The sequence below is a fragment of the Elephas maximus genome, chromosome 17, assembly GCF_024166365.1.
Source record: "Elephas maximus indicus isolate mEleMax1 chromosome 17, mEleMax1 primary haplotype, whole genome shotgun sequence".
Classification (NCBI taxonomy): Eukaryota; Metazoa; Chordata; class Mammalia; order Proboscidea; family Elephantidae; genus Elephas; species Elephas maximus.
This window is the reverse complement of record NC_064835.1, coordinates 16,949,975-17,022,063: the sequence shown is the minus strand read 5'-3', so window position 1 is coordinate 17,022,063 and position 72,089 is coordinate 16,949,975. Positions and strand designations below refer to the sequence as shown.

At 41.6% G+C, this 72,089-nt stretch overlaps 3 protein-coding genes across 3 annotated transcripts; all 3 read left to right on the top strand.

The window, feature by feature from the left end:
- Window positions 1-4,556: 4,556 nt before the first annotated feature.
- On the top strand, window positions 4,557-5,528 carry LOC126060975 (olfactory receptor 6X1). The gene has a single exon (XM_049857378.1). It carries the CDS (start codon window positions 4,569-4,571, stop codon window positions 5,526-5,528), a length of 960 nt encoding a protein of 319 aa, XP_049713335.1. The 5' UTR covers window positions 4,557-4,568.
- Window positions 5,529-32,206: 26,678 nt separating this feature from the next.
- Window positions 32,207-33,178, top strand: LOC126060974 (olfactory receptor 6X1-like). Its single transcript, XM_049857377.1, has one exon. It carries the CDS (start codon window positions 32,219-32,221, stop codon window positions 33,176-33,178), a length of 960 nt encoding a protein of 319 aa, XP_049713334.1. The 5' UTR covers window positions 32,207-32,218.
- Window positions 33,179-49,156: 15,978 nt separating this feature from the next.
- On the top strand, window positions 49,157-71,080 carry ZNF202 (zinc finger protein 202). The gene is made up of 7 exons (XM_049857115.1): window positions 49,157-49,255; window positions 61,163-61,660; window positions 62,345-62,555; window positions 62,937-63,025; window positions 64,536-64,665; window positions 65,217-65,336; window positions 65,872-71,080. The coding sequence occupies exons 2-7, from the start codon at window positions 61,259-61,261 to the stop codon at window positions 66,864-66,866; spliced, it is 1,947 nt and encodes a 648-aa protein (XP_049713072.1). The 5' UTR covers window positions 49,157-49,255; window positions 61,163-61,258; the 3' UTR covers window positions 66,867-71,080.
- The last annotated feature ends 1,009 nt before the right edge of the window (window positions 71,081-72,089 follow it).

The window sequence follows — 72,089 nt, the reverse complement described above, 5'->3', positions numbered from 1 at the left end:
TGCTACTTCCCTGGGAGCCACTGCTCTTGCCTGGTAATGCCACTCCTGCCAGCACCATTTCTATCAACACTACTGCTGCTGCTCCTGTGCCCTCCTGATGCAAACCCAGGCAAGTTCCTTACAAGACTAGAGAGGGTAGGTCTCTCCCTCTATGAGCCCCACTTTCTCACCTAGATAGCACAGCAGTGCTGTCTGTCACAAGGATTTCAAAAGAGCTCATTCAGCCATCGGCTGCACCCCCTTTCTCCAGAAAGCATATTTCAGGGAGGTCGGCTGACACCATGCTAACCCCACATGCACACACTCAGACACACGCAGACACACGCAGACACACACACACACACATTTGCCCATGCTAGCAACTCCCTCACTCAGGATTCTCCCCTCCAAAAACATGGAGAATCCATCATGTTCAGCTGACTCGCAGGAGGCCTGCCCCACCTGTGAGGTTATCAGATGTGCCAGGACAACCCTGAATCCCAGCTTTGGCTCTTTGTGGAGTCTCTGTTCTACCTCCATTCCCACAAACATTGATCCTTATCTGGAATGCATTTCCCCTCACCTACCCCATGTTCCTTTCCTATTTAACTTCTCTAGGACTCACCTTTGGAGAACAGTGATGATTCGGTGGTAGAATTCTTGTTTTCATGTGAGAGGCTCAGGTTTGCCAGGTCAACGCACCTTCTGTGCAGCCGCCACCCGTCTCTCAGTGGAGGCTTGTGTGTTGGCTGTGATGCTGAACAGGTTTCAGCAGCACTGTGCATGGGGTCCCCCTGAGTCGGGGGCCAACTCCATGGCAGGTAACAGTAAGATTCAGCATAGCACCTCCTTCTCTAAAAACCCTCCTTTAGTCCCTACCAAGGTAAGGGGTCCCTTCTGTGTGCTCCCAAAATAATCTGTGCACAATGCCACACTTTCACTCACAGGCTATGTTGTGATTATTATATGTGACCCCTTGCCCTGTCCATAAACTCCTTAAGTGTCTAACAGGACTTGTAATATAGTAAGCTCTGAACGAATGCTCGTGGAATTAATAAGCATAATTCTCCGAACTGTGGGATGTTTGGCCCTTGCAAATTTTATATTGGGCTGGAAAAACTGCCACTCTCCATGTGGGGAATGAAGATAATTCCCCATCTGCCCTATACAGAGAGACCAGGTTCATGGTCAGTTATACCGGTCATTAGTACAAGTTTAAAAGCTGTCTGTCTCTTTAACTTCTCAGAGCTTTTTTTTGCGGCATTATAAACAAAGAAAAATCCTTCCCTGGTCTAGAAAAGGGGTAGGAGAAAAAGGAAGTAATTTCTCCCCTAAGCACTCAGAGAATTACTGCTTTCTCATAGGGGGAAAAACTTATGAAACATATCAATGAACTGTGAGCTGCCTCTTTCATGCAAAGTGTCCTGGGTACGTACTTTGAAAATTGTGCAATTCATTTCACAGTAATTTACCTTAACCATATCAAATGAAAACCATATGAAAAAATATCCTAAATAAAAGGAAAGGAGATTTACTATTTCCTAGTGAATATTAGGAAGCAACAAAAGAAGATGGAAGGAATACAGAGAGTCATTATACCAAAAAGAATTAGTCGATATTCAGCTATTTCAAGAGATGGCATATGATCAGGAATCGATGGTACAAGACAGAAGAGGTCCAAGCTGCTCTGAAGGCATTGGCGAAAAACAAGGCTCCAGGAATTGATGGAATATCAATTGAGATGTTTCAACAAACAGATGCAGCGCTGGAGGTGCTCACTCATCTATGCCAAGAAATATGGAAGACAGCTTCCTGGCCAATTGACTGGAGAAGATCCATATTTATGCCTATTCCCAAGAAAGGTGATCCAGCCGAATGTGGAAATTATAGAACAATATCATTAATATCACACTCAAGAAAATTTTGCTGAAGATCATTCAAAAACAGCTGCAGCAGTATATCAACAGGGAACTGCCAGAAATTCAGGCGGGTTTCAGAAGAGGACATGGAACCAGGGATATCATTGCTGATGTTGGATGGATCCTGGCTGGAAGCAGAGAATACCAGAAGGATGTTTACCTGTGGTTTATTGACTATGCAAAGGCATTCGACTGTGTGGATCATAACAAACTATGGATAACATTGCGAAGAATGGGAATCCCAGAACACTTAATTGTGCTCATAAGGAACCTTTACATAGATCAAGAGGAAGTTGTTCAGACAGAACAAGGAGATACTGATCGGTTTAAGGTCAGGAAAGGTGTGCATCAGGGTTGTATTCTTTCACCATACCCATTAATCTGTATGCTGAACAAATAATCCAAGAAGCTGGACTATATGAAGAAGAACGGGGCATCAGGATTGGAGGAAGACTCATTAACAACCTGCGTTATGCAGATGACACAAACTTGCTTGCTGAAAGTGAAGAGGACTTGAAGCAGTTACTAATTCAAAGACCGCAGCCTTCAGTATGGACTGCACCTCAACATTAAAAAAAAAAAATTTTTTTTTTTTAAACAAAAATCCTCTCAACTGGACCAATGAGCAACATCATGATAAATGGAGAAAAGATCCAAGTTGTCAAGGATCTCATTTTACTTGGATCCACAATCAACAGCCATGGAAGTAACAGTCAAGAAATCAAAAGACGCATTGCATTGGGTAACTCTGCTGCAAAGGACCTCTTCAACATGTCGAAGAGCAAAGATGTCACCCTGAAGACTAAAGTGTGCCTGACCCAAGCCATGGTATTTTCAATCGCATCATATGCACGTGAAAGCTGGCTAATGAATAAGGAAGACCGATGAAGAGTTGACGCCTTTGAATTGTAGTGTTGGCGAAGAATATTGAATATACCATGGACTGCCAAAAGAACCAACAAATCTGTCTTGGAAGAAGTGCAGCCAGAATGCTACTTAGAGGCAAGGACGGCGAGACCGCATCTTACGTACTTTGGACGTGTTGTCAGGAGGGATCAGTCCCTGGAGGAGGACATCATGCTTGGCAGAGTACAGGGTCAGCTGAAGAGAGGAAGACCCTCAATGAGGTGGATTGACACAGTGGCTGCAACAATGAGCTCAAGCATAACAACTATTGTAAGGATGGTGCAGGACCAGGCAGTGTTTCGTTCTGTTGTGCATAGGGTCGCTATGAGTCAAAACCAACTCGACGGCACCTAGCAACAACAACAACAACAGTGAGTATTAGTAGAACAAAAGGAAATCTCTCAGCCTATGAATTTTATATACAAATACAATGTTTTAATTGGTTTGAAAAGATAGAAAGTTTTGGTAGGACTATACTTTCCAGAATTTCCAATTTGTTATCCTTAGCATTCACTAGCCTTTTCACTTTTTTAGGATGGCATCTACAGGTCTTTATTCAACAAACCTTTATTAGGTACTCACTATATACCAGAGGAGTCCCTGGGTGATGTAAATGGTTAATGCACTTGGCTACTAACCAAGAGGTTGGAAGTTTGAGTCCACGCAGAGATGCCTCAGAAGAAAGGCCTGGTGGTCTACTTCTAAAAAATTAGCCACTGAAAACCCTACGGAGCACAGTTTTACTCTGACATACTTGGGGTCTCCATGAGTCAGAGTTAGTGTGATATCTGGTACCTATATCAGGCCCTGATTCAGCTGACCTTGGAATTTTACATTAAAGTTTATTACATTTCCTGATTTACTAAGCAGTTTTTCCCATTTAATTTTGAACATTTTTGAGTGTCCTTTAAAAAAATGTATCTGAAGTACAACTCGGAAATATATTCTCACAAAAAAAAAAAAAAAATCTGTTCTATTATATAAGCAGTATCTCACCATTAATATAATGGCAATGGTTTTTAGTGATATAAATATATAGGTTATAACATAAACCAGAGACTACATCAGCCTGACACTGGAAAAACTAGTTGGTGACTGGCTACCACCAATCACTGCCCTGACAGGGAACACAACAGAGAATCCCTGATGGAGCAGGAAAACAGTGGGATGCAGACCTCAAATTCTCATTAAAAAACCAAACTTAATAGTCTGACTGAGACTAGCGTGACCCCAGAGGTCACAGTCCCCAGACCCTTTGTTAGCCCAAGACTGGAACCATTCCCAAAGCCAACTCTTCAGACAGGGATTAGACTGGACGATAACACAGAAAATGATACTGGTAGGGAGTAAGCTTCTCGGCTCAAGTAGACACAGGAGACTATGTGGGTAAACGGCCATTATATACAACTGTTCATTTAAATAATCATATGGATTATTGACAGATAAACCACTAGATTTAAAAACAATTGTTTTTATAGTTGTGTAAGTGTAAAAAAATAGTGCCGTTTCCTTATTCAAGGGTACTTAATACTTTCAAAGTCCATTAAAAGCCAGTTTGCTAACAAAGGGGCAAGCCAAACCATCACTATGAAAGGGGCCCTGTGTGTGTACGTGCGTGTGTGTGTGTGTGTGTCCGTGTATGTGTGGGTGGGAGTCCTGAAGAACCCAGAATCCTCCCTTTTTCTTCCCAAATTATACTCAAACGAATTGTAAAATTTCTGAGATGCTCCTTTCTTTTTCTGTTTTTCTAGAACATCAAGGGACATGAGAAATGGCACAGCAATCACAGAGTTCATTCTCATAGGCTTTCCTGGTATCCAGGGGCTACAAATCCCTCTCTTCATAGTGATCTTTCTCATCTACATATTAACCCTTGGAGGCAATGGGCTCATTATCATCATTGTCTGGGCTGAGCCCAGGCTACAAATTCCAATGTATTTCTTCCTTTGCAACTTGTCCTTCCTTGAGATCTGGTACACCACCACGGTCATCCCCAAACTGCTAGAAACCTTTGTGGTAGCAAGAACAGTTATTTGCATTCCCTGCTGCCTGCTGCAGGCCTTCTTCCACTTCTTCCTGGGCACCACCGAGTTCCTCATTCTCACTGTCATGTCTTTTGACCGCTACCTGGCCATCTGCAAGCCCCTTCACTACCCTACCATCATGACCAGCAAACTCTGCCTGCGGCTGGCCCTCAGTTCCTGGGTGGCAGGCTTCACCATTATCTTTTGTCAGACGCTGCCACTCATCCAGCTGCCATTCTGTGGCAACAATGTCATCAATCATTTCTACTGCGATGTTGGTCCCATCCTGAAAGCTGCCTGCACTGACACCACCCTTTTGGAGCTCCTGAGTCTCCTGGCAACCAGCTTGGTGATCCCAGGGTCACTCTTCTTTACAACAATTTCTTATATCTGCATACTGTCCACCATCCTACAGATTTCTTCAGCCACTGGCCGCCAGAAAGCTTTCTCTACCTGTGCCTCTCACCTGACAGTTGTCTCCCTACTCTACGGAGCTGTTCTGTTCATGTACCTAAGACCCACAACACACTCCTCCTTTAAAATTAATAAGGTGGTATCTGTGCTAAATACTATCCTCACCCCCCTTCTGAATCCCTTTATTTATACCATTAGAAACAAGGAGGTGAAAGGAGCACTAAGGAAAACAATGGCTTGTGCAAAGGTTCGTCATCAAGCGAAAAATGTGCAACACAGCCTATAGTTTTAATTGGGGTGCTTAAGGAGCATTTTAAGTCCACCAGAGAATCAGTTCTAGAAGCTGGAAATGCCAGAGTTAGAGAAGCCTATCCAAGCCCTATAGTGATGTTTCCAACACCGGAGCATCAAGACTGACAGAAGTTACAAGAAGACATCCAGGGAGTCAGGCATTAGATCCAATTTCCTATACCAATTTGAAACACCAAGGTCCAAAAACACAAGGAGTCTGTTGTCTACCCCCAGTGCCAGGAGAAGCCACAGAAACATGACAGAGCTTGAGACTTCACATTGCACCCTACTGGTTCTTGGGTTTCTAGAGTCCAAATGTTCTTACAAAATGTATATAGTCCACCTTTCTCCAAGAAAGTAAGGAAGCACACAGGGCTCATCCAAACAATATTAACAACCAACTACTCAGATCCCTTGATATTAATTATTTTTCTACTATCAGTGCCTTGAATGACAAGGTTAAGCTCATAGTTAGATCTGAGTCAAATCCTGGCTTGACATTGAGTTAATTTATTCCTGGAAATGTACACGTTTAAGTAAAACAATATTTTCATGATGTGTTCCACAGGATATTAATTATTAACAACAGGATCTGTTACTCAGACTTAAACAAGGTTAAGTAGGTTCCTTCACTATAGAAATTCTCAGGAGCCTTTAAAACTATGTTGAAGAAAAATTTTTCATGTCTCATATGTGTGATGGTTAATTTTACGTGTAAAATTTGGTTTGGTAAAACACTAGTCTAGTTGCTGTTATAAAGAAATTACACATGATTAAATCAGTTGGTCTTAAGGAGAGCAGATTACCTTCTATTATATGAATGGGTCTCATTCAATCAGTTGAAGATCTTAAGTGCAAAAAAGGAGTTTCTCTAAGGTGTGTTCTTCCCCCAGATTATAAACAGGTATTTTTCCAGAACACTCTTAGTCTTCACTCTTCTCATTGCCTGACCTACAAATTTTTAGACATGACTGCAACAGTCTCCAGGCTGTAGCCTGACCTATGGATTTTGTACTTACCAGCTCACCACAGTCTTACTTCTCAATCTCTGTCTCTTTCTCTGACTCAGTCTTACTCTCTCTCTATCTCTCTCTCTTTCTCTCTCTATATATACACACATGTATATATGTATACATTTATATATACATATATATACACCTATTCCTCACTTTCAAACCCTGGTGGTGTAGCGGTAAAGAGCTATGACTGCTAACCAAAAGGTCCACAGTTTGAATCCACCAGGCGCTCCTTGGAAGCTCTATGGGGCAGTTCTACTCTGTCCTATATGGTTGCCATGAGTCAGAATCGACTCAACGGCAATAGGGTTGGTTTGGCTTTGCTTACTCCTCACTTATTGACTATGTCATTATCCAAAATTTCACATTTTTGAAATAGTATAAAATCTATCTGAATATTTTGCTCATTAACTACATACACTTGGCAGTAACAAACACCAAGGTGTGAGGCAAGAATAACACTGGCTCTGATGGTTACGGTTATGTGTCAACGCGGCTTCACCATAATTCTCAGTAGTTTGGCAGTTATGTAACAATGCAATTTGGCCATTATGTAATGAAGTATTCATCCACCATTTTATGATCTGATGTGGTCATCCTCCATATTTTTGGAATGCCAATTTTTGCATAAAGACCTGGTCTTTAGAACATAACCATGTCAATAAGTGAGAAGTGGGTGTATACACTTTGTTGTTGTTAGATGCCAGTGAGTTGGTTCTGATTCATAGCAACCGTATGTACAACAGAATGAAATACTACTGGGTCCTGCACCACCCTCACAATCGTGTTATGCTTGAGCCCATTGTTGCAGCCACTTTGTCAATCCATCTCATTGAAGGTATTCCTCTTTTTCGCTGACCCTCTTTGTTACCAGGCATGATGTCTTCCTCCAGGGAATGGCCCCTCCTGATAACACGTCCAAATTATGTGAGATGAAGTTTCACCATCCTTGCTTCTAAGGAGCATTCTGGCTACACTTCTTGCAAGATAGATTTGTTTATTCTTTTCTCAGTCCAAGCTATATTCAATATTCTTCAACAGCACCAAAATTAAAAGGCATTAATTCTTCTTCCATCTTCCCTGTTCATCGTTAAGTTTTTGCATGCATCTGAAGCGACTGAAAATACCGTGACTTGGGTCAGGCACACTTTAGTCTTCAAAGTGAGATCTTTGCTTTTTAACACTTTAAGGAGGTCTTTTGCAGCAGATGTGCCCAATGCAACATGTTTGATTTCCTGACTGCTGCTTCCACGGGCATTGATTGTGGATCCAAGTAAAATGAAATCCTTGACAACTTCAATCTTTTCTGTTTATCATGATGCTGTTTATTGGTCCATTTGTGAAGAATTTTGTTTTCTTTATGTTGAGGTGTAATCCATACTGAAGACTGTGGTCTTTGATCTTCATCAGTAAGTACTTCAAGTCCTCTTCACTTTCAGCAAGCAAGGTTGTGTCATCTGCGTATTGCAGGTGGTTTATGAGCTTTCCTCCAATCCTGATGCCCATTCTTCTTCATATAGTCCAGCTTCTCAGATTATTTGTTCAGCATACAGATTGACTAAGTATGTTGAAAGGATACAACCCTGACAAACACCTTTCCTGACTTTAAATCACACAATATCCCCTTGTTCTGTTCGAACGACTACCTCTTGATTTATGTACAGGTTCGTCATGAGCACAATTAAGTGTTCTGGAATACTCATTCTTTGCAATGTTATCCACAATTTGTTATGATCCACATAGTCGAATACCTTTGCATAGTCAATAAAACACAGGTATTCTCTGCTTTCGGTCTAGATCCATCTGACATCAGCAATGATATCCCCGGTTCTATGTCCCCTTCTGAATCCAGCTTGAATTTCTGGCAGTTTCCTGTTGATATACTGCTGCAGCCACTTTTGAATGATCTTCAGCAAAATTTTACGTGCATGTGATATTAATGATATTGCTCAATAATTTCCACATTTGGTTGGATCACGTTTCTTGGGAATAGGCATAAATACAGAACTCTTCCAGGGGGTTGGCCAGGTACCTGTCTTCTAAATTTCTTGACATAGTCAAGTGAGCCCTTCAAGTGCTGCATCTGTTTGCTGAAACATTTCAGTTGGTATTCTATCAATTCCTGGAGCCTAGTTTTTTGCCAGTGCCTTCAGTACAGCTTGGACTTCTTCCTTCAGGAAGTTGGTTCCTAATCATATGTTACCTCCTAAAATGGTTGAACATTAAGCAATTCTTTCTGGTACAGTGACTCTGTGTATTCCTTCCATCTTCTTTTGATGCTTCTGCATTATTTAATATTTTCCTTGTAGAATCCTTCAATATTACTACTCGAGGCTTGACTCTTTCCTTCAGTTCTTTCAGCTTGAGAAATGGCAAGCATGTTCTTCCTTTTTGGTTTTCTACCTCCAGGGCTTTGCACATATCACTCTAATACTTTGTCTTCTCAAGCCCCTCTTTGAAATCTTCTATTCAGCTCTTTTACTTCCTCATTTCTTCTTTACACTTTAGCTACTTTACATTCAAGAGCAAGTTTCAGAGTCTTTTTTTTCTTTCCTGTATTTTTAATGACCTCTTCCTTTCTTCATTTATGATGTCCTTGATGTCATTCCACAACTCTTCTAGCCTTCCATCATTAGTGTTCAAAGCGTCAAATCTGTTCTTAAGATGATCTCTAAATTCAGGTGGGATATACTCAAGGTCATATTTTGGCTCTCGTGGAGTTGTTCTAATTTTTCTCAGCTTCAGTTTGAACTTGCCTATGAGCAGTTGATGGTCAGTTCTGCAGTCAGCCTCTGGCGTTGTTCTGACTGATAATATTGAGCTTTTCCATTGTCTCTTTCAACATATGTAATCGATTTGATTCCTGTCTATTCCATCTGGCAAGGTCCACATGTATAGTATAGTCACCACTTATGTTGTTGAAAAAAGTTATCTGCAATGAAGAAGTTGTTGGTCTTGCAAAATTCTATCATGCGACCTCTGGCATCATGTCTATAACCAACACCATATTTTCCTACTACCAATCTTTCTTCTTTGTTTCTAACTTTTGCATTCCAATCATAATTATCAATGTACCTTGATTGCATTTTGATCAATTTCAGACTGCAGAAGTTAATAAAAATCTTCAATTTCCTCATCATTGGCATTAATGGTAGATGCATAAATTTGAATAATAGTCATATTAACTGGTCTTCCATGTAAGCATATGGATGTTATCCTGTCACTGGCAGCATAATACGTCGGGAAAAATCTTGAAATGTTCTTTATGATGATGAATGTAAGGCCATTCCTTTTCAATCTGTCATTCCCAGCATAGTAGACCATATGATTACCTGATTCCAAATGGCCTGTACCAGTCCATTTAAGCTCACCAGTGCCTAGGATATTGATCATTATGCAGTTCATTTCATTTTTTTAAAACTTCTGGTTTTTCTAGATTCATGCTCCATACATTCCACATTACAACTATTAATGGATGTTTGAAGCTGTTTCTTCTCATTTTAGTTTGCGCCACCTTAGCAAATGAAGGTCCCGAAAATTTGGCTCCATCCACATCATTAAGGTTGACTCTAATTTGAGGAGGCACCTCTTCCCCAGTAGTATTTTGAGTGCCTTCCAACCTGGGGGGTGCTCATCTTCCGGCACTGTACTGTACCACCAAATGTCCCAGTGATATTCATAAGGTTTCCACCGTTCAGTTTTTTCAGAGGTACACCACTGGGTCCTACTTCCTAGTCTATCTTAGTCTGGAAGCTCCACTGAAACCTGTCCATCATGGGTGACCTTACTGGTATTTGAATTACCAGTGGCATAGCTTCCAGTATCACAGCAACATGCAAGCCACCACATTACAACAAACTGACAGTAGCATGAGGCATATACACTTATATTTATACTTACATTTTATATTTCATTGGTTCTGTTTTTCTAGAGAACCCTGAGACAATATGAAGGCAATGGATTTCAGTTTGGTTATTCTAAGTGCAGAACCAACAATTTTCCTAACAATTAGTTCTTTGCTCTTCATGAAATAGCATTAAGGAAACAACATACCAATTCCTTCCATCTCCACTACCCTTTAGTCCATTTCTCACCTTCCTAAATGACTGCTGCACATTCACTCTTGGATCCCTCCATTCTCACCAGTGGCCAGAAGGATCTTAGAAAAACATACATCTAATCATGTCACTTAATTAATTAAAACCCTTCATTTAATCATGTCAAAAAAAAATTTTTTTTTTTTTAATCATGTCACTTAATTAAAATCCTTCTATGGCTTCCCATTAACTTTAGCAGATAATGCTTAATTTGATCTATAAGACCCTTGGTCTATCGGATCTGCTCTCTATCCACAATTTCAGGCCTGCTTCACATCATCTCTATTGCTGTCTGGCCTCTGCCATAATAACCTTCTGTCAGCTTCTCTAATATCCCTAGTTCTTTCTCCTCTCAAGGCCCTACTATATGCTATTTCCCATTACCTGAAGTATTCTTTCCTACCCATCCTACCTCCCATCCCTTACCCCAATCTAATTCTGTCAAGTTAATTCCTAGTCATTCTTCACAACTCAGCTCAAATATTACTACTTAAAAGAGTTTTCCCTATCACCTGTCTACCACCACCTCTAGGATTAGGACCCCCAAGTTACAAGCTCTCATAGCACCCTGTACTTCCCCCTTTGTAGAACTTACCACAATCATAATGAATTTATTGCATAAATTATGTCAACTCAGTTTCCTTTCTCCCAAATTCTCCATGCCACACGCACACACACACACACACACACACACTCATACCATATGAAAGTTAGCTCCATGAGGACAGATATTATGTCTTTTTTGTTCTCCACTCTATTCCCTATACTTCTGTAATAGACTTATGGGATGGTAAGTGAGGTGTGATGAAAGAAAGAGAAGTTGGAAGGCCATGGAAAGTGCTAGGTTCATTATAATCACAGTTCCTAGAGTCAGGGAGGCACAGTATGCCATGATATAGGACTGTCACAGGGGGTTGCACCTAGGAACAAGCTTACAATAAGCTGGAGTTGTAGGAGAGGACTTATGTATGGCAAACAGAGTGGAGTAAACCAGGTTTTGTGGACTTACTGGGTATTGGGCATTCTGAATAATTCTTCAAGCTCAGAGAGCATAGAGGCTGTCCCTATTTGTTGGGCTTTTAGCCCTGGGCCAATTACAATGGGTGCATAGTGGCCCAGAAGTGTGAGAACCTGATAAAGGGAGTGGTTGGAGAATGGTCTTAATCAGCTCCTTAAGAAGGGGATAACTGGCCTCCAGCCAGAGCCTCAAATCTCTCAACACAGCATTTTAAGAAAATGGTTTTGTAATACCAAGAACAGTGTCTTGCAAGAGTAGCTGTTGAATAAATTCATTGATGAACAAATGAATAAACTATTGAAGAATCAGATTAAGTAGACTGACAGCACAGGTCTTACATATGTATTACTCCTCTATAGTTCCATTGTATAAATATACCACACTCCATGTTTTCAAAGCAGAAATTATTTACTACAACAATATTAAGATTATAATTCCCAACTTATACCATTCACAAAAATTAGTTAAAAATATAAACATAAAAAGCATAGTAGAAGAAAACATAGGAGGATGCCTTTATGAACCTTGGTGCAGAAAGGTGTTCTTAAAGAAGACTCAAAATCCAAAGCAACTGTGAAAAACATTGTATCAAATTTGAAACTTTAATACTATAGACAAAGTTAAAATATAAGCTATAAAATTGGAGAAACTATTTACAATGTATATGCCAAGAGATTAGTATCTAGAACACATAAAGGATATCTAACAGTCAATAAGAAAAACACAAATGACCCAATAGAAAAATTACAAATTACCAACCTACATATTAAGGGTATCCAGCCTCACTGTTAATCATTGGAGCCCTGGTGGTATAGTGGTTAAGCACTGGGCTGCTAAACAAAAGGTCAGCAGTTTGAATCTACCAGCCACTCCTTGGAAACCCTATGGGGCAGTTCTACTCTGTCCTATAGAGTTGCTACGAGTTGGAATTGATTCGATGGCAGAGTTTTTTTGGTTTGTTTTTTTGTTTTTATTAACTAGAGAAATGCAAATTAAAACATTAACATCAACTTTTTACTCATCAGATTGGCCAGAATTTAAGAGTTTGGCAACATTAATAATGGCACGGATATTGGGAAAAGATTCTCATACACTCCTATTAGGAGTGTAAACTGGTACAGTCATTTGGGAGGACAATTTGGCAACAAACTACTAAATGTGCACACACTTTGACCCACCAATATGTTTTTTCAGTATCTGCCCCAGAGTAACATTTACATATATGTGCAAAGATGTTCATTATAGCACTGTTTGTGATAGCAATAATTGTAAACTACTTATATGTTATCAACAGGACAATGGCCAAAGAAACTGTGGGTTATTCAGACTATTAGAATGCTATGCAGAAAATAAAATGAATAGGAGAGGTGGAGACAACATGGCACTATAGACAGAAGCACCATGCTGTCCCTCTACAGCAAAGACCAAAAAGCTCAGTAAAACAGATAGGACCATCAATCCTGGAATCCTAAGCATCAAATGGAGCATAAAGAACTCAGTCAAGAACTGAACGGAAGAAGAAACTGACAGAGAACAGAGAATGAGATCTATAGAGTGGAGGTCCCCTACCAGCTAACGTGACACAGATTCATCATCTTGGACCACAGCCACCAAAAACCATGGACAGGGAGTATAGGGAGGCAACTTCATGAAGCTCCCAACAGGCAACAGAGCACCCGGTAACCAAAGAAACATGCTTTCTTACCTCCATGTTCCTTTCCTGTATGCGGCCTCCACCGCTTTCCAATGTCCCACGGTCGCTTGACCAGAGAGACACCAGCTCACTGCTACCCAGGTCCACCAGCAGCTGGCTCTCCCAATGTCATATTTTTTATTTTTATCTTTTTGTTATTGTTTTTTGTTTCTTCTCTCTCTCTCTCCCACTTTCTTCTCTCCAGCCCAACTAATCCCTTGTGCTACGCCTATCCCTTCTGCACAGGCTGTGCTGCACTGCTTAGCCCAAGAGCCACCAGCACAGTCTCCCTCATTTCATGACGCCCCCACAGGCCAACTCCGTCAGTGCCATATTTTTTATTTTTCTTCATTTTTTCCCTTTTCCTTCTCCCTTCCACCTAGGTCCTGTGCTGCCTCCACCCCTTTCTGAGAGGCTGTGCCATGCAGACCAGAGACAGAAACACCAGTTCACCACCACCCTGATTCTACTCGCCCCAGTGGCCAACTCTCTCAGCACCATATTCGCTTTTGTGGTGTTGTTGTCATTTTTCTAGTTTTTGTTTGTTTGTTTCTTCTCTCTCTTTCCCTTCTTTCCTTTCCTTTCTCCTGCCCACCTAGTCCCAGGTACTGTCCATGCCTCTTCTCAACAGGCCATGCCACACTGCTCAGCTAGAAAGCCACTGGCACATGACCTCCTCAGGTCTGCCCTGCCCCCATCTGCCAAATTCCACCATCCTGCCATTTTATTTACTTTTTTCTTTTTTCTTTTTTTGCTTCTGTTTCTAACCACTTAGCTCCACACATCACATCCTCTCCCCTCCCTCCTGCCTATATGCACCAAATTGAAAGCAGTAAACACACCTGTTGATAATCACACTGAACATAAATGGCTTAAATGCACCCATAAAGAGACAGAGTGACAGAATGGATAAACAAAAAAAGAAACAGGACCCATCAATATGCTGTCTACAAAATACACACCTTAGAAACAAAGACATAAATATATTGAAAATCAAAGGATGGAAAAAATACATCAAGCAAACAGCAACCAAATAAGAACAGGAATGGCAGTATGAATCTCAGATAAAATAGACTTAGAGACAAAATCCACTATAAAAGACAAGGCCGGACATTATATAATGATAAAAGGGACAATCCACTGTGATGACATAACCACAATAAATATCTACACACCCAATGACAGGGCTCCAAAATACTTAAACTCTAACAGCACTAAAAAGAGAAAAAGACAGTTCCACAACAATAGTAGGAGACTTCAATATACCACTCTTGGTAAAGGACAGAACATCTAGAAAGAAACTCAACAAAGATACAGAAGATCTAAAGGCCACAATCAACCAACTTGACTTAATAGACATATATAGAACACTCCACCCAACAGCAGTATATATTCTTTTCTAACACACATGGAACATTCTCCAGAAAAGACCACATCATGGGCCACAAAGCAAGTCTCAACAAAGTCCAAAACACTGAGATAAAACAAAACATCGCCTCTGATCACAACACCATAAAAGTAGAAATTAATAATAGGAAAAGCAAGGGGAAAAAAAATCAAATGAATGGAAACTGAATAACACCTTACTTAAAAACCACTGAGTAATAGAAGAAATCAAAGATGGAATCAAAAAGTTCCTAGAATCAAACAAAAGTGAGAACACATCATACCAAAACCTTTGGGTCACAGCAAAGTCAGTGCTCAGAGGTCAATTTATAGCAATAGGTGCACACATCAAAAAAGAAGAAAGGGACAAAATCAAAACGTTAGCTAGACAACTTGAAAAAATAGAAAGAGAACAGTAAAAGAAACACACAACCACCAGAAGAAAGGAAATAATAAAGATCAGAAGAGAAATAAAAGAAACAGAGAATAGAAAAGCAACAGAAAGACTCAGCAAAACCAAAAGTTGGTTCTTTGAAATGATCAACAAAATCAACAAACCATTGGCCAAATCAACAAAAGGAAAACAGGAGAGGAAGCAAATAACCCAAATAAGAAATGAAATGGGGGACATTACAACACACCAACTGAAATAAAAAGATCATAGCAGAGCACTATGAAAAACTACATTTCAACAAATTAGAAAACCTAGAGGAAACAGACAAATTCTTAGAAACACACTACCTAACCAAACTAACAAAACCTGAGGTAGAAAATCTGAAGAGATCCATACCAAAAGATTACTGACAAAGTTCTAATCTCTAAAATCAACAGGAAAATCCAATACTCTGCAACAAAAAGACAAATAATCCAATTAAAAAAAATGGACAGAGGATATGATCAGATACTAACCCTAATTCTAACCCAAAGAAGACATTCAGGCAGCCAACAGACACATAAGGAAATGATCTCAATCACTAGCCATTAGAGAAATGCAAATCAAAACTACCATGAGATACCATCTCACCCCAACATTGCCAGCATGAAACAAAAAAACATAATAACAAATGTTGGAGAGGCTGTAGGGAGATTGAAACTCTTATGCACTGCTGGTGGAAATGCAAAATGGTACAGCCATTTTGGAAAATGAGATTGCACTTCCTTAAAAAGCTAGAAATATAAATACCACTTGATCCAGCAATTCCACTCCTAGGAATACATCCTAGAGAAATAAGAGCCATCACACAAACAGACATATGCACACCCATGGTCACTGCAGCATTATTCACAATAGCAAAAAGATGAAAGCAACCTAAGTGCCTATCAACAGATGAATGGATAAACAAACTATGGAATATACACACAATAGAATACTTCACAACAATAAAAAATAATGATGAATCTGTGAAACATGTCACAACATGGATGAATCTGGAGGGCATTATGCTGAGTGAAATAAGTCAATCGCAAAAGGACAAATACTGTAAAAGACCACTATTATAAAAATTCACGAGAAGGTTTAAACACAGAAAGAAACAATCTTTGATGGTTATGAGAGGGGGAGGAGTATGGAGGAAAAAACACTAACTAGACAATAGATAAATGGTAACTTTGGTTAAGAGTAAGACAGTACAGAGTACTGGGGAAGTCAGTACATCTTGACCAAGGCAAAGTCATAGAAGCTTCATAAAAATAAATTAAAAAAAATTTTCCATCAAGTCGATTCCGACTCATAGGGACCCTATAGGACAGAGTAGAACTGCCCCATAGGATTACCAAGGAGCAGCTGGTGGATTCGAACTTTCAAACTTTTAGCTAGCAGTCCAACACTTAGCCACTTCACCACCTGGGTTCCAGAAGCTTCATAGACACATCCAAACTCCCTGAGGGACTGAATTACTGGGCTGGGGGTTGGAGACCATGGTCTTGGGGGACATCTAGCTCAAATGATATACATAGTTTATAAAGAAAATGCTCTACATCCTACTTTGGTGAGTAGCATCTGCGGTCTTAAAAGCCTGTGAGCAGCCATCTAAGATACTCCACTGGTCTGTCCATCTGAAGCAAGGGAGAATGAAGAAAACCAAAGACACAGGCAAAGATTAGTCCAAAGGACTAATGGACCACAACTACCACAGCCTCCACCAGACTGGGTACCCGGCTATCGCCACCAACTGCTCTGACAGGGATCACAATAGAGGGTCCTGTACAGAGCTAGAGAAAAATGTAGAACAAAATTCTAACTCACACACACACACACACACACACACAAAAGACCAGTCTTACTGGTCTGACAGAGACTGGAGATACCTGAGTTTATGGCCCCTGGACACCTTGTAACTCAGTACTGAAGTTACTCCTGATGATCGCCCTTTAGCCATAGATTAGACAGGCCTGTAAAACAAACAATAACACACGTAGATCAACCACGTATATGAGACTAAATGGGCACACCGGCTGAGGGCCAAGGAAGAGAAGGCAGGAGGGGACAGAAAAGCTGGATGAAGGGAAATGGGGAACTCAAAGTCAAGAAGGGGAGAGTGTTGACTCGTCAAGAGGCTGGCAACCAATGTCACAAAACAATACCTGAATTGTTTAATTAGAAAATTTGCCATGTAAACCTTCACCTAAAGCACAACTAAAAAAAATTTTTTTTTAAGTTAAAAAAATAAAATAAAAAGAATAAGGTAGAAAAGGAGCCCTGGTTGCACAATGGTTAAGCCTTTGGCTGCTAACCAAAAGGTTGGCAGTTCAAACCAACCCAGCTGCTCTGCAGGGGAAAGACCTTGCAATCTGCTTCCATAAAAATTACAGCCAAGAAAATCCTATGGGGCAGTCCTACTTTGTCCCATGGGGTCACTAAGAGTAGAAAATCCGCTCAACGGCACCCAACAACAACATATGTACTATGACGGACATATCTCCAAGGCCCACTGCTAAGAGAAAACAACAAATGGAGGAGTTCAAAATGAGGACACACACATATGCACATGCACACACAAAATAATGCTATATATTTTCTAGTGGCTACATATGTACATGGTATATAAAAGTATAGAATAGGTCTGGAAAATAAATATGCCAGACTCAAGAATAGCTAAATTTTGGTGAGAAAGAGGAGGAAGTCAGGATTGGTAAAAGGTCATTAGCTTTATGTGTAATGCTTTAAATGCTAAGAACATGTTTTGGTATTATTTATGCACTTAATATTTTAAAATGTTAAATGAGATATAGAGAGAAAGCATCTAGCACACAGTACGTTTCCACGAACTGCTTATACCTTTCCCTCCACCAAAAGTGATGAATATCTTGGGTTCAAAACATAGTAATTGGATCCCAGCAATGTGTCACATGAAAATGAAATGTGTAAGATGGTCAAGGAAGAGAAGGTCCTCCATGGCACAGAGAGAGTGAAAAGAAAAATGACAGGTAAAGACAGAAAAGTCACTGACCTAGACGAAAATGAGATCAGGGAAACCAGTTAGCCACTTGCTTTTGTGTACATTCTGACATATGATGGGCCCATGAGTGTCACCAAAACATTTTCAAGGGCTAATTTTTGGAAGTAGGTCATCAGGTCTTTCTTCTGAAGTGCCTCTGGGTGAAATCAAACCACCAACCTTTTGATTTGTAGATGAGCATGTTAACATTTTGCACCATCCAGGGCCTCCTGCGATCAATGAAGACAGTCTCAAAGTAAAGAAATGAAAAGAAATCCTCAAAGAAAAATAGAGAACATGAGAATAACTAATCTCTTACAAGCTTCTACTGTGGGCCGATCAGTTCACATGCAATATATCATTCAATTCTCAGAGTAACAGTATTATTATACCCATTTTACAGAATGGACACTGAGGTTCAGAGTGGTGGAAAGACTTGCCGAAGGCCTTGCATCTAAGAATGAATACAGAAGCCAATACTTGAACACAAAGGGGCGCTTTTTTCTACCACACTTTGAGGACAATGCAAAAAAAAAAAAAAAAAAAGGATGGAAATGTAAAAATACATAGCCACCAAAATCAAAACAAACAAAAGAAAAAACAGGTAAAAGAAAAAGTCCACAGAGGGTGTGTATAAATTGAATGCCCAGAATGTTAATTTATTCACTGGAGAGACCAGGCAGATAGGAAGAATAAGTCTGTGGTTTTTCCACTAAATCCTTCTGCCACATACAGTGTCAATCTGCACAGAGCACAGGTTGTTGTTAGGTGCCATTGATTTGATTCCGACTCATAGTGACCCCATGGGGAAGGTTCCAGCACAGTGAGGAGGCAGGGCAAGCTGCAGCTTCTGGTTACGGGGATAAAGGCCCCACGTGTTCCATCCTGGTAGGCTCCATGCCAAACCATGTGTCTGTCAGTTTGTCATACTGTGGTGGTTTGTGCATTGCTGTGATACTGGAAGCTTTACAACTGGTATATCAAATACCAGCAGGGATACCCTTGTTGGACAGATTTCAGTGGAGCTTCCAAACTAAGACAGACTAGGAAGAAGGACATGGCAGCCTAATTCTAAAAAAAAATTGGCCAGAGAAAACCTTATAAATAGGAGCAGAATATTGTCTGATATAATGTCAGAAGATGAGCCCTTCAGGTTCGAAGGCACACAAAAGATGACTAGGGAAGAGCTGCCTCCTCAAAGAAGAGTCAACCTTAATAACATGCATGGAGTTAAGCTTTTGCGACCTTCATCTGCTAATGTGGCATACACAAAATGAGAAGAAGTAGCTGCAAACATCCGTTAATAATCAGAATGTGGAATGTACAAAACATGAATCTAGAAAAATTAGATGTCAAAAATGAAATGGAATGCATAAAGATGAATATCCTAGGCATCAATGAACTGAAAGGGGCTGGTATTTGCCATTTTGGATCAGAAGATCATATGGTCTCTTATGCCAGGAATGACAAATTGAAGAGAAATGGCATCACATCCATCATCAAAAAGGACATTTCAAGATCTATCCTGAAGTACAATGCTGTCAGTGATAGGATAATATTCATATACCTACAAGGAAGACCAGTTAATATGGCTATTATTCAAATTTATGCACCAACCCCTAAGGCCCAAGATGAAGAAACTGAACATTTTTACCAACTTTTGCAGTCCGACATTCATCAAACATGCAATCAATATATATCAATAATTACGGCGATTGGAATGCGAAAGTTGGAAACAATGAAGAAGAATTGGTAGTTGGAAAATATGGCCTCGGTGATAGAAATGATGTTGGGGATTGCAAGACAGAATTTTGCAAGACCAATGACTTCTTGATTGCAAATACCTGTTTTCAACAACATAAGAGGCAACTATACATGTGGACTTTGCCAGATGGAATACACAGGAATCAAATTGACTACACCTTGGAAAGAGATGATGGAAAAGCTCAATATCATCAGTCAGAACCACAAGAATCAAACCATTATCTTGACTATAGCCCACGCGCATTTAGAGACCATCTCAAGAATAGATTTGACACACTGAACCCTAATGACTGAAGACCAGACCAGTTGTGCAAGGACATCATATGTAAAGAAAGCAAGAAGTCATTAAAAAGACAGGAAAAAAGAAAAGGCCAAATTTGGACGTCAGAAGAGACTCTGAAAGTTGTTCTAGAACGGAGAGTAGCTAAACAGAAAAGAAAGAAATAATGAGGTAAAAGAGCTGAACAGAAGATTTCGAAGGGTGGCTTGAGAAGACAAAGTAAAGTATTACGATGAAATATGAAAAGACCTGGAGATAGAAAACCAAAAGGGAAGAACACACTCAGCATTTATCAAGCTGAAAGAACTGAAGGAAAAATTCAAACTTCCAGTTGTAATACTGAAGGATTCTATGGGAAAAATATTAAATTATGCAGGAAGCATCAAAAGAAGATAGAAGGAATACACAGTCACTGCACCAAAAAGAACTGGTCATCATTCAAGCATTTCAGGAGGTAGCTTATGAACAAGAACTAATGGTACTGAAGAGAGAGGTCCAAGCTGCACTAAAGGCATTGGGGAAAACAAGGATCCAGGAATTGACAGAATATCGATTGAGATGTTTCAACAAATGGATGCAACACTGGACTTAGCCATTTGTCTATGCCAAGAAATTTGGAGGACCTGGCCAACCCACTGGAAGAGATCCATATTTGAAACCATTTTAAAGAAAGGTGATCCAATAGAATGAAAAAATTATCAAAAAATATTAATATCACACACAAGTAAAATTTTGCTGAAGATCATTCAAAAGTGGTTGCAGCAGTACGTTGACAAAGAATGGCCAGAAATTTAAGGTGAACTTGGAAGAGGATGCAAAATAAAGGACATCATCGCTGATGTCGGATGGATACTGGCTGAAAGCAGAGAATACCAGAAAGATGTTTACCTATGTTTTACTGACTATGCATTGACTATGTGGATCATAGCAAATTATGGATAACATTATGAAGAATGGGACTCCCAGAATACTTAAATATGCTCATAAAGAACCTGTTCTTAGACCAAGAGGCAGTCATTTGAACACAGGAAGGGGATACTGCATGGTTTAAAGTTAGGAAAGGTGAGAATCAGGGTTACATTCTTTCACCATACTTATTTGAACTGTATGTTGAGCAAATAATCCAAGAAACTGGACTACATAAAGAAGAACATAGCATCAGGATTGGAGAAAGATTCATCAACAACCTGTGATATGCAGATGATACAACCTTGCTTGCTGAAAGCGAAGAGGACTTGAAGCACTTACTGATAAAGATCAAGGACCACAGCCTTCAGTATGGATTACACACCTCAACATACAAAACAAAAATCTTCACACAGGACCAATAAGCAACATCATGATAAACAGAGAAAAGATTGAAGTTGTCAAGGATTTCATTTTACTTAGATCCACAATCAACACCCATGGAAACAGCAGCCAAAAAATCAAACAATGCATTGCATTGGACAAATGTGCTACAAATGACCTCTTTACAGTGTTAAAAAGGAAACATATCACTTTAAGGACTAAGTGCCCCTAATCCAAGCCATGGTGTTTTCAGTCATCTCATATGCATGTGAAAGCTGGACAATGAATAAGGAAGACTGAAGAAGAACTGATGCCTTTGAATTATAGTGTTGGCAAAAAATATTGAATATACCACGGACTGCCAGAAGAATGAACAAATCTGTCTTGGAAGAAGTACAACCAGAATGCTCATTAGAGGCAAGGGTGGTGAGACTTCATCTCATGTACACTAGATATGTTATCAAGAGGGACTGGTCTGGAGGAGGGGCCAAGATGGCTGACTAAGTAGAAGCTACCTCGGATCCCTCTTGCAACAAAGACTCAGAAAAACTAGTGAATCGATCACGTACATGACAACCTATGAACCCTGATCATCAAACACAGATCTAAAGAGTTGACCTGAGTGACAGGGGAGCCAAAAGCCACGCCCTGAAGCAGCGACCGCCTCTGGAACCGGCATCTGGCTCCACAGTCTTGACCCATCGCTGTTCCTGGGTGCCGAGTGGCAGGGCTGATTGTGGCTTGCTGAGGCGAGGCAGGCACAGGACACAGCCCTAACCTCTAGCCCCCTGGGGTAATCTCAGTAGAGACTCAGCCAGCGCAAGAGGGCTGCACACTGATATGGCTAAGGAGAGAATGAGCAACCATGGGGAAGGAGCGACAGTTTTCGGAGCCTGGGGCCAGCGTCCCAGTCAGAAAACCTTGGTGCCAGGCTTTGGACTGGGCGCAGGGGCGCTGAGTATGGCTTCCTGAGATGGCGCCAGCACGGACGCAGCCCTAACTCCCTGAAGTGACCTCGGGGGAAGCCCAGTCAGTGCAGACAGGCAGCGCAAATACGCAGCTGAGAGGAGGAGAAGTCACCAGGAGGCAGCAACTGGTTTTGGAGCCTGGAATGCGGCATCCCAGCCAGGGAACCTTGGCACCAGGCTTTGGACTGGGAGCGGAGGAGCTTACCACGGCTTCTGAGACAGCACAAGCACGGGACACTGGCCTGACCCTCAGGGGCAATCTCAACCCAGCCAGGGCACACAGGCTACATGCCCTTCAGGAATCTCAGATAAAACAGTCATCAGCAAGCAAGATAAGTAGCTTTGTCTATATTGCTGGGTGCTACTCTCTCCTATCTATCTGATCCCTCCCCTCCCTGCCCCAGGCGGCTTCATTAACATTGGAATTTCCTGGGCCATAGAGTGAAGTGCTCTGTGGTTTTGTTTTTTGTTTTTTGTTTTCCTTTTCTTTTCTTTTCCTAACCCATTCTCCTGGCCTGAGAGAAGCAGCTACTAAAAACCCAGGAATGAAAAACCCTTCCCCAACTTCCCTAAACTGGAATAAAAATACAGAACCAGCTCCAGCCAAGCATATGAGATCCATAGTCTTGGGCTTTCATCCCTACAGGAAACAAGGTGGCTATTATAATGCAAAGGCATTTTGATAGAGATCTGAGTGTAATCGTTTTAGTGGATCTCTGGAAAGACAGGTTTTCCAGGTCTGATATCTCTACCTATTAAACAGAGCCCTCACTGATCCACAACAGGGAACTGAGGGCTGAAGCTCCTCCCAAACCACCTAGCCACCTGCCAAAGGGATACTGAGGATACTGACACTTACCAATCTTTAGAAGTACATGCATTGGGTGTCTAAGGTACAGCTGCAGAGCCCACCCACCAAAGTGCTTTAGGAATAGAGACACACCTACCTCACTGGCACATGGGGGAAGGCTGTCAGCATCCTGCCCCCTTGGAGTGTGACCCCTGCTGATACTAGAATCTGGTGCACACAACTATCACCACTACTCCTCTAAGTTAATAGGTAACAGTCTACACCAGACACTTGGTGACCCAAAATCGGAACACCTAAGCTGATTCTGTTCAAGAACAGTGAATGCACTCTTAGGCTTATATATCTGGTAACAGCCCAAACCAGCTGGTAATAGGACATAAGTGATTCAAAGGCTACAACAATCAAGACAGCGCAATCTAGTAGCCCATCTGTGTACACTGAAAGAAAAAAAAAAAAAGATAAGTCTCAGTGAGCAAATATAAAATAGATCATTACAATATCTAATAGATGGCGTGGAGACAGCAGTTGATACCAAACCACATAAAGAAGCAGACCATGATTGCTTCTACAAATCCCCAAATTAAAGAATCAAAAACTTTCCCAAATGAAGATACAATCCTGGAATTGCCAGTTGCAGAATATAAAAAACTAATATACAGATTGCTTCAAGACATCAGGGATGAACTCAGAAATGAAATAAGGCAATCTACAGAAAAAGCTAAGGAACACACTGATAAAGCAGTTGAAGAAATCAAAAAGATTATTCAAGTGGAAAAATTAATAAGCTGCAAGAATCCATAGAGAGACAGCATTCAGAAATCCAAAAGATTAAAAGAAAAATTACAGAATTAGACAACTCAATAGGAAGTCAGAGGAGCAGAATCAAGCAATTGGAATGCAGAGTGGGGGAGCTGGAGGATAAGGCAATTGACACCAATATAGCTGAAGAAAAATCAGGTGAAAGAATTTTAAAAACCGAAGAAATCCTAAGAATTATGTGGGACTCTATCAAGAAGAATACCTTGCATGTGATTGGAGTTCCAGAAGAGGGGGGGATAACAGAAAATACAGAGAGAATAGTTGAAGATCTGTTGGCAGAAAACTTCCCTGACATCATGAAAGATGAAAGGATATCTATCCAAGATGCTCATTGAACCCCATATAAGATTGATCCAAAAAGAAAATCACCAAGGCATATTATCATCAAACTTGCCAAAACCAAAGATAAAGAGAAAATTTTATAAGCAGCCAGGGATAAAAGAAAGGTCTCCTACAAGGGAGAATCAATAAGAATAAGTTCAGACTACTCAGCAGAAACCATGCAGGCAAGAAGGCAATGAAATGGCATATATAGAGCTCTGAAGGAGAAAAACTGCCAGCCAAGGATCATATATCCAGCAAAACTCTCTCTCAAATATGAAGGTGAAATTAAAACATTTACAGATAAACACAAGCTTAGAGAATTTGCAAAAACCAGACCAAAGCTACAAGAATTACTAAAGGAAATTCTTTGGTCAGAAAATCAATAATATCAGATACCAGCACAACACAAGGTCACAGAACAGAACATCCTGATATCAACTCTAATAGGGAAATAACAAAAACAAATTAAGATTAATTTTAAAAAGAAAAAAATGCTAAAAGTGGGGAATCATCGAAGTCATTATGTAAAAGATCACAATAACCAAAAAGAAGGACTAAATACAGGAGGCATAGATCTTCCATATGGAGAGGAAAACAAGGCGATATAGGATGATACAAGTTAGGTTTTTACTTAGAAAATAGGGCTAAATATTAAGGTAACCAAAAAGAGGTCTAACAATTCCATAATTCAAAACAAAAACCTAGAAAAACATAACGTTTCAGCAAACATAAATTCAGCTACTATAAAAATGAGGAACACAAAAATTACAAAGAAAAAGTCTCAGCACAAAAAAGTGGAAAAATGAAACTGTCAACAACACACAAAAAAGTCATGAAAATGACAGCACTAATACTTATCTATAATTACACTGAATGTAAATGGACTAAATGCACCTATAAAGAGACAGAGAGTCTCAGACTGGATAAAAAAAATAAGATCTGTCTATATGCTGCCTACAAGAGACAAACCTTAGACTTAGAGACACAAAAAAACTAAAACTCAAAGGATGGAAAAAAATATATCAAGCAAACAACAGTCAAAAAAGAGCAGGAGTGGCAATATTAATTTCTGACAAAAAGACTTTAAAGTTAAATCCACCACAAAGGATAAAGAAGGACACTACATAATGATTAAAGGGACAATTGACCAGGAAGATATAACCGTATTAAATATTTATGCACCCAAGGACAGGGCTGCAAGATACATAAAACAAACTTTAACAGAATGGAAATGTGAGATAGACACATCCACAATTATAGAAGAAGACTTCAACACACCACTTTCGGAGAAGGATAGGACTTCCAGTAAGAAGCTCAATAGAGATACCAAAGATCTAATTGCTAAAATCAACCAACTTGACCTTATAGACTTATACAGAACACTCCACCTAACAGCTGCAAAGTATACTTTTTTTTCTAGCACACATCGAACATTCTCTAGAATAGATCACATGTTAGGTCATAAAACAAGCCTTTGCAGAATCCAAAACATCAAAATATTACAAAGGATCTTCTCAGATCATAAGGCCATAAAAGTAGAAATCAATAACAGAAAAATCAGGGAAAAGAAATCAAATACTTGGAAACTGAACAATGCCCTGCTCAAAAAAGACTCGGTTATAGAAGACATTAAGGAGGGAATAAAGAAATTCATAGAATGCAATGACAATGAAAACAATTCCTGTCAAACAAAACCTTTGGGACACAGCAAAAGCAGTGCTCAGAGATCAATTTATATTGATAAATGCACACATACATAAAGAAAAAAGAGCCAAAATCAGAGAACTGTCCCTACGACTTGAACAAATAGAAAGCGAGCAACAAAAGAATCCATCAGGCACCAGAAGAAAACAAATAATAAAAATTAGAGCTGAACTAAATGAATTAGAGAACAGAAAAACAATTGGAAGAATTAACAAAGCCAAAAGTTGGTTCTTTGAGAAAATTAACAAAATTGATAAACCATTGGCCAGACTGACTAAACAAATACAGGAAAGGAAACAAATAGCCTGAATAAGAAATGAGACAGGCCATATCACAACAGACCCAACTGAAATTAAAAGCATCATATCAGATTATTACGAAAAATTGTACTCTAACAAATTCGCAAACCTAGAAGAAATGGATGAATTCCTAGAAAAACACTACCTACCTAAACTAACACAATCAGAAGTAGAAAAACTAAATAGACCCATAACAAAAAAAAGAGATTGAAAAGGTCATCAAAAAACTCCCAACAAAAAAAAAAAGCCCTGCCCCAGATGGCTTCACTGCAGAGTTCTACCAAACATTCAGAGAAGAGTTAACACCACTACTACTAAAGCTATTTCAAAGCATAGAAAATGATGGAATAGTACCTAACTCATTCTATGAATCCACCATATCCATGATACCAAAACCAGGTAAAGACACCACAAAAAAGAAAATTACAGACCTATATCCCTCAGGAATATAGATGCAAAAGTCCTCAACAAAATTCTAGCCAATAGAATTCAACAACATATCAAAAAAATAATCCACCACGACCAAGTGGGATTTATACCAGGTATGCAAGGTTGGTTCAATATTAGAAAAACAATTAATGTAATACACCATATAAATAAAACAAAAGACAAAAACCACATGATCTTATCAATTGATGCAGAAAAGGCATTTAACAAAGTCCAACACCCATTCATGATAAAAACTCTCAGCAAAATAGGAATTGAAGGAAAATTCCTCAACATAATAAAGGGCATCTATACAAAGCCAACAGCCAACATCCTTCTAAATGGAGAGAGCCTGAAAGCATTTCCCTTGAGAACAGGAATCAGACAAGGATGACTCATTAGGGGGAGAGTAAATGGGAGTATGTAGTAAGGTGTATATAAGTTTATATGTGAGAGACTGACTTGATTTGTAAACTTTCACTTAAAGCACAATAAAAATTATTTTAAAAAAATTTTAATTCGATTTTGAATATTTAAAAATCCTGTACATCAAAATATATTGTAAATAAAATCGACAGTTGGCCACAAACTGGGAAAAATTATTTTCAGATTTTTTATCTAAAAAAGAATAAAGAACATTTACAACTCAATAATAAAAGAAAAAAGAATTCATTCTTTAATGGGCAAAAGATTTAAACCAACTCTTCACAAAAGATGACATACGAAAGGTCAATAAGCAGACAAAAACCCATCGCCATCAAGTCGCTTCTGGCTAACAGCCACCCCACGGGGCTTCAAAGGTCTAAATCTCTGCAGAAGCAGACTACCACATAATTCTCTGGTAGAAACCCACCTTTCGGTTAGCAGAAGCATATAAAAATGTGCACAATATCACTAGTCGTCAGGGAAATGAAAATGAAATCACTAATGAGAAAATCCTACACCTACTAAAATGTCTAATTAAAAAAAAACTGATAACAACAAATATTGGTGAGAATGTGGAGCAACTGGAGCTCTTAGAAATTGTCGATGGGACTGTAAATTGAGAAACCACTTTGGAGAACACTTTGGCTCTTTCTTAAAAAGTTAAATATATACTTATCTTACAACTCAGGAATTTCCTTCTTTAAAATTTTCCGAAGATAAAACATATGGCCACAAAAATATTTCCACATGAGTGTTCACTGCAGCTTTATTTATAATAATCAAGACTGAAACAACCCAAACATTCTTCAGCGGGTAAATGAATACGCAAAGTATGATATATTCATACAACAGGATACTACTGAGCAAATAAAAGGAATGAATGTTTTATACTCAACAACATGGTTACATTTCAACAACATTTTCCAAAGTGAAAGCAGCCAAACACCAAAGAGTGTATATACCATATGATTCCATTTATTTAAAATTACAGAACAGGCAAAACTAATCTATAGGCCTAGAAATCAGATCAGTGGTTGCTGAGGTAGATTAACTGCAAATTGGGACAAGCAAACATTTTGGAGTGCTGTGAACGTTCTATATTTAATTTGAGCTCTGGTTACATGGGTGTATACCCCTATCAAAACTTGTTGAACTGAAAACTTTGAGTGAGTGCATCTTATTCTCTGTAATTTCTACTGAATAAAGTTAATTTTTTAAAGTTATGATTCCAACTCAATTTTCCTATTTTGTAGAGTCTGACCTCCAACAATTAGTTATACATGCTATATCCATATACTCTCAATATACCCCTCAACACTGTCTTTTCACCTGTCACCATGAACTAGTTCACAAAAAAAAATTCACTTCCCTTCTGTCAACCCTTGCAATCCTGTATACATGGCCATTTTTCATATCATGGATCGAATTTCCTTCTCTTGGTTCAATTTAGTTCATTAGAGAACTCTATTTAGGTACCACTAATTTCCTTTCTTGGAGAAACTGGGAAATTTAAGAGTCAAAACACATAAAACCATGGATTCTCAGACTTTGATTAATTACCTCAGGATTGACGGGATGACTGGTACCAATTAGAACTCAGAAAACTACAAATTCCTCAGCTTGACTTAGAAATAAACTTTTAGTGAGACTTGTCTCCTGGGGTTCCTTGGAGCACATCCATGGAGACTGATGTCCCAAAGGGAGCTATGAAAGGGCCCCACTAACAAATCATTATTCTGAGAAGAAATCTTGACCTAGTGTGAACTGATGCATTAATCACTCTGAATACAATTCACCGAAGCTCTGAAGAAATCTTAACATTTCTTGACAGCTTTACAAATAGACTTCAGTATTGCATAATGCCACTTGCCTTAAATTTTAGAGAGAGAGGTTGATTTTCCTAGGTCAGAAAGGAAAAAGGAAATTTTCTGTTACAATTAGACCAGCTTCAGGTCATTGTGGAGTCTCTGTTCTACTTCCATTCCCACAAACCTTGATCCTTGTCTGGAATGCATTTCCCCTCCCCTACCCCATGTTCCTTCCCTATTTAACTTCTCTAGGACTCAGCTAGAAACCCTGGTGGCATAGTGGTTAAGTGCTATGGCTGCTAACCAAAAGGTTGGCAGTTTGGATCTGCCAGGCGCTCCTTGGAAACTCTATGGGGCAGTTCTACTCTGTCCTATAGGGTAGCTATGAGTCGGAATCGACTCGACAGCACTGGGGTTTTTTAGGACTCAGCTTTGGAGAACAGTGATGATTCGTGGCAGAATTCTTGTTTTTCATGTGAGAGACTCAGGTTTGCCGGGCCAATGCACCTTCCATGCAGCCGCCACCCATCTCTCAGTGGAGGCTTGTGTGTTGGCTGTGATGCTGAACAGGTTTCAGTAGCACTGTGCATGGGGTCCCCCTGAGTCAGGGACCAACTCCATGGCAGATAACAAGATTCAGCTTAGCACCTCCTTCTCTAAAAACCCTCCTTTAGCCCCTCTCCAGGCTAAGTAAGGGGTCCCTTCCATGTGCTCTCAAAACAATCTGTGTACAACGCCACGCTTTCACTCACAGGCTATGTTGTGATTATTATACATGGCCTCTCTCCATACCCATAAACTTCTTAAGCGTCTAACAGGACTTGTAACAGTATGATCTGAACGAACGCTTGTGGAATTAATAGGTCTAATTCTCCAAACTGTGGGCTGTTTAGCCCTTGCAAATTTTATATTGGGCTGGAAAAACTGCCACTCTCCATGTGGGGAATGAAGATAATTCCCCATCTTCCCTATACAGAGAGACCAGGTTCATGGTCAGTTATACCGGTCATTAGTACAAGTTTAAAAGCTGTCTGTTTCTTTAATTTCTCAGAGCTTTTTTTTGTGGCATTATAAACAAAGAAAAATCCTTCCCTGGTCTAGAAAAGGGGTAGGAGAAAAAGGAAGTAATTTCTCCCCTAAGCACTCAGAGAATTACTGCTTTCTCATAGGAGGAAAAAATTATGAAACATATCAGTGAACTGTGAGCTGCCTCTTTCATGCAAAGAAAATTACATACTTTGAAAATTGTGCAATTCATTTCATAGTAATTTACCTTACCCATATCAAAGGAAAACCATATGAAAAAATATTCTAAATAAAAGGAAAGGAGATTTACTATTTTCTAGTGAATATTAAAAAAAAATTTTTTTTTTTTTATTAGTAGAACAGAAAGAAAGCTCTCAGCCTATGCATTTCATATACAAATACAATGTTTTACTTGGTATGAAAAGATAGAAAGTTTTGGTAGGAATACACTTTCCAGAATTTCCAATTTGTTTGTCCTTAGCATTCACTATCCTTTTCACTTTTTTAGGATGGCATCTACAGGTCTTTATTCAACAAACCTTTATTAGGTACTCACTATATACCAGAGGAGTCCCTGGGTGATGTAAATGGTTAATGCACTTGGCTACTAACCAAGAGGATGGAAGTTTGAGTCCACACAGGGATGCCTCAGAAGAAAGGCCTGGTAATCTACTTCCAAAATATCAGCCATCGAAAACCCTACGGAGCACAGTTTTACTCTGACATACTTGGGGTCGCCATGAGTCAGAGTCAATGTGATATCTGGTACCTATATCAGGCCCTGATTCAGCTGACCTTGGAATTTTGCATTAAAGTTTATTACATTTCCTGACTTACTAAGCAGTTTTCTCCATTTAATTTTGAACATTTTTAAGTGTCCTTTAAAAAAAAGTATCTGAAGTAGGACTTGGAAGTGGATTCTTACCAAAAAAAAAAAAAATCTGTTCTATTATCTAAGTTGTATCTCACGACTAATATAATGACAATGGTTTTTAGTTATATAAATACATAGGTTATAACATAAACCAGAGACTACATCAGCCTGACACTGGAAGAACTAGAGGTTGCCCGGCTACCACCAATCACTGCCCTGACAGGGAACACAACAGAGAATCCCTGATGGAGCAGGAAAACAGTGGGATGCAGACCTCAAATTCTCATAAAAAAAAAACAAACTTAATAGTCTGACTGAGACTAGCGTGACCCCAGAGGTCACAGTCCTGGACCCTTTGTTAGCCCAAGACTGGAACCATTCCCAAAGCCAACTCTTCAGACGGATTAGACTGTACGATAATACAGAAAATGATACTGGTAGGGAGTAAGCTTCTTGGCTCAAGTACACACATGAGACTATGTGGGCAGCTCCTGTCTGGAGGCGAGACGAGAAGGCAGAGGGGGATAGGAGCTGGCTGAATGAATGGACTTGGCGGGTAGAGCGTGGAAATAAGGAGTGTGCTGAATCACTAGGGGGAGAGCAGTTAGGAGTACATAGCAAGGTGTGTAAACGTTTTTTGTATGAGAGACTGACTTGATTTGTAAACTTTCACTTAAAGCACAATAAAAATAAATAAAATGTTTTTTAAAGTAAAAAATATATATAGGTTATGATCAGCTTTCTTAAACATATCTATAACATAAAATTCAAGTATTCTCTTCCAGAATATATTATAGGAGTGGAAGTTAACTTTTTGTGAACTCTTAGCCATGTTTTGTACATATGCCATTATATAAAACTGTTCATTTAAAATAATCATATGGATTATTGACAGATAAACCACTAGATTTAAAAACAATTGTTTTTATAGTTGTGTAAGTGTGAAAAAATAATGCTGTTTCATTATTCAAGGGTACTTAATACTTTCAAAGTCCATTAAAAGCCAGTTTGCTAACAAAGGGGCAAGCCAAACCATCACTATGAAAGGGGCCCTGTGTGTGTACGTGCGTGTGTGTGTGTGTGTGTGTCCGTGTATGTGTGGGTGGGAGTCCTGAAGTACCCAGAATCCTCCCTTTTTCTTCCCAAATTATACTCAAACGAATTGTAAAATTTCTGAGATGCTCCTTTCTTTTTCTGTTTTTCTAGAACATCAAGGGACATGAGAAATGGCACAGCAATCACAGAGTTCATTCTCATAGGCTTTCCTGGTATCCAGGGACTACAAATCCCTCTCTTCATAGTGATCTTTCTCATCTACATATTAACCCTTGGAGGCAATGGGCTCATTATCATCATTGTCTGGGCTGAGCCCAGGCTACAAATTCCAATGTATTTCTTCCTTTGCAACTTGTCCTTCCTTGAGATCTGGTACACCACCACGGTCATCCCCAAACTGCTAGAAACCTTTGTGGTAGCAAGAACAGTTATTTGCATTCCCTGCTGCCTGCTGCAGGCCTTCTTCCACTTCTTCCTGGGCACCACCGAGTTCCTCATTCTCACTGTCATGTCTTTTGACCGCTACCTGGCCATCTGCAAGCCCCTTCACTACCCTACCATCATGACCAGCAAACTCTGCCTGCGGCTGGCCCTCAGTTCCTGGGTGGCAGGCTTCACCATTATCTTTTGTCAGACGCTGCCACTCATCCAGCTGCCATTCTGTGGCAACAATGTCATCAATCATTTCTACTGCGATGTTGGTCCCATCCTGAAAGCTGCCTGCACTGACACCACCCTTTTGGAGCTCCTGAGTCTCCTGGCAACCAGCTTGGTGATCCCAGGGTCACTCTTCTTTACAACAATTTCTTATATCTGCATACTGTCCACCATCCTACAGATTTCTTCAGCCACTGGCCGCCAGAAAGCTTTCTCTACCTGTGCCTCTCACCTGACAGTTGTCTCCCTACTCTACGGAGCTGTTCTGTTCATGTACCTAAGACCCACAACACACTCCTCCTTTAAGATTAATAAGGTGGTATCTGTGCTAAATACTATCCTCACCCCCCTTCTGAATCCCTTTATTTATACCATTAGAAACAAGGAGGTGAAAGGAGCCCTGATGAAGGCAATGGCTTGTCCAAAGGCTCATGATCAAGAGAAAAATGTGCAACACAGCCCATAGTTTGAGTTGAGATGCTTAAGGAGCATTTTAAGTCCACCAGAGAATCAGTTCTAGAAGCTGGAAATACCAGAGTTAGAGAAGCCTATCCAAGTCCTATAGAGATTTTTCTAATACCTGAGCACCAAGAGTGATGAAAGTTACAAGACGACATCCAGAGAGCCAGGCATTAGATCCAATTTCCTTCAACAATTTGAAACACCAAGGTCCAAAGATACCAAGGAGTCTGTTGTCTACCTCCAGTGCCAGGAGAAGCTGGAAGGCTGTTTTGAGGAAAAGGAGCCCTGGCCACAGAAACACGACAGAGCTTGAGACTTCACATTGCACCCTACTGGTTCTTGGGTTTCTGGAGTCCAAACGTCTTTCCAAAATGTATATAGTACACCTTTCTCCAAGAGAGTAAGGAAGCACACAAAGGTCCGTCCAAGCAATATTGTTAACAATCACGTACTCAGATCCCTGGATATTAGTTATTTTTCTACTATCAATAACTTGAATGACAAGATTGACCTCATAGCTAGATCTGAGCCAAATCCTGGCTTTTATTGAGTTCTTGAGTTAATTTATTCCTAAAAATGTACACCCTTAAGTAAAGCAATATTTTTACGATGTGTTCCACAGGATGTTAGTTATTAACAACAGGGTCTATTATTCAAACTTAGACAAGGTTAAGCAGGTTCTCTCACTACAAAACTTCAGGGGAACATTTAAATCTACGTTGAAGAAAAAATTTTCCAAATCCCATGATTATGTGTATGTGTGATGGTTAATTTTATGTGTAAACTTTTGTTCAGTAAAACATTAGTCTAAGTGCTGTTATAAAGAAATCACATGCGATTAAATCAGAGGGCCTTAAGTAAAACGGATTACCTTCCATAATGTCAGTGGGCCTCGCTCAATCAATTGAAGACCTTAGATCAAAAAGGAGTTTCTCCCAAAAGCAAAGAAGTTTCCTGAATACAACCAAATGCTTCCAAGGTTAGAGTAGCAGGGATGGGAGTCTGGGGATACACGGTTTCAGGGGATACCTAGGTCAATTGGCATAACAAAATATTAAGAAAACGTTCTGCATCCCATTTTGGTGAGAGCCATCTGGGGTCTTAAATGCTAGTAAGCGGCCATCTAAGGCACATCAATTGGTCTCAACCTACCTGGAGCAAAAGAGAATGAAGAACACCAAAGACATATGGTAAAGATGAGCTCACAAGACAGAAAGGGCCACATAAACCAGAGACTCCATCAGCCTGAGACAGGAAAAACCAGCTACCACCGATCACTGCCTTGACAGGGAATCCCTGATGGAGCAGGAGAACAGTGGGATGCAGATCTCAAATTCTTGTAAAAAGACCAGGCTTAACGATCTGACTGAGACTGGAGGGACCCTGACGGTTATGGTCCCCTGACCCTTTGTTAGCCCAAGATTGGAACCATTCCCAAAACCAACTCTCCAGACAGGGATTGGACTGGACTATAAGATAGACAATGATACTGGTGAGGAGTGAGCTTCTTGGCTCAAGCAGACACATGAGACTATGTGGGGAACTCCTTTCTGGTGGCGAGATGAGAAGGAAGAGGGGGATAGGAGCTGGTTGAATGGATACGGGGAATACAAGGTGGAGAGGAGGAATGTGCTGTCTTATTAGGAGAGGAGCTAGGAGTACACAGTAAGGCGTGTGTACTTTTTTGTATGAGAGACTGACTTGATTTGTAAACTTTCACCTAAAGCACAATAAATAAATAAACAAAAAGGAGTTTCTCTAGGGTGTGTTCTGTCCCCTGACTATAAATAGCATTTTTCCAGAACACTCTTCTCATCGCCTGACCTACACATTTTGGGACACAAGACTACAACTGTCTTCAGCCTGTAGCCTGACACATGGATCTGGTACTTACCAGCCCCACAATCTCATCTCTCAATCTCTATGTATGTATGTATGTATATATATACATACATGTACATGTGTACATAAATATATGTATATATGTGTATATATATATACCTATGGAGTCCCGGTGGCACAGTGGCTAAGAGCTTAGCTGCTAAGCAAAAGGGTCGGCAGTTTGGATCCACCATCTGCTCCTTGGAAACACTATGGGACAGTTCTACTCTCATAGGGACCCTACTGTTGCTATAATCCTATAGGAATCAACTCAACAGCAGTGGGTTGGTTTGGTTTTATTCTTTGCTTGTCGACTATCTCATTATCCAATATTTTTCATTTACAATAATAGTAAAAAATCTACTATCTGACTATTTTGTGCATTAATGACACGTCTGGCAGTTACAAATGCTGAGATGCAAGATGAGAATAATGCTGGCTGTGATGATTAAAGTTATGTGTCAGCTTGCCTTGGCCGTGATTCTCAGTGCTTTGGCAGTTATGTAATGATGTAATTTGGCCATTATGTAATGAAAGAGTCATCCCCATTTTGTGATCTGATGTGGTCATCCTTCATTTTCACATAATATCAATATTCTCATAATAACTTGGTCTTTGGAACTTACCCATGTCAATATATGAGGAGTGAGTGTATGCATTTTAATTATATGTATACTTATATTTTATATATCACTGGTTCTGTTCCTCTAGAGAACCCTGACTAGGACAATATGAAAGTGCCTGCTACATGGCCTTGAACCCAACAGAGCTTTATGCAACATATCTTGGGCTTCCTTAAGAACTATGCCCATAATTACTGGTGTAAGCCAGAACAACGGGTATTCCAGAAAGAGATCTTACAGTCCTCTCTTTAACCAATCAGCAAATAATGGCCTTCAGAATCCTGCCTGATTTAGCCAAAATTTTCACTTATCTTACATCTAGCCCTTCTCCTTTTGACTCAAAAAGATTTCCTCTCAGAACTAAACTCAGATTTCAACAATGCAACTATCCTTTACATGGCAAATAATGAGTTCAGCTTTGCTTTCTCAGTTTTAATGACCTCTGTGTGCACTATAAGTCTCCAAGAGGAGGATAGAATATACAGCCTTCCGCAGGTTTATCCAACACAGAACCGTTTCTCTTAACGTGCCTCTGACTAAAGATGTCCTGCTGTCTTCCTTAAGGCGTATCTCTAAAGTCAGCTCTGTATCAGGAAATCAGAATATCATTTCATGATATTCACAAATACCCAGCTAAATTGGGGAAAAATCTAATACAAGAAAATCTGAAATACAATACTGAAAAATTTGGAGATATTCATATATTTACTGAAGTATCTACTGACGGACCAAGCAACTCAACATCAGGTCACTTTAAATTATACAGTCTGCTTGCAAGTTTAAAATGATTCCAATTGCAAAAATTCTATTTACATATAGCTCTTCCAGAAGTGTCCACTCTCTGTGCCTGGTATCCAGCCAGACTTGGATCCAATAGCTAGGCGTAGGGAATGCGTACATACACTTTCAGCTGAGCTCACTTAACTAATTATCTCTGATGCTTCTTTGATTTTTGGAAAATAACTTCTCTCCATGCTAAGTGCCAGGAGTTTTGATGCTGCCGTGGTTAAAGCGCTCAGCTGCTAACTGCAAGTTCAGCAATCCGAACCCACTGAAAAATGCTTTCCTGGGAGAAAAGTGTGGCAAGCTGCTTCTGTAAAGATTTACAGCCTTGGAAACACTATGGGGCAGTTTTACTCTGTCCTATAGGGTCACTAAGAGTCAGAATTGACTCGAAGGCAATGGGTTTGGGTTTGGTTATTCTAAATGCAGAACCGACCGTTTTCCTAACAATTAGTTTTTTGCTCTTCATGAAATAGCGTTAAGGAAATAACACCCATTTCCTTCCATTTCCACTACCCTTTAGTCCATCTCTCACATGACCTACAATAACACCTTCCTAAATGACTGCTGCACATTCACTCTTGGATCCCTCCATTCTCACCAGTGGCCAGAAGGATTTTAGAAAAACATACATCTAATCATGTCACTTAATTAATTAAAACCCTTCTACGGCTTCCCATTAACTCTAGCAGATAATGCTTAATTTGATCTATAAGACCTTTGGTCCATAGCATCTACCCCTTATCCACAATATCAGGCCTGCTTCACACCATCTCTATTGCTCTCTGACCTCTGCCATAATAGCCTTCTCTCAGCTTCTCTAATATTCCTAGTTCTTTCCCATCTCAGGGCCCTACTATATGCTATTTCCCATTACCTGAAGTATTCTTTCCTACCCATCCTACCTCCCATCCCTTACCCCAATCTATTTCCGTCAAGTTAATTCCTAGTCATTCTTCACAACTCAGCTCAAATATTACTACTTAAGAAAGTTTTCCCTACCGCTTGTCTACCACCACCTCCAGGATTAGGACCCCCAGTTACAAGCTATCATAGCACCCTGTACTTTTCCTTTGTAAAACTTACCACAATCATAATGAATTTATTGTGTAAATTATGTCAGCTCAATTTCCTTCCTCTCAAATTCTTCATGCCACACAACCCCACATGAAAGTTAGCTCCATGAGGATAGATGTTATGCCTTTCTTGTTCTCCACTCTATTCCCTATACTTCTCTAATAGATTCATGGAATAGTAAGTCAGGTGTGACACAAGAAAAAGGAATTAGAAGGCCATGGAAAGTACTAGGTTCATTACACTCACAGTTCCCAGAGGCAGGGAGGTATAGTATGCCATGATCCAGGGCCACACAGGGGGCTGCACCCAGGAACAAGGTTACAACAAGCTGGAGTTGTAGGAGAGGGCTTATGATAGAAAACAGCGTAGGATAAACGAGGTTTTGTGGACTTACTGGGGATTGGGCATTTTGAATAATTCTGCAAGCTCAAGGGGCACAAAGGCTGTCCCTATTTGTTGGGCTTTTAGCCCTGGGCCGATTAGAATGGGTGCATAGTGCCCCAGGAGTGTGAGAATCTATTAAAGGGAGCGGTTGGAGAATGGACTTAATCAGCTCCTTAAGAAGGGGATAACCAACTTTCAGCCAGAGCCTCAAAACTATCAACACAGAATTTTAAGAAATGGTATTGCAATACCAAGCACAGTGTCTTGCAATAGTAGTTGTTCAATAAATCATCGATGAACAAATGACTAAACTGTTGAAGAACCAGATAAATGGAATGACAGAACATAGGTCTCCTTACATATGGATTACTCCTCTATTATATACATACAGCATGCTCTAGGTTTTCAAACAGAAATTATTTACTAAAAATATTAAAATCATGATTCCCAACTTATACCATTCACAAAATAAATTAAAACTATAAACATAAAAAGCAGAACCAAAGGAATAGTGAAAATACAGGAGGATATCTTTATGAACCTTGGTACATGTTTTAAGCTGGGTTTTCTAGAGAAGAAAAAAACAGTAAAGCATATAAATATATATGGAGAGAGATTTATATCAAGGAAATGGCTCATGTGGTTGTAGAGGCTGGAACATCCCAAGTCCGTAGGACAGCCTAGAGGCTTCTCCTGATTCACGATGCCGCAAGGGCTCGCAAACGCAAGATTGAGATGTCAGAGACCAGGGATCTTGGTCACAGGCTGCAGAGAACAGCAAATCCCAAAACTGGCAGGCAAGACAGCAGGTCCCAAGAACCAGAGGTCAGATGAACAGGGGCAAGATGCCAGTCTTGCCAGAAAGTCTACTTATATTTGATGCAGGCCACACCCCCAAGGAAACTCCTTTACAACTGATTGGTTATCACAGCAGATCTCATCATGGAGGTAATCACATTATATCAAATCTCATCATTAAACTGATTATATCATCATATGACTACCAAACTGTATGATACCTGCAAAACCACTGAGAATCATGTCAAGGTAAGTTGTCATACAACCTTAATGATCACAGTCCACCCTTGTCAACTTGGCACCTGTACACATTTCCTTAAACCATACATAATCTCTGAATAAAGAGACAATTATAAAATCATACTTGAGCTTAACATGATACAACTAACACACATAGGACCAACACACTAGCCCTGTTTACATCTTACATTTTATAAGGGAAGAAAACAAATCTATTTGATGCACACATTAAAGGCAGAAATACTCATAACAATTATAGTTCTCATTACTGCAACTGGTCACATGGTCGTAACTGGTATTTAGAACTACCTTCTTCCACCACCCATTCTGTATTCCCTTTGCCCTCAGCAAGCACCTCAACTGGCCATGGTTCTTTGCCTGGTGGGGTGACCCAAACCTTCATTCCTGAAAGGTCTGGGCCATTAGTAGTCGTGTCAGAATTGGGTGGCTGTAGTTTTCCACTGATTTTAATCACAGAGCATGATAGTACTGAGACGCCCTAAGGGATCACCTCCATTCCATAAATACCCTTCTTTACCTCATTTTGTAATATCAATCCGATTTTCTCTTGGCAATCAGGATCTCCCACCAGCCAATGTGGTAACTCCCTTCCTTGCCTGTTGATCAAGAGGCATAAGGAGCCTCAAGTGGCCAGGTGGCATTCTTAGCTTTCAGTTCAACGGAATCATTGATATGCTTCCTGGTAGGAGCATTCCTCCCTTTGGAACTAAGACCCTTAGACCTGTAGAGCATAAGGTTCCAGGGACAGGAAGCAAAAATTCTGCAAGTGAGCCACTAGGGGTAATAGTGAGTGGTACCACTCCCATTTCCACCCCTTGATTCCTGGACCCATGAATCCTGCCTATGGGAGAAATAGTAGCATATACTGGACGCTAGTTTACAGCATATACAGCCTCCTGGAGAACATTGCCCCAACTCTGCAAGGTATTGCCACCTAGCTAGTGCCATAATTGTGTCTTTAAAATGCCATTCCATTGTTCTGCCAAGTCAGCTGCTTGGGGAACATGGTAAGACCAGTGAATTCCACGAGCATGGGCCCATTGCCACACTTCATTTGCTATGAAGTGAGTCCTTTCATCCAAGGTGATACGGTGTGGGATACTATGATGGTGAATAAGGCATTCTGTAAGTCCACGGATGGTAGTTTTGGCAGAAGCATTGAGTGTAGGGAAGGCAAATCCATATTCAGAGTGTCTATTCCAGTAAGAACAAAATGCTGCCCTTTCCATGATGGAAGTGATCCAATGTAATCAACTTGCCACTGGGTTTCTGGCTGATCACCTGAAGGAATGGTGCCATATCGGGGACTCAGTGTTGGTCTATGCTGCTGGCAGACTGGGCACTCAGCAGTGGCTGTAGCCAAGTCAGCCTTGGTGAGTTTGAGTCCATGTTGCTGAGTCAGTGCATAACCTCCATCTCTGACACTGTGGCCACTTTGTTCATAAGTCCATTGGGCAATAACAGAAGTCGCTGGGGGAATATGGCTGGTTTCCACAGAACACATCATCCTACTCACTTGATAAAATGCTCCTCTTCCAAGGTCACCCTTTGGTGAGCATTCACATGAGACACAAATATCTTCACTTCTTTGGCCCATTCAGAGAGGTCTATCCACATACCTCTTCTGCATACCTCCTTGTCTCCAATTTTCCAATCATGTTCCTTTCAAGTCCCTGACCATCCAGCTAAACCATTGGCCACAGTCCATGAGTCAGTATACAATTGCACATCTGGCCATTTCTCCGTCCAAGCAAAGTGAACAACCACATGCACTGCTCAAAGTTTTGCCGATTGTGAGGATTTCCCTTCACCACACTCCTTCAGGGAGGTCCCAGGAAGGTGCTGTAGTGCTGCGGCTATCCACTTTTAAGTGGTGCCTGCATATCATCCAGAACCATCTATAAACCAGGTATTAGCTTTCTCTTCCTCGGTGAACTCATGAGGCCATAGGTGCGGACTGAGATGGAAACCAGGTATTAGCTTTCTCTTCCTCAGTGAACTCATGAGGCCATAGGTGCGGACTGAGAGATGGAAAGTAATATGACAGGAATGGAGACCACGGGCATTTGGGCCACTTCCTCATGCAACTTACGCCTTTGGGTCCTGCTCAGGCCCAATCTCGTATATACCACACCCATTTAATAATGGAGTTCAACTTAATGGCTTTGTGAGTCAGACAACACCCAGTTCATGATGGGCAACACAGGCCACCTGGTGATTTGGTGACCCGTGCATGGTTACGCGTTCAGCCTTTACTAAGGCCCAATAACAAGTCAAAAGCTGTATCTCAAAAGGAAAGTAGTTATCTACAGAGGATGGCAGGACTTTGCTCCAAAATCCTAAGGGTCTGAACTGTGATTCACCTTAGGGGCCTGCCAAAGACTCCAAACAGCATCTCTATCTGCCACTGACACTTTTACCACCATTGGAGCAGCCAAGTCATACAGCCAAAGTGGCAGAGCAGCTTGTACGGCAGCCTGAACCTGTTGCAAAGCCTTCTTTTGCTCTGGGCGCCACTTAAAACTAGCAGCTTTTCTAGTCACTTTTTAAATAGGCTAGAGTAGCACACCCAAATGAGGAATATGTTGCCTCCAAAATCAAAAGGGGCCCACTAGCCATTATGCCTCCTTCTTAGTTGTGGGAGGGGCCAGATGCAATAACTTATTTTTCACTTTAGAAGGAATATGTCGACATGCCCCACACTTCTGGACCCATGGAAATTTCACTGAGGTGGAAGACACCTCAATTTTTGTGGGATTAATTTCCCATCCTCTATCACCCAAATGTTTTAACAATAAGTCCAGAGTCATTAACGCTTCTGCCTTACGAGGTCCAATCAGCATAATGTCATCAATGTAATGGACCAGTGTGACCTCTTGTGGAAGGGAAAGGCAATCAAGTTCCCATGTACTAAAGTATGACGTAGGGCTGGAGAGTTGATATAGGCCTGAGGTAGAATGGCTGAAGATGTATTGCTGGCCTTGCCAGCTGAAGGCAAACTGCTTCTGGTGGTCTTTCAAAACAGGTATAGAGAAAAAGGCATTAGCCAGATCAAAAGCTGCATTATTAGGTACCAGGAGATATATTAATTTGCTCAAAAAATGAAACCACATCTGGAGCAGCAGCTGCAACTGGAGTCACCACCTGGTTAAGTTTTCAATAATCCACTGTCATTCTTCAAGATCCATCTATTTTTTGCACAGGCCAAATAGGTGAGTTGAATAGGGATGAGGTGGGAATCACCAACCCTGCATCCATCAAGTCCTTGATAGTAGCTGTAGCCTCTGTAATCCCTTCAGGAATGTGGTATTGCTTTTGGTTTACTATTTACCTATGCAGGGGCAGTTCTAATGGCTTCCACGTGGCTTTTCCTACCATAATAGCTCTTACTTCATTTGTTAGGGATCCAACATGGAGGTTCTGCCAGTTGCTGAGTATATCTATTCCAATTATGCATACCAGAACTGGGAAAATCACTACAGGATGGGTTAGGAGATCCACTGGACCTGCTGTGAGACGGACATGAGCTAAGCCTCCAATAATAACCTGACCTCCATATGCCCCACTCTGGTGGTTCACAGTGATGTTTTGGGTCTCCTGGAATTAATGTCAGTTCAGAGCCAGTATCCAGCAATCCCTGAAAAGTCTGATTATTTCCTTTTCCCCAATGAACAGTCACTCTTGTAAAAGGTCATAGATCCATTTGGGGAATGCTGGAAGAAAGATTAACAGTATAAATTTTTGGCAACAAAGTGAGGTCCTTACTCAAGGGGACCCAGCCTCCCCATCATTCAAGGGGTTGTAGGTCTTTAAATTTGCTCAAGTCTTGGAATTGATTGAGGGGCCATGACTCTCTATTCTGGCAATTTGAGTTAGACTGCTGCTCAAAGCATCTAGAATTCTTCTACTTGTACAGATCAAGTAAATATTTCATAGATTTCCTATCTATTTCACTATTAGAGACACCATGACTAAGTAGCCAACACCATAAATCCATACCAGTCAGACTATTCTGATTATAGCTTTGACCCTGCTGTCCATTACAATAATCTTACCCGCCTTGTCTTTGTCAACTGTGTTCTGCTACATGGCCCGTACCACCACAGAGTCCAGTGAATTCTACTGCAGTTAGGGGTCTTAACTCAGTTAGGGCAGTTCCCACTGTAAAATCTGACTTACATAAAACAGTAATCACAGCAGTCTTCAGGGATGCTGGGGCTCCCTTCACAAAGTTGTTCCTCACCATTGTGGTAAAAGGTGTGTCCTCTGGGCACTCCATGTGTGGGTCTGTGGGTCTAACCTGATAAATCCACTTTAACATGACAATTTCTCTAAGCTTTTGGATATCTTCCTTACAGTATACAAAAGCAGGTCTGGTACTTCAACCTGATTTAATGTAGGCCACCACTTAATCCATGCTTCAGCAACCCAACCAAATAAACTATTAGATCCTAACCTCTCTAGCTGAAACATTGAATGAAGAATCTGTGCTTAGTGGGTCCATAGCAATAAAATCAGACTGATCCATCTTTATGTTCCTTGCACTATTATCCCACATCCTTAAAAGCTATTTCCACACATTTTCCCCAGGTTTCTGTTTGTACATATTAGAAAAAGTCAAGCAGTTCTTTTGGAGCGAAGTGTACCTCCTCCTGGGTCATACTTTGTACTTCACCTTTTGGGGCTCACTGGAACTTAAGTCCAGTTATAGGTCTAGAAGCCAAAATTGGTGACTGGGGCGTGTTTTTTAAAACATTCAGCATTGTCTTGTAAGGCACCTGCCTCAGGCAATGCCCCTGGCAATGACTCAGAAAAAGGGTCTTCAGACACAGCTGGGTTAATCTCATCAGATGGAAGTGGAGGGCCTAATGATTTTACTGGGAAAGGTGGCTTAGCAGACAAAGATAGCATAATCTTTTCAGATGGGAGTGAGAGGGCTGATTCTGTTGGCAGGAGTGATTCATTGGAATTTACAGGCTTAGTGTCCCCAGCTTCCTGATTATCTGCCCATATGTCCCCATTCCAAGTTTCAGGATCCCATTTCTTCCCAATCAATGCCCTCACTTTAACTTCAGACACCACTCAAGGTTGGGAATTCAGTTGGCATTGTAATTCAGCCACTCTTACGATAAAAAAAAAAAAAAATTTTTTTTTTTTTTTTTACGATAAGACTCTGTGTTTGGTTTTCAGCAATATCTGCTCTGTTACTACAAGAAATAAGGCTTTCTTTCAAGGCACAAATGGGAACTTTGAGATCATTTATGTGGCGCTTGAGCTTTGACTTTGAAGCCCTTAGTGAATCTTTTTCTTTTACCACTTTGTCGAGCAAAAGCAGGACCAACCAAACAGCTCCTTTAGACTTCTCATTATGGCAAAGTTGTAGAAAAGTATCCACCATGAGATCACCCAGAGCCTCACCTCTCACCAATACCAGATGTATTGGTGATATTTTGCATATTTGCAGTGCCACCTCACATCATGAGTTAGCAGTGCCCTCTTTGCTACTAGAGGCAGAGTCAGCAACATCTTTAAGACTATCCAGATTTGAGAACAAGTTTAGAGAACCCATCCTTACAATTTTGTTTCTCTAGAACCACTCTCAGTATCAAATGTCTTAGGCTGGGTTCTCTAGAGAAGCAAAACCAGTAAAGCGTATAAATATATATGGAGAGAGATTTACATCAAGGAAATGGCTCATGTGGTTGTAGAGGCTGGAATGTTCCAAGTCTGCGGACCAACCTGGAGGCTTCTACTGATTTACGTAGCATAGGGGCTGGCAAACCCAACATAGGCAAGTCAGAGAGCACGGCTCTTGCTCACAGGCTGCAAAGAATAACAAATCCCAAGATCGGCAGGCAAGACAGCAGGTAAGTTGCTAGCTCAAGTCCCAAGAACCAGAGGTCAGACAAACAGGAGCCAGCTACAGGATTGAGAGCAAGCAAAAGCCTGCCAGCCTTGCCAGAAAGTTCACTTGTATTTGATGCAGGCCGCACCCCAAGGAAACTCTCTTTTAGCTACCTACAGCAGATCTCATCACGGAGGTAATCACATTGTATCTCAATACGGAAGTGGTCACATCATCATACGATAGCCAAACTACATCACACCTGCCAAACCACTGAGAATCATGGCCCAGCCAAGTTGACGCACAACCTTAATAATGATCACAGTGCAGAAAAGGTGTTCTTAAAGAAGACACAAGATTCAAAGTAACTGAGAAAAATATTGTGTCAAATTTAAAACTTCAAAACTATAGACAAAGTTAAAATACAAGCTATAAAGTTGGAGAAACTATTTACAATATATATGCCAAGAGATTGGTATGCAGAATATACAAAAAAAAATCTAACAATTAATACGAGAAACACAAATAACCCAATAGGAAAATTAAAAATTACCAGTAAGCACATGAAAGCCTCACTATTAATCACGGTGTCATGGATTGAATTACGTCTCCCCAAAAATGTGGTTAGGCCATGATCCCCAGTATTGTGTGGCTGTCCTCCATTTTGTAATTTTAAATTTATGTTGAAAGAATTAAGATGGGATTGTAATGACACCCTTACTCAGGTCACCTCCTTGATCCAAGGTAAAGGGAGTTTCCCTGGGGTGTGGCCTGCACCACCTTTTATCTCTCAAGAACAAGCAGAGAGTTAGGAACCTCATACCACCAAGAAAGCAGCGCCAGGAGCAGAGCATGTCCTTTGGACCCGAGGTCCCTGTGCCTGAGAAGCTCCTCAACCACGGGAAGATTGAAGACAAGGACCTTCTTCCAGAGCTGACAGAGAGACAAAGCCTTCCCCTGGAGCTGGTGTCTAGAACTTGGACTCTTGGCCTACTTTACCATGAGGAAATAAATTTCTCTGTTAAAGCCATCCACTTGTGGTATTTCTGTTATAGCGGTACTAGATGACTGAGACACATAGAAATACAAATTAAAACAATGGCACATTAATTTTACCCACCAGATAGACCAAAATTTAAGAGTTTGGTAACATTAAATAATGGCATGGATATGGGCAAAATATTCTCATACACTTCTGTTAAGTAAACTGATGTTATCATTTGGGAGGACAATTTCGTAGTAGCTACGAAATTTAACTCAGCAATATTTTCTCCTCGGTATCTGGCCTAGAGTAACATTTGCTTATATGCACAAAGATGTTCGTTATAGCATTGTTTGTGATAGCAATAATTGTAAACAACTTATATGTTATCAGTAGGCAAATGGATAAAGAAATTGTAGATTATTCAAACTATAGAATCCTATGCAGAAAATTAGTAAGGTAGACAAGGAACCCTGGTGGCGCAACAGTGAAGCATTTGCTGCTATCCAAAAGGTTGGCAGTTCAAAGCCACCAACCTTTTGGTTAACAGCCAAGTGGGAGAAAGATCTTACAATCTGCTGCCATAAAAATTACAGCCAAGAAAATCCTGTGGGGCAGTCCTACTTTGTCCCATGGGGTCACTATGGGTCAAAAATCTGCTCAAAGGCACCCAACAACAACACATGTACTATGATGGACATATCTCCAAGGCCCACTGCTAAGACAAAACAACAAATGGAGGAATTCAAAATGAGGACATACACATATGCACATGCACACACAAAATAATACTATATATTTTTTAGTGCCTACATATGTACACGGTATGCAAAAGTATAGAAAAGCTCTGGAAAATAAATATGCCAGACTCATAAGAATAGTTAACTTTGGGGAGAGACAGGAGGAAGCCAGGATTGGTAAAAGGTCATTAGCTTTGTCCACAATGTTTTAAATGTTTAAAAGAACATGTTTGTATATCATTTATGTACTTAATATCAATATTTTAAAATATTAAATGAGATGTAGAGAGAAAGCATCTAGCACACACTAGGCTTCCATGAACTGCTTATTCCCTTTCCTCCACCACAAGTGATGAATATTGGGCTCAAAATATAATAAATGGATCCCAGCAATATGTCACATGAAAATGAAATGTGGAAGACAATCGAGGAGGAGATGGTCCTGCATGGCACAGAGACAGGAAAAGGAAATGGCAGGTAAAGGCAGAAAAGTCACTGATCTAGACAAAAATGGGCAACTGAGATCAGGCGAACCAGTTAGACAGTTCCTTTTGTGTCCATTCTGACTCATGGTGGTCTTATGAGTGTCAGAGTAGAATTGTGCTCCAGAGGGTTTTCGATGGCTGATTTTTTGGAAGTAGATCACCAGGCCTTTCTTCCAAGGTGCCTCTGGATGGACTCAGACCTCCAACCTTTGGATTAGGAACCAAGCATGTTAATGTTCTGCACCACCCAGGGTCTCCCGAGAGCAAGGAAGGCAGTCTCAAAGTAAAGAAATGAAAAAGAAATCCCCAAAGAAAAATAGAGAACAATGAGCCTAAACTCTTACAAGCTTCTACTGTGGGCCGATTAGCTCACATATATCATTTAATTCTCACAGTAACAGTATTACTATGCCCATTTCACAGGATGGACACTGAGTTTCAGAGAGGTGGAAACACTTGCCTGAGGCCCTGCATCTGATGATGAATGCAAGAGCCAATATTCAAACACAAATCTGCGCTCTTTTCTACCATGCTTTGAGGACAATGCAAAAGAAGAAAAAAAATCCGAAGAAACAAGAAAAGGTATAGTCACCAAAATTAAAACAGACAAAAGACAGGGGGGAAAAAAAAGAAGGAAAGAAAAACTCTGCAGAGGGAGTGTTAATTTACTCATTGGAGAGATCAGGCAGGTAGGAAGAATTTGGTCTGTGGTGTTGTTTGTTTGTTTTTGGCATTAGATAGAGAGCCTCAACCCGCACAGGGCACATGTTGCTGTTACCTGCCGTCGAGTGGGTTCCAACTCGTAGTAACCTTCTGTACAACACAACAAAACACTGCCCAGTCCTGCACCATCCTCACAACCATTGCTATGTTTGAGCCCACTGTTGCAGCCACTGTGTCAATCCATCTCATAGAGGATCTTCCTTTTTTTTGCTTACCCTCTACTTTACCACCTACAGCCTTTGGTATGGATTACACCTTAACATAAAGAAAACAAAAATCCTCACAACTGAACCAATAAGCAACATTATGATAAATGGAGAAAAGATTGAAGTTGTCAAGGATTTCATTTCATTTGGATCCACAATCAATGCCCACGGAAGCAGCAGTCAAGAAATCAAATGACGCGTTGCATTGGGCAAATCTGCTGCAAAAGACTTCCTTAAGGTGTTAAAAAGCAAAGATGTCACTTTTAGGGCTTAGGTGCATCTGATCCAAGTCATGGTGTTTTCAATCACCTCATATGCATGTGAAAGCTGGATGATGAATAAAGACGACCAAAAAAAGAATTGAAGCCTTTGAATTATAGTGTTGGTGAAGAATACTGAATATACCACCAACTGCCAAAAGACCATATAAATCTGTCTTGGAAGAAGTACAGCCAGAATGCTAGTATTAGGAGCAAGGATGGAAAGACTTCATCTCACATACTTTGCACATGTTATTAGGAGGGACCAGTCCCTGGAGAAGGACATCATGCTTGGTAAAGTAGAGAGTCAGCGAAAAAGAGGAAGACCTTCAATGAGATGGACTGACACAGTGGTTGCAACAATGGCCTCAAACGATTGTGAGGATGGCCCAGGACCCGGCAGCGTTTCGTTCTGTTGTACATAGGGTCATTATGAGTCTGAACCGACTTGACGCACCTAACTAGTACTTTACCAAGCATGATGTCCTTCTCCAGGGAAAGGTCCCTTCTGATAACATGTCCAGAGCATGAGATGAAGTCTGAAGTCTCAGCATCCTCCGTTCTAAGGAACACTCTGGCTGTACTTCTTCCAAGGCAGATTCATTCCTTCTTCTGGCCGTCAGGGTATATTCAATATTCTTCGCCAACACCATAATTCAAAGGCATCAATTCTTCTTTGGTCTTCCTTATCCATTGTCCACCTTTCACATGCATATGAGGCAACTGAAAATACCATGGCTTGGGTCAGGTGCACCTTAGTCCTTAAAGTAATATCCTTGCTTTTGAACACTTCAAAGAGGTCTTTTGCAGTCCATTTGCTCAATACAAGGCACATAGAGAGTACCAAACCTCCCAGTGCCTAGAAAGGCTCCAGCGCCGAGAGGAGGCAGGGCGAGCAGCAGCTTCCGCTTCCGGGGGTAAAGGCCCCACGTGTTCCGACCCGCTAGGCCCGGCGCGGCTCGGATCCGGCGGCTGCCGGGAGTGGGTGGGGGCGAAGCCGGGGCAGGGGAGGCGCCGCCAAAGCTGCCGAGCCGTGAGTGTTGGGGAGGCCGGGCGGGGCTGGGCATGGGAGGAGGGAGAGGGCCGGAGACCTCGCCCCCGAGAGCCTAAGGAAATCGCGCTGTCCTAGGGAAGGGGCGGCGGTGTAGAGAGGGGGCCGCGCCGTCGTGGTTTCCTGGTGGCTGGAGGCAGAACCTCCGGCGACACGGATGGCGCTCGAAGCTTCCTTCTCTTTCCAGCCACCTCCCTCCGCCCTCTCCTGAGGCCTGCAGAAATGCAGTTAGTCCGTACCTCCTAGTGCTTCCGCGCCAACTGTCCCCCGGGACGGAGGGAGGAGTGCCGAGGCCCCCGTATTTCCCGCAGCCGTTTCTCATCCCGTTTATCAGGTTGCTCAGGAGTCCTCCCATCCTGGACTCCCTTCTCGGCAAGCCCCATCTCCTTCCACCACCAACCCCCTCTGCGGCACACAGGCAGATACGCTCACCCGTGATCTTCTCAGCCCTGGTCAGACTGTGCTCCGGAGACCACCTGGCCTGTGGTTTTCAGCTGCCACTCTGACAGACCCCGAGCTTCCCCCGAGCCAGTGGCTACTGTCTCCACGTTCAACTCCTGTCCTCCTACTCCCAACGGCCAGGGTTGGCCCCCCTTCTGAACACCACCAGTACCCTCAGCAGGAGTCTGTGGGCTCCGGCTTCTATCTGTCGTGACTGAAAGCGAGTTAGTTTGTTTGCCATGGTTATGCTGTGTTCTCTCCCAACAGTGTCTGGGTGTGGGATGTTCTCGGCTTCTAGTTGCTTTGATTGCCTTGTCTGTCTTGGCTTCTGTACTTGCCTCCCCTGAGGGAGGCTCTGAGGCCCAGCTCTTCTTGAACCACCTTGGTTTTGCGGGGAGCAGTACCACATCCAGGCTGTCGTTTAAATGCTGGACTTAGAAGTGTTGCTGTTCAGCTGTCCACAATCTGCAGGTGCCACCCAGGGCAGCCACACACAGAAACCACAAGGAATGCTGGTGGGGTCCCTCATCCCTCCTCCCAACTACTCTTCCAGGCTGCCCCACGGGCCTGGATCCAGAAAGTCACGTTTGAAAGGTCGTTGGGTAGCCACGGAAGGGTTGACGGAACAGTGAGGGTTTACGGCCGTTGGCCTTGGATAGCTTTCTGCTCTGACTGCCCAGGATAAGAGTGTGGGCAGAGTTGGAGGGAGGGAAGGCGTTTTTCTCCTAGGGCCAAACACCTGGAATTCATGATCCTGTCCCCTTTCTTCTGCAGCTGTGCATGCTTTTGCACTTCGCCTATGCACTGTATTGCAGTAAACAATCATTTCAAGGGCACGGTAAAGTTTACTACAGTGTGAGGGACTCTTGGGCATTACAAACTATACAGATGAGGCAAGTTACAGGTTTACGACACTGTTTTCTTTTTCTGTTAATACGACGCAGGCGTAGAACAAGAGACAGTGCTGGGCTCTCTTGCTTTTGCTGTCCTCTTGCCAGCAAACCCCATTGCCGTTGTGTTGATTCTGACTCCCAGTGACCCTGTAAGACAGGTAGAACTGCCCCATATGGTTTCCAAGGCTGTAAATCTTTATGGAAGTAGACAGCCACATCTTTCCCCAGCGGATTGGCTGGTGGTTTTAAACTGCTGACGTTTTGGTTAGCAGTCAAATGCTTTAACTACTGTGCCACCAGGGCTCCTTTTAAGCACCTGAAGGACTTGTTCCCAGAGTTTCTGCTAATAGGTCTGGGGTGCAGATTGAAAATTTGCATTTGTAACAAGCTCAGAGGTGCCGAGGCCTTTGGTCTGAGTTCCTCACTTTGAGAGCCACTGCCTTTCAGCACACCTTTTGCCATAAACACTGCAGCGGTTTGGGAATCAGAAGACCCATGTTTAAGTATTTCTGTCCTGGGAACTAGTAATATGATCTTGAGTGGGTACTTTAATCTCTTAGTTCTGAGTTCTTTCATTTGTAAAAAATAAAGATGTTCTAAAAGAACTCCAAATACTACATTATCTTATACCAAATTTAATATTCCCACTTGAGAAATTTTCCCTTGATTTTCTTTCTTAACTCTCTTGACAGGAGCTTCCCATTTTGATTGTGTTCTAGGTTCCACCCATATTCTAGGTTCTTTGCTCTGAATCCTTAAACCAAAAAACCGAACCCATTGCCGTCGAGTCGATTCCGACTCATAGCAACCCTATAGTATTGCTAAAATTCCCCTCAAGATTAGAGACTTGTTATTTCATTTCTCTCTGCCCAGCGCCTTGAATAGTGTGTGACACACAATTGATGCTCAATAGATGTTTGTGGAATGAAGGAGCTCCATCCCTTGAAGTTTTTCTCCACTAATCATTTGCCACACAGTAAAGGGGGATATAGCCGATTTTCCCCAAGACATTGGAATGAATGCTAATGCCCAATTCCTGTGGCTTTCACCGTGGATGGTTTATTACCCAGAAGCCTTGATACTCACCGATTACAACATTTCAGTGCCTCTTCAATACCCAAATTCAACACATGTTTATTAAGCACCTTTTCCACCAAGTGTTTGACAGAGTCCTTGGCACTGGGAATATACAAATGAATAAAGAGACCCCTGCTCTCAGGAAGTTAACAGTCTAGTGGGGTACTGACAGCTAAACTGTGCCCACAACAAAAATGGTATCTTGGGGTTACTTCTACTTTGGATGTGATTCGTCCTAGGGTGGGAACCTGGAGTTCCTTAGATTCCTTTGGTCCAGCAGGCTGAGGGTTCCATCTCTTATCTCATCATAAGCAAGGTAGCCTTGGGCAAAGCCAGAAGAAGTCACCTGGACACAGGAAGGCATAGTCTGACAACATCTGTTTATTATTAAGCTAAAAACGTAGTAAACAACTTTTGGATTGACTGTTGTTCTTAATTAGCCATACCTTCACCTCAGGTCAGGCTGTGTTAATGTTATACTGTGTAACTGGCATTGGCCATGTTTGTTGTAGGAGTAGAATACATCTAGTTTAAGTCTGGCTTCTGAATGAGAACTGCTGCCCTCATCAAGGTGGGTGGTAGGTTTGATGCCCTACCACCCTGCTGCTCCCCACCCCCCATCAGATTAGCTTGTGATGTTCTGTTTTAAACTGAGGCATATTTGACCCAATAGCCACTTCTGGGTAATACCGCTTCAAGTAAAAAGCCTGGTTTCCTGGTGGAGGTTAACCAGTATGATCATGTTAACCAGTATGATCATGGTCGCCAGATATTGAATTCTGGCCTCTTAAAATCTATATTCAGCCTCTAGCCCTTCTCAACTCTTGAACAAAATTTTTCTCAGGGTCCTAGCCTGATATATTGTAGTTTAAGTACTCAATAAAGAAGCTGTTTATCCTACATGTCCCTTTCAAGCTTTTCCTTTATCACTGTCAGAAAGCTGAATGGTTTCTCAAAGGATTTGATCCAGTTCTGTGCCTTTCGGTGGATAATCATCCTTGTTTTAGGGATAAGGTGATGTGACTTGTCCAGAATTCCGCGTCTTTAAAAGGTATGCAGAACTATGAGCACTGTCTCCTAGACCTGTGGTCCGTAACTATAGAAAAACATTTAATTGGAAATAAAGTTAATTTTATGATTTTTAAAATCATTTTACATTTTAGTGTTTCTTTATCCTCAATGAAGTTCTTAACCACAAAGTCTATGCATTTTTAGGCCAAAAGACACTTACGTATCAACTTCCAGTGGTTTCTCTGCACCACCCACTGCTTCGGCCTCTCTCTTTTTCTTGGTATCTTCCCCTTCTCTACAGTTTACTCTGTTTCTTCAAAAGCCTTCCCCTGTTGTAGCAAGCTTTGAGCTACTTCTCCCCTTTCCTACTCAAACATGACTCTTACATTGGATCTAACAGAAGTGGCAAAAATATTTTAAAGAAATAGTGTTTAAACATGGTGTGGAACATACCATGGTATGTTAGAGACCAAAGGCAGGGAATGTATTTCCCTACATTTGTTTTGCCTTCTGGGTTTTCATGGAACTCCTTGTGTATACTAACTGGGTTTGCCTCCGGTGGCCTGCTCCCAGTTGCAGGGAGGGAGGGGAACTTTGAGACTGGTAAGTGGAACCACTGCTAATATGGTCTTTGGCAGGAGAACCTGATTTTGAGTTTCCAGCCTGTGTTCCAAGGCCCTTATCTTAGCTTATAAGTGACTTCAAAGCAAGGACTCTTCTTTGGTTTAACTTATGATGTAACGTAAACAGATTAAGGTTTTCTGTGAGTACATTTTTATTTTTCTGTGATTATGAAATAAAGGATTGTTTGCTTTTTATCATTTAAATCTTGCCTTCTTCCCAAAAGGATTTAAAGCAGCTTGAAGGAAAGGAAACAAAACAGAATTGATTACCATATGCCTGGCATTGTGCCTAGTGATTTCTGTATATTATTTTATTTACTCCTTAAAACAGCCATGTGAGGTAGGTCAGGTTAGCCGCATTTTGAAGATGAGACTGAAGCTTAGAAAAATAAGTGACAGCAGGGATTTAAACCCTGGACTCCAAAGCCCTCAACCCTTACATGGAAAGCATGGAAAAACATTTGTATGTAGGACAGTAAAGATAAAAGAGATCACCCTTCCAGGAGAAATGAAAGAATCACACTGGGATAATCTTTAGTCTTAAAAAACAACTACATCATTGGAGAAGAGCAGTTGATGATTTTTATTAGTTGGTTTCTATTCTACAACGAGAGGAACTGTTGCAAGGTCCTGGCAAACCCCAGAGAGTAGTCATATTCAGATTTTCAGATATTGGTCTGCATTAGGGTAAAAGATAAGAATGGGACTGGAAGGGATATCCAGTTTATTCTGACTCCTGGTGACCCCATGTGTCAGGGTAGAACTGTGCTCTGTAGGGTTTTCAGTGGCTGATTTTTTGGAAGTCCATCATCAGGCCTTTCCTTCAGGGTGCCTCTGGGTGTACTCGAACCTCCAACTTTGGGTTAGCAGCCAAGTGCATTAACTGGTTGCATCACCCAGGGGCTCCAGAAGGGATATCTGCTAAATAACTATAATGACCTAAAACTCTCCGATCACTGTTTTGTTCTAAAGATTAATTATCTGCCAAGAAATAAGCAGACTGCTATGAAATGTTATCTCTCCTTTAGGTAGATGATGTCTGCTACAAACTTTGCCATTCAGGGTCCAGGAAGATCACCCTGACTAGTAACGTTTTAGGGTAGAGAATCAGATACCTTTTCATTGTGATTTTCTGTTCCCATCAAGAAGCTTGAGTTAGGGCCTTCCCTGGCGTGTGACACCTTCAGATGAGGGGCCGAGACAGCGGGACCGAGGATTGTAGAAAGTCTTACGTCTCCACATTTCCTCCCCACTCCTGCCGCATGTGTCCTGTGAACACACACTTATTTGGGGTTCAGGAGTTTGGCTCGAAGGGCCTATCCAGTCCTAGGCTTGTTGAGCATCTCTGTAGATGCTGCTTTCGTGTCTTCCAGGACCAAGCGTTTTACCCTCCCTGGCCTGCCTCACGTTCTCGCTGTAGGGTTCTGTTGTTCCGTTTTGGTATGTCACTGTGGAACCCGTCCAAGGACAGACATGGAGCAAAGGGCAGCAAATTTGAAGGCAGACTTGGGGTGTGGCACATCCTGTACATTGTAGATGAGGAATAAAAATACATCCATATTCTGTCTCCAATATATGACATCTGCACAGAACATGTTAAGTTTGTAAAGCTTTCAGAGATCTCAGATGATCTGGTGAGTGAGGAGATTGGTGATCTGCAGAGTGTTTTACCCTTTACAAGGGCCCCTGTGTACATTATCTCAGGAAGCCCTTGGGGCAGGTCCAGCTACTTGGGGACATCTCAGGCTGGAACTTGGACCTTTGGACACCTAATCCCAGTGCTCATTACACAGCACAACAGTGCCCCCAGTTTCTTCCCATTCCTTACCCAACAAGGACTCCTCTCCCTACTTCATTTCCTCTGTCGCTGGCCTGTATTCCCTCACCTCGTCTTCCTCAGTTGCTGAACTAAATGCAAAAAGGCGACAAATCTCCGTTGATGGTTTTTGAAGAGCATTTGAAGATGGCAAGTTTTATGTGGCACTGTTATGTTCTTTTTTCTTTGGAGAGTAAAGCCCTGTGAGGCCAGGAGCCCTCTGTCAATGCAGACTTTATAGGATCCACAGATTCCTAGTGCTACTCTAGAACAGTGAGGGTTTCTAGGCTGCTTCACGGGGAAGTGGTTCTCAGACTTAAGTTCACAGAGGTCTTTCATTAAGCTGGGACTATGTTTCAATTCCATCTTCTCCCCCAGCCTTGCAGGAGGGAGGGGAGTGGGATCAGGAATCTTTGTCTGGATAAGTTATTATTATCGTTGCTGTTGTGTGCCATCGAGTCGATTCCGACTCATAGCAACCCTAGAGGACAGAGTGGAACTGTAGGTTTCCAAGGAGCAGCTGGTGGATTCAGACTACGGACCTTATGGTTAGCAGCAGAGTTCTTAACTACTGCGCCACCAGGCTCCAATTATTGTTGTAGTTGTATTGAATTACTTGATGTCGCTTTTGTGCTTATAAAAGTTGATTCACATTTTTAAAGGAATTTTTTTTAATGCACAGCTTTGTGTCACTAGCGTTTGGATTACCCCCAGGGTAACCTGACAATTCTTTGCGATGAGTTGTGGTTCCATCACTTTGGGAACAACTAAGTGTATCCTGTTTTGCTTACAATTCAAACTATGTTTTTTGCTTTGTTTTAATTTTTTTGGTGAAAGTTTACACAGCAAATGAGGTTCCCATTTGACAGTTTTTACACAGATTGTTCAGTGACATCAGTTACATTTTTCATGGTGTGTCAACATTCTCTCTAATTCTGGTTGTTCCATTTCTAGTACTCTGGTTTCCCTGGTCTATTATCTTCTCACCTTTGCTTTAGAGTAATTGTTGACCTATTGCTCTCATGTAGATGGTTTTTTAATGAAGCGCTGTACTCACAGATAATATCCTTTATTTTGTGTGCCAGTCTGTTACCTCGCTAAAAGGTGATCGTTTTGGTTCAAAGTTTAAAGAGTATCTCAGGGCAGTAGTCTCAGGGAATCCTCTAGTCTCCACTGGCTCAGTATGTCTGGAATTTTTAAGATTTTGAGTTCTCTTCCACATTTTTCTCCTGACCTATCAGGGTCCATCTATTGTGGCCCTGATCAGAATGGTTGATAGTGGTAACTGGGCACCATCTAGTTCCTCTGGTCTCAGGATAGATGAGGCCGTGGCTCATGTAGGCTGTAAGCCCTATAGACTAGTTTTTTCTCTGAGTCTTTCGTTTCCTTCTTTCTCTTTTGCTCCTGATGAGTAGAGACCAATCATTGTATCTTAGCTGCTTGCAAGCCTTTAAGACCCCAGGCATTACTCACATCACTAGGATGCAGGAGGTGAATTTTGTGAACTGTATTATGGCAATTGATTGAGTTGTCAATGAGACTAAGGTCCTGAGCCTTCAAACCCAGAAAACCAGTCTCCCAATGTTCCAAATGGTGTTTTTTGTTTTTTCCTTTAGTCGTTCACTTCCCCAGCACATTGTTTACTGGACAAATGAATGAGTAAGGATTAATAAGACATAGTCTCTGTTCTTCCAGAGGCAAACTTAAAATTTAATGTGTTATATTCATTCAACAAATATGTGTTGACTACCTATTGTGTGACACGCATTGAGCTGGGTGCTGCTTGTGCCTGCCTTCAAGAACTTTATTGTCCATTGAGTTAAGCAGCAAGATGTACAATAAATTGTTACTACACACACAGAACGGATACAGATGCATGCTGTGATGTGGGAAGGTACAAGTTCCTTTGGAAACATAACATAATCAGGGAAGGCATCCTGGGAAAACCAGATCTGAGGGATGAGTAGTGTTAGCCAAGTGTAGGGGGTAGAAAAGGGTATTCCAGGCAGAGTGAATATCTAGTGAGGGTTTAGAAAAGAGAGACACAGAACAGCACATTAGAGCAGTGGCATTCATCCTTTCTACTGTGGTAACATACACGTTTTACACTGTAACTTAATAGACGTATTTGTAGATATGTAACTGAAGCCACAGTTTCATTAGTTTATTCTTACATCTAGTACACTGATATTTTCCATTCTGGTTTTGGGGTTTTCTTTCTTTTTTTTTTTTTTAATGGTATTTGTGACCCACTAGATTGGCTTCATAGCCACTAATGGATTGTGATCCACAGTTTGAAAAAATGTTGCAAGATCAGTGAAAAAGGTTAGAATGACTGAAGTATAGAGTGTAATGGAAAGAGTCTTGGGAGAATAGAGAATAGGCAGAGGCTAGGTCTTGAAGGACCCTGGGAATCGAGTTTTAAGGAGTTTAAAGTTTATCCCGAGGACAATGTGAACTTATTTTTTTTTTAGAAAGTTCACTATTCAGACCTTCCTGCAGTATCACCGATGGAGCTAGTGTGGGTGGGAGTTCTGCCCATTCTTAAATGCCTATGTCCACCTGTCTGTCTCTCTTGCATGTGCGAGCTTTCCCTTTTTCTCCCCCCTCTGAAGAACTAAAGGTAATTGTATAGGTGCCAGAGGTGGCAAGAAATAGAAGCTCGAAGAGTAAGCTGACTCCACCATGGCCCAGAATTTCAAATCTAAGTAAGGCTTCTAAGGTTTGGGGTTCTACGGCATGCATTCAACGAGGAGATATGTTCCAACAAGGAGATATGACTTGGGGAGCTGGTAGGGATTGGGGGTGGGGCTATGAATTGAGCCTCCTGCAAAAAGCCAGGAGCCTTGAAGAGCTATCCTCTCCATGCAGCTTTGCCTCCTGACCCAGGAAAAGTGCAGGGAGGTAGGCTGTCCGTTGCACTGGATAAGGAAAAAGCATCTTGTAGGTATAGGTTCAAATACACTATCAGCATGATTTAGGAACATTTTGAGACCTTTGCACAAAAACTGATCCAAGAACATTGAAACCATTAGTACTTACGTAGAAAAAAAAAAAAAAGTAGAAGCAAATGAAATTCCATTCAAAGGGATCACTTAAAGCCTAGGGCTCTCACTGAAGATGAACATAAAATAAAAAATTACAAACACCTGAGAAAAGAAACCACCATGAGGTAGAGAAGATTCAACAGGTAGAAAAATTAACACATGATAATCTGGGAATTATGAAACTATCTAAAATAAAAAATTTATAAATGATTAAGAGGATAGTGGAAAATGTAAAATGGGAGCATGAATGAAAAGAGATGTGAAAGACAATAAAGGAATAATAGTCATTGAAATTAAACTCATTTGATGGGCAACAGCAGATGAGATTAGTACGTTAAGAGTGATTTCATAACCTTGAAGATGGATTTTAGGCAATCGTCGTTCAGCACGAAAAAGGAAATGAAGGATCCCTCAGGCTGCATGTGGAGAGTGGCCTGGAGGGGGACAAGACTAATCATGAAACTTGAATCAAATCATTCATTCAGCATAAATTGTCTGTTATGTGCCAGTGCTGACAGTATGGTCATTTTTTTTAAGTTCCTATTAGTACATTGTAGAGGGTCATGATGGCTTAACTAAGGGGAGTGGCAGCAGAGATGAATTGATGGATGAATTTGAAAGAGGGTAAAATTGTCAAGACTTGATGAATTAAAAAAGGCTAGAAACATAATGGAGAAAAAGGCTGCTTTTTCTAGTTAAAGTAGGAAGTGAACTTGAAAGTGGAGGTACATTCATCCCAACACATTTATTGTGCTCTTTATAGTAAACCAAAAAACCAAACCCACTACGTCGAGTCGATTCCGACTCATAGCGATCCTATAGGACAGAGTAGAACTGCCCGATAGAGTTTCCAAGGAGTGTCTGGCGGATTCAAACTGCTTACCTCTTGGTTAGCAGCCATAGCACTTAACCACTTTGCCACTAGGGTTTCCAATAGGTTGGAAATTGATGAAAAGCACAGTCCCTGACTTCAACAACTTTGTCAGGAAAGATAAAGAATGGCTATTTTTTTTTATGTAACGTGACAGGTGCTGTGGTAGAGATGTGCCCAGGTGGCTCTGGAAGCCCTCAGGCAATTTCTAACTGTGTATAAGGGTATGGGGAGTGGAGTCAGTCAAAGAAAAAGTAAGGCAAGAAGCCTGAGCTATCCTGAAGGATAAGTAAGCTTTAACATTAAAGGAGGGTGAGGAGTCAAAGGGAAGAGTGTTCAAAAGCTAAAGAGCACAGCACTTTTGCGTGGTTTGCATGCGTACGTGTGGGGGGGATGGGGGTGCTTGAAAGAGAATACAAGATGAAGGCCAGCCTAGTGTATAATATCTAGAAGTTTATATTTCACTTACAAGACAGGAGTGATTGAAGGATCTTGAATAAGGAAGAGAGTGACCAGATTTGCCAAGCAAGCTCATTCAGGTGCTAACGTGAGATAGATGGTAACAAAATCTGGAAGCAGTAGGTCACATTTGGAGGCAGTTGCAGTAATCTAGATGAGAACTGATAAAGACCTAAACTATAAATCATGGGAATGAAAAAGGGGGGACCTGTTAAGAAGAAATAGGAACACCATGCAATGGTCGGGGGAAAAGGAGTTCTGTGCAGAAGAAGAGATGGAGATGGAGGCCTGAAAAAATCACCCCATTGTAGTGGGATCAGCGATCCATTCATTATAGCTAGACTACACAGAGAAAAGGGTAGGTTATGAGTCTTGAAAAACAGATTGGGGGCTGATGTGAAGAACTTCATGTGCCATGTCAAGGATTTTGTAATTATTAACACTAAGAAGTTACTATTTTTAAACTTTGAGTGGTGTGATTAGAACTATAATTTAGAAAGATGATAGTTAACATTGGTGTTTCAGTAACTTTTTGCAGATACAAGTACATTTAATCCTCACAGTAACTCTGTAAGGTAGATACTGTTACTCCCTCCATTCTCTAGCTGGGGAAACTGAGACATGGGGAGAATAACTTGCCCATGGTCTCATGCCTAATAGATGATAGAACCAGGATTTAGACCCACACAGTCTGACTTCAGGACTCGCACTCTTAACCTGGCACACTGTCAGTGCTTCTCGATCAGGGATGCCCATCGGAACCACACATGTAGTACTTCTAAAGATACAGTTGTCCAGGTTGACTGAATCTGAATGTCCAAAAGTATGATGTGAGTTAACTGCGTTTCGCAAAAGCTGCATAGGCATTTCTGTTGCTCGTGGTTAAGTACTGTTGGGATCCCGGTTAAGAAGCTATGGCAGGAGTCCAGGCAAGAGATAACAGGGCTCAAGCTAAAGCGTCTTTGTGAAGGAAGAAAAGGAAACAGATCTAGAGACTTAGGAGGTAAATTGGCTTAATGAGCTATAAGCAGTGGGGAGGAATAAAAATTGAATCCAACAATTACAAAGGAGTATTTACTTAACAAGTGATAATCCTAGCCAAGACAGGAATCCAGCAGGAGGAGTGGGTTTGGGAGTTAAGACTCATGAGTTTACATTTGAACATTTGAATTCGAGGGACTGTCTCCTTCAATTAAAGATGTCTTAATAAAAGGAAGGATGCTTTTTTTGTCTGCCTATGTGCTTTTTTTTTATGTGCCAGCCACCGTGTAAGTGGCTCCCTCCCCTCCTTATCTCATATAACCCACCCCTCAAATGTCAGAGTTGCCATGGCCAGTGTCACATTTTTTTTTAACAGCTCATTATGAGAGTTCTTTTTCCTAGCCATTTTCTTTCTAGGTGCACAGATTTTATGAGTAGAAAGGCAGTATTTTTCTGTGGGTGTGTACCTTGCCCCGGACAAGGGGCAGGGGAACATAGCTTCAAGATATGAATCACCCTATCTCAGCCAGATATGTGTACAACAAATGGATAGGGAAAAGGGGATTTAATAGCTTGAGGAAGTGTGGGTAAAGGATATGATTGAACTCAGAACTTGTATCTCTGTGTAGAATTGCATGCTTACACTGTTGTCTTTCCATCTCTCCCCCAGGTCCTTTGGAAGAATTTTCTGCAGGTGCCCAGCCTGAGAACAGGGCTGCTGACAGTGTGAGCTCTAGATGGTGTGAAATCAGCAGAGAGCCAGAAAATGGCTACAGCCTTAGAACCAGAGGACCAGGACCTTTGGGAAGAAGAGGGAATTCTGATGGTGAAATTGGAAGATGATTTCACCTGTGGGTCAGAGTCCATCTTACAGAGAGATGACCCTGTACTTGAGACCTCACACCAGAACTTCCGACGATTTCGCTACCAGGAAGCAGCAAGTCCTCGTGAAGCTCTCATTCGACTCCGAGAACTTTGCCATCAGTGGCTGAGGCCAGAGAGGCGGACAAAGGAACAGATCCTCGAGCTGCTTGTGCTGGAACAGTTCCTTACTGTCCTGCCTGGAGAACTGCAGAGCTGGGTGCGGGGGCAGCGGCCAGAAAGTGGAGAGGAGGCAGTGACACTGGTGGAGGGTTTGCAGAAACAGCCCAGGAGACCAAGGCGGTGGGTGAGGAGGGGGAGTCCTGATCTGTGTGATGTGGAGGGGGCCTATTTGCTGGAAGGCTAGATTTGGGCATAGGGGTTATAAGGCCCCCATAAGTCATCGTTTACATTTCATTGGCTCTGCCTTTGGGTTGTACTGAGATCCATGTGCCCCATGGGGCAGGGATGTATGTGTGTGCCCATGTGAGTGTGTGACTTTGTATTTTTTGAAACACCTGCTTAGAGCCCATCTGTAGGGCCTCAGCCACCTAAGGGTCAAGGCTTTGGTTTTCCCTTCTTTGGATGTTGAACCCTAGGTTGCTAGGAAAGAGAATTCTGTGGCTTCCTCAGGGGCTTTCATAGACCCTCAGGTACAGATTCTCCTTCCAGGTTGGTAAGGTATGGAAGCAAATAACAAGGAGAGCTGTGGGTGGAAAAGGGAGAGATGGGTACCTCAGAGCCCTGGATGACTAGGGGCAAGGGTTGCGAGAAGTGAGGAAGTAATGCCATATCTGCATGTCCCTTACCTTGTCCTGACAGGGACAACTTTCAACTCCTCTTTGCATCCCCCAGTGGAACTAGAGTTCCCCTCCTCATCTGGAACCCTCCAGGAATTTTTCTATAGGCAGCTCCTCCTAAAATAAGCCCTGATGACAGCCAGAACCTTCCCCCAGATTCCATGGTGACTGGATGTTGGAATTATTCCCAGGTGACCGTCCATGTTCATGGCCAGGAAGTCCTGTCAGAGGAGTCAGTACATCTAGGAGCAGTGCCCGAGTCACCAAGTGAGCTGCAGGACCCTGTACAGACCTCAACCCCCAAGGAATCCCATGAGGAGACCACACAGAGCCCAGATCTGGGGGCACCGGAAGAGCAGAGCCCAGGTTCTGAAGAGGAGTTCCAGCCCCTGCAGGAGAGCGGTGGGACACACTAGCCAAAAGAGGGCTGCTGGGGCGGCAGGGGGGGGATGGGGGGCGGGGGGGAGATAGTTATATGCCAGAGGAGGCTGGGTAGGTTGTAAATGAGAATAAATCACAGAATTGAGGGTGTTGAGAGGAGACACAGTACCAGCTAGAGTCCCCCATAAACAGGGCCAAGCTTAGGCAGTAATATTCTTGGTTATTCTCTTGACATTCTGCTAGTGTTATAGATGGTAGGGTTTGGGATGACTTGAGCTACCCTTAGTCCAGTTTTTTGAGTCCTATAAGAGAAGTTGGTGCTACTCCCAACCAGAGGTGATGGACTACTCAGTTATTAGGGTGCACTGCATATTGCTGATCTCCACATTTGTTTCTCGTTAGAGGCTCACGTGCTCCATGACCCAGGTCTTCCTGAAGAGAGGAACACTAGAGACCCAGAGATGGTGGCCCTTCTCACTGCTCTATCACAGGTGTGCCCTAGTTTCCTTCTATCCCACAGAGGAGGTGTTTGGAGGATGTCTTAGGCTGAGTTCTCTAGAGGAATAAAATCAGTGAAGCATGTACATATATGTATAAATATATATACCAAAAAACCAAACCCATTGCTGTCAAGTCAATTCTGACTCGTAGCAACCCTATAGATATTTATTTCAAAAAAATGGTTCACGCACTTGTGGAGGCTGGCAAGTCCCAAATCTCTGGGTCAGATGTCAGGCTGGAGGCTTCTGACTTACATGGTTGCAGGGGCTGATGAACCCAAAATTGGCAGGTCAGACAGGCTGATGGTGCACGCGGCTACAGGAACTGTTAAATATAAAAATCTGTAGATCAGACAGCAGGCGGCTGGCTCACTTTCCAAGAACCAGAGATCAGGGTGATTTTCAGATGCAGGATCCAAAGAGGACAAGCTTTGCCAGAATATCTATATATATTGGATGCAGGCCACTCCCCCAAGGAAACTCCCCTCTCAACTGATTGGCTGCTCATACCAGATCACAGAATGGAGGATGATTACATAATATCTGACAAGCCAATGAGAATCATGGCCTAGCCAAATTGAAACATAAACTTAACCATCACAAAGAACCATGGGGCATTAGTCATGCGCTAAACAGATTAGACAGGATGCAAATATGCACTCCTTTCGGCAGTTTAGGTTCTCAGTTCTACAGGTACCTGGAAGTACATCCAGTGAGATAAATTATAGTAACCTCAGTGACTCTTCAGCCTCCAAAGCCTCTTTATTTGCCACTCACCAAAGGGACTAAAAAATGGGATCGTCTTGTGCCGCCGTAGTACAACTTTGAAGTTACTGAATGAGGGCTTTTTTTTTTTTTTTTAAGAATAAATTTAGCGGTCATTTGTAAGAATAACTGACTATACCACAGAAGGAATTTCTGAAATTGTGTGGTGGTTTATTCTCTCCCCAGTGGTCTGCATTCAGTCAGCCCCTGACATTCTGTGCAGAGCCCTGACACTAAGCCATGTGACTGGAGAAAAAGAAAAAAAGTCATCCCTGTTCACAGAGAGATTATCATCTAGCTGAAGAAAAACAGTTCATGTTTATGCTATGTAGACTGTAAATGATAAGAGTGATTAGATAGCATCAGTTAGGGAAAGCTTCCTAGAAAAGATGAATTTTTAAGGAAATGTAGGTAGCATGAAACCATCAAGAGTCGAATGATGACTTTTAAGACTCTTCTTGTATTTTAAACAATACCCTAAAGAAGAAGAACATAGGCTGGTTTGGAGGGAAAGCAGTTGGGTTGCAGGGAACAGGAGTAGGGCCAGTGCAGAAGAAAGTTGGGAAATAGCAACAGAGGATAAAACACAGGTTTCCTGAAAGAAAGCCACATGGTCCATTTGAGATCCTTTAGTTTCCTGGGTGCATTCTGCCTCAACCTGTGACCTTTATTCCAGGAACAAAATATGAGGTTAGAGGAAGCGTCAGGCTTTGAATGAAGGCTTCTGTTGTTTCAGGGACTGGTAACTTTCAAGGATGTGGCTGTATGCTTCTCCCAGGACCAGTGGAGTGACCTGGATCCAGCACAGAAAGAGTTCCATGGAGAATACGTCTTGGAAGAAGACTGTGGAATTGTGGTCTCTCTGTGTAAGGAACTTCAGATGTTTCTACAGTGTTTTGAGCACAGGTCTTTTTCTCGTTGGAGATCTTGAGGGTCTTAGACCTTAGAATGCATGCTTTGAACTCCTCCATGCCTACCCCAGTGATACTGAGGGATTAGCTGCAGAAAATGAAGGTATCCTTCCAAGTTGAAGGGAGAGAAAATCTTGGAAAGTCATTGGACGTGCCTAATAAAATAAAGCTATAATATTAAAACTTTAGTATAGAAATGTTTGCTGTAAACATATGAGTTTTGAAATAAGCAGGGCCAGAAGTTGTAGGTAGTATACTTAACTTTGAATGTGGGAAAAGAGGGTAACACTTGCAGTAGAATAATTATTGAGTTGCAGGTGAAAATACTTAAATAAGAAAAGCAAGAGATAGGCAGTATTTGGCTAGAGGTGCTCAGCCTAAAGGGACTGAAGATCTGATGACTAACCTGGCTGTATATTTGCTCTAACCAAAACAAAAAAGATCTGCTCCAAACATAGGGACCTGTTGAACCAGTCTTGATGTCCTGTTTTCCCTCTCTTGAGCAGCATTTCCAATCCCCAGGCTAGATGAGATCTCCCAGGTTAGAGAGGAAGAGTCTTGGGTCCCAGATATCCAAGAGCCTCAAGAGCCTCAAGAGACAGAAATCCTGAGTTTTACCTACACAGGTGAGGAATGGTGAAGGGGATCTCACCCACCCTGAGTTAGCAGTTGTCTTAGTCAGTGCTTCTCTCTCCCTGTAGGTACCACTCTCATTGGTTCTTCTGGCATGCCCACCATTATGCTATCCCCTCCTGAAAACCAAATTCTTCTTCTTTTATCTTTTCCTCTTCTTCACCCCTCCATCACATTTTAAGGGACATGTACTTTGCAACGGCGGGTGGGAAAACCAAACTTTTGAAATTGCAGCTATACCATTTTACTCAGCATTTCACTTAATCCCATGAGCGTCGGTCACTGCACTTGTGAAATGAGGATAGTAATAATCCTCTGTACTAAGGCTAGTTGACAGCATGAGATAACGTATAAGAAGTGCCTGGCCCGTAGCAGACATTCAGTTGACTATTTGCTGTTTTCCCAACCTCTACAATGATGAAATATGTTTTCTCTGTATTGCCTTGCTCTCTCACACTTTGTAAACATTTATCCATTGCGTGGAAGGCATTACTGCCTCTGTAATTGTCCCTTTTCCCCTCTCTACAGGAGATCAGAGTGAAGATGAAGAAGATTATCTTGAGCAAGAAGATCTGAGTTTGGAGGATCTACAGAGGTCTATTTTGGGAGATCCAGAAATTCACCAGACTCCTGATTGGGAAATAGTCTTGGAGGATAATCCAGGTAGACTTAATGAGAGTGGATTTGGTACAAGTACTTCTCAAGTTAATAGTTTTACGAATCTCCAAGAAACCATGCCTCTTCACCCGCTGTTAGGGAGACATCACGACTGTCCTGTATGTGGAAAAAGCTTCACTTGTAACTCCCACCTTGTTAGACATCTGAGAACTCACACAGGAGAGAAACCCTATAAATGTATGGAGTGTGGGAAAAGTTACACACGCAGCTCACATCTTGCCAGGCACCAGAAGATTCACAAGATGGGCACTTCTTATAAATTTCCCTTAAACCGGAAGAATGTGGATGAGACCTCCCCACTGATACAGGCTGAGAGAACTCCGCCTATTGAGAAACCCTATAGATGTGACGATTGTGGGAAACACTTCCGCTGGACTTCAGACCTTGTCAGGCATCAAAGGACACATACAGGAGAAAAACCCTTCTTCTGTACTATTTGTGGCAAAAGCTTCAGCCAGAAATCTGTGCTAACAACACACCAAAGGATCCACCTGGGAGGCAAACCCTATTCATGTGGAGAGTGTGGCGAGGACTTCCATGACCACAGGCGATATCTGGCACACCAGAAAACGCATGCAGCTGAGGAGCTCTATCTCTGTAGCGAATGTGGACGGTGCTTCAACCACAGTTCAGCCTTTGCCAAGCACCTGAGAGGACATGCGTCAGTGAGGCCCTGCCGATGCAATGAATGTGGGAAAAGCTTCAGTCGGAGGGACCACCTCGTCAGGCACCAGAGAACACACACTGGTGAGAAACCATTCATGTGCCCTACCTGTGGAAAAAGCTTCAGCAGAGGATACCACTTAATCAGGCATCAAAGGACCCACTCGGAAAAGACCCCTTAGCTAGGCCCCCATGTGAGGAGATCTGCAGTCATCCCTTACCTAAGGGTGAGCTAGGTGAAGCCCTCTTGTCAGCCTGGGAGACTTCCCATGACTAAATAAAAACCCCAGGCAGAGCTGCTTCTACAGCTTGAGGCTATATTTTGCCCAAAGTACAACCTGAGTTGAGGCTGCTTCTTGACTGGAGTGTTCCTGCCTCTGCTTCATGGGTACAGAGTAGGAGAATTAGAAGACTTAAGAGGTTGTAGTTACTTTGTTCTCCAAAAAATAGGCTATTACATACCCTAAAGACTACTTGACAACCTCAAGTTTAAAGTGGCCAAGGACAACCCCTTGGGTTTGGTAAGGGACCAGCCTTAAGGTGTCTGTCCTTACTGAGCTCATGGTTAAATAAAGCACACAGCCCTGGACTCGAGACAGGAGATCTGGGTCACGATGACTTTGCTGCACATTTGCGGGATAACTGTATAAATCCCTCCCTGTCCGATTCACTTGCTCACCATGCACTTTCCTATGATGCTGGGGAAAACGGGAGAGGCGTATGATGGGTGAAAGTCTTAAGGCTGCTGCTTATGGACCTTTTCAGCTCTTCCCTTACCTGCTGTCAAAATGGTGCTGGGCCAGACACTGCAAGAAAGGAGGACTTAGCATCCTCTGTTTCTTTGTGGGTTTGCATTTTGTTTTATTTTTTTACCCCTGTTAAATGACTTTTACATTTTTCGCCTCCCTAGTATTCTACCAGTGTCTTGGTTTTGTCCCTGGCACTTATTCTAAAAGTGAGATGTAGCATTCAGACTGAAGGCGCCAGTAAAGCATAACTAAATCATCATGAGGTTATTTACATTCCCACATATGCACAAGCCCGCTTGCCCCACCACCCTACCCCACCCCACCCCCACCCTTCACATGGGTTTTGTGAGGGGATTTGGGGACAGTGTCAGCTTACAAAGGCACTAGAATCATGATCGACTGGGTCACCACATTTACATGAAGAAAACTGGAGAAGATATGAGATCAAACTATGAAAAATTAAGAAAAAGCTGTTAGCTGCTGGCCAGGGCCATTGAGACTATTCTGACACCCAGTCGCTGACATCCCTGCCTCAGTTCTCTGAATCCAGCGAACATTCTGAACCTCCACACCTGGGACCTGCAGAGCATACCAGGAGTCAATGGCTTACATGTATTTGTGTTGTTTGCTTTTATGTGGTTTCATTTTCATGTAATTAAGAACTTGGTAGTATTTCATGACGGCCCAAGGATCTCTGTCGTTTGATAGAGGTTACCATGGGGGTGAGGCTGAATAATTATGAACCTCACCAGCTCTGACAGTGGGTGTGGCTAGGACTGGGGAGACTGTCCTCCATAAATGGAGCACGGGATATGGGATTAAAGCATGAGAAGGGAGACTGTTTTCTGTGCCTGGTTTGTTCTCTACTACACAATCCATTCTGTGTCCGTGTACACTAGAGGAAGATGGGTTAACAAGACGCCACCCCTAACAGCTCAACAAGGAAATTGTCATTGGTCAGTAATGATCTTCGGATTGATTGGCTTGGTTTTAATACCATTCAGCCATTCTTCTGGAAATATACACGTCTAAAAAAAAGTAACACTGGCAGCCAAGTAGCCCTGTTTTCTGGGACTCTACGATTTATGCATTCACTTTCCAGGGCCACAGGTTCTTTGTGCTTCTGAAAATCATGTATTCTCACAAAGTAACCTGGGAGTAGAGAGTAGTCTGCCATGAGGATAGAAAAAGCTTAGGCTTGTTAGCGGAGCCACAGGTGGAATATATGCAACCTGAGGTAAGATCTGAGCCTGGAGTTTGCAGGAGAGGTTGCCCTAATATGCAGTTAATCAACCATAGATCTGTGGCCTAAGCACAATGTGTCCTGGTGAAATGTCACAGCTTCAAAAGATAATGCCTCCTAGCTCATGCTTAACCATTTATGGAAGTCAATAAAATACTTGAGGTGTGCAGAACAAGTTGACTTTGTATTCCCTATCTGCATTGTTGCAGTAAGAAAAAAAATCTCTAGAGGAAAAAATCCCCCCTACGCACACAGTTTCATACGCTGACACTAAGTCACTGGCCTCTTGTAAATACACTATATTTTCTGAGGTTCCTAGAGGGACATGCTGTCCCCCAAATCTGAACACAAACGGGACCACAGTTTGCAGCAACGGGAGCAATAAAGGAACCTGGAATGATGAGTAAAAAGCAGTACAGCTGACCATGGGGAGGTGAGGCTGGAGCCCTTACCATTCATAACAGGTCCCCTCTAGAATTTTGTTAACAGAATCCTGGCATACTATATGAAGAATAAAAGTTTCTGAAGGTGAAAAAGGATTTTAAAGATACTTGGAGGAAGCTAAAGAGTAATCCAGAAGTCCCTGGGTGTGCAAACAGTTAATGTGCTCGGCTACTAACCAAAAGGTTGGAGGTTCAAGTCCACCCAGAAGTGCTTTGGAAGAAGGGCCTGATGATTTACTTCTTAAAAATCAGCCACTGAACACCCTATGGAGCACAGTTCTACCTTGACACACACGGGGTCACCATGAGTCACAATCAACACCAACTTTTTATAGAGAGAGAGTAGTCTACTAAATGACAGCGTTTCTAGGTTGATGAAACGGTGTGTTAAGGGTATTCAGTTAAACTGATAACATGGTATTTGGCCAGATAATACAGGAATTCCCAAGGAATATTCAGCTTTGAGTCGGAATCGACTCGGCGGCACTGAGTTTTTTTGTTGTTGTTTACCCTACAAAGTTCTAAGAGATGGAATATGCAAAGACAATAAAGGCAAAATACAGTTTTATTATCTGGAATTTAAACCTCAAACTCCAGAGCAGAATCAAGGGAACTAGGATGAACTCCCTGAGAATTTATTAAATTGGATTAATATCAAAGTACTAGAACCAAAGCAGGCTAAAAAACTTGCCTCCTTGTCCAAAGCCCAACTCAAGTGGTGGATCTGATAGAAGAATGCATTCCATTCAGCAGCAGGATAGTGAAGCAAGAAAATGTCCCTGCGAGTCCTTCAAAGTTGGCAGAGACCATTTGCTCCAGACTCTCAGGTCAGCCCAGCAGCCTCCAGATCATCCTGGAAGAGTTGAAGGAAATAAATTTTTTTAGAAAGCAAACAGATCTTTGACTCACCAGGCTCCTGGAAGGACAGCAACACAAAGGAGCTAATGGGGGCCCCAAGATGGTATTGTAGAAGCAAGCTGGTCTATGAAATACTAGATGATAACATGCAGGGCAGATTAATAATGTGATGCTCTTCCACGTCAATACTTTTTATGTTGTTTTACCTCTACCTTTTCCCTCAGTTGACCAAAGTATCTCTCCAGCCACAGTAATACTCTACCTGAGAAAAGTGTAAGGAGCCTTGTTGTTAGATTCCTTAAGTGCTTGGCTGCTGACCAAAAGGTCAGCAGTTCAAACCCACCAGCTGCTCTGTGGCAAAAAGATGTGGCATTGTGCTTCCTTGAAAATTACAGCCTTGGAAACCCTGTGGGGGCAGTTCTGCTCTGTCCTGTAGGGTTGCTGTGAGTCAGATTCACTCAATGATAAGTTTTTTGTTTGTTTTTCTTTTCGGAGAAAAGAATATAATTTTTTTTCTATCTTCTTATATTTCTGGTATTGTTGGCTGACCAATCCATCGATCCAGCTTATGTGAGAGGAAAAAACTAAAATAGCTAAAAAGTGAGGTCCTATCCATATACTCTGTCATGGATTGAATTGTGTCCCCCAAAAATATCTGTCAGCTTGGCTGGGTCATGATTCCCAGTATTGTATGATTGTCTATGATTTTGTCACCTGATGTGGTTTCCCTATGATGTGTTTTAAATCCTGTCACTATGATGTAATGAGATGGATTAGTGGCAGTTATATTGATGAGATCTAAAAGATTAGATAGTGTCTTAAGCCAATCTCTTTTGAGATATAAAAGAAGTGAGCAGAGGGACATGGGAACTTCATACCACCAAGAAAGCAGTGCCAGGAGCAGAGCGTGTACTTTGGACCTGAGGTTCCTGTGCTGAAATACTCCCAGACCAACAGAAGACTGATAACAAGGACCTTTCTCCAAAGCCGACAGAGCCTTCCCCTGGAACCGGTACCCAGAATTCGGACTTGTAGCCTTTTGGACTTTGAGAGAATAAACTTCTTTGTTAAAGCCATCACTTGTAGTATTTGTTATAGCAGCACCAGATGACTAAGATACTCTCTAACCTTTATTTTGGCAAAATTACTAATACAATGTCCTTAAACTTTGGCACCTCTCCTTGGGAGTGCAATAAAATGATTGCTCCTTTGGGAAGATCTGAGCTCTTTTTAGATATCAAATTTGTTAATTATATTTAGTAGCATGAAGAAACAAGGAATGGTTGCCAGAGCAGCAAAAGTAAGGACATCCCATAATGTGCAGTCCCTCTGTGTGTGTTCACTAATGCACACAGTATGGGGGTTTCAGGTAGAAAGAGGAAGATGGAATCCTTAAAAAAGCCAGTCAGCACAGACTAGGCTACTTTCTAATCTGTAAAGGAAAAGGGTGTTTTAGAGGAGACTGAAATTGACGGAATACCAATTGAGATGTTTCAACAAACAGATGCAGCACTGGAAGCGCCCACTCGTCTATGCCAAGAAATTTGGAAGACAGCTGTCTAGCCAACCGATTGGAAGAAATCCATATTTGTACCCATTCCAAAGTAAAATGATCCTACAGAGTGGGGAAATTATAAAACGATATCAGTAATATCACACACAAGTAAAATTTTGCTGAAGAGCATTCAAAAGCGGTTGCAGCAGTACATCAACAGGGAACTCCCAGAAGTTCAAGCTGGATTCGGAAGAGGACATGGAATGAATCCTGGCTGAAAGCAGAGAATAACAGGAAGGTGTTTACCTGTGGTGGTTTTTTGTTTTGACTATGCAAAATCATTCAACTGTGTGGATCATAACAAATTATGGATAACATTGCAAAGAATGGGAATTCCAGAACACTTAATTGTGCTCATAAGGAACCTATACTTAGACCAAGAGGCAGTCATTTGAACAGAATGAGGGTATACTGTGTGATTTAAAGTCAAGAAAGGTGTGGATCAGGATTGTATCCTTTGACCATACTTATTCAACCTGTGTGCTGAGCGAATAATCTGAGAAGATAGACTATATGAAGAAGAACGAGGCATCAGAATTGAAAGAAGATCATTAAAC

Coding starts and splice junctions, on each gene's coding strand:
- LOC126060975 (XM_049857378.1), top strand. CDS start 4,569: ATGAGAAATGGCACAGCAATCACAGAGTTCATTCTCATAGGCTTTCCT.
- LOC126060974 (XM_049857377.1), top strand. CDS start 32,219: ATGAGAAATGGCACAGCAATCACAGAGTTCATTCTCATAGGCTTTCCT.
- ZNF202 (XM_049857115.1), top strand. CDS start 61,259: ATGGCTACAGCCTTAGAACCAGAGGACCAGGACCTTTGGGAAGAAGAG. Junction 61,661..62,344: donor CCAGGAGACCAAGGCGGTGG/GTGAGGAGGGGG, acceptor AATTATTCCCAG/GTGACCGTCCATGTTCATGG. Junction 64,666..65,216: donor TGGAATTGTGGTCTCTCTGT/GTAAGGAACTTC, acceptor TCTCTTGAGCAG/CATTTCCAATCCCCAGGCTA.